This window comes from Electrophorus electricus, chromosome 10, assembly GCF_041902795.1.
Source record: "Electrophorus electricus isolate QZ-2024a chromosome 10, ASM4190279v1, whole genome shotgun sequence".
Taxonomy (NCBI): Eukaryota; Metazoa; Chordata; class Actinopteri; order Gymnotiformes; family Gymnotidae; genus Electrophorus; species Electrophorus electricus.
Genome location: NC_137506.1, coordinates 22,288,280 through 22,355,175, shown reverse-complemented (window position 1 = coordinate 22,355,175; position 66,896 = coordinate 22,288,280). Strand labels below are relative to the sequence as shown.

At 41.8% G+C, this 66,896-nt stretch overlaps 4 protein-coding genes and 1 long non-coding RNA gene across 23 annotated transcripts in view; 4 read left to right on the top strand and 1 right to left on the bottom strand.

The window, feature by feature from the left end:
• stxbp5b (syntaxin binding protein 5b (tomosyn)) overlaps nt 1-5,194 on the top strand; it is a 25,526-nt gene extending 20,332 nt beyond the window's left edge. For all 9 annotated transcript variants that reach the window (XM_081721506.1, XM_027011202.3, XM_027011209.3 and 6 more), the window contains 5 exons: nt 368-725; nt 1,236-1,401; nt 1,611-1,722; nt 1,867-2,087; nt 2,230-5,194. In XM_081721506.1, coding sequence (XP_081577632.1) covers nt 368-725; nt 1,236-1,401; nt 1,611-1,722; nt 1,867-2,087; nt 2,230-2,271 — 899 coding nt within the window. In that variant the 3' untranslated portion in view covers nt 2,272-5,194. The remainder of the gene's footprint in view (nt 1-367; nt 726-1,235; nt 1,402-1,610; nt 1,723-1,866; nt 2,088-2,229) is intronic.
• A 1,101-nt stretch (nt 5,195-6,295) lies between these two features.
• Nucleotides 6,296-55,115, top strand: sash1b (SAM and SH3 domain containing 1b). 5 transcript variants are annotated; one of them, XM_027011192.3, is made up of 21 exons: nt 6,296-6,554; nt 6,797-7,405; nt 43,097-43,225; nt 43,353-43,403; nt 43,519-43,568; nt 44,765-44,805; nt 45,097-45,183; nt 45,271-45,383; nt 45,472-45,573; nt 47,693-47,819; nt 48,113-48,513; nt 49,126-49,200; nt 49,368-49,511; nt 49,907-50,039; nt 50,130-50,299; nt 50,428-50,634; nt 50,799-50,949; nt 51,096-51,227; nt 52,204-53,042; nt 53,474-53,605; nt 53,709-55,115. In XM_027011192.3, exons 2-21 carry the CDS (start codon nt 6,917-6,919, stop codon nt 53,748-53,750), a joined length of 3,615 nt encoding a protein of 1,204 aa, XP_026866993.2. In that variant the 5' UTR covers nt 6,296-6,554; nt 6,797-6,916; the 3' UTR covers nt 53,751-55,115. The 5 variants fall into 5 exon arrangements, 4 of the variants coding, with proteins under 4 accessions (XP_026866993.2, XP_035388765.1, XP_026866996.2 ...); XM_035532872.2 differs by having other exon boundaries at nt 6,296-7,405; XM_027011195.3 differs by lacking the exons at nt 6,296-6,554; nt 6,797-7,405 and adding an exon at nt 37,516-37,625.
• Nucleotides 55,116-55,163: 48 nt separating this feature from the next.
• LOC113578154 (uronyl 2-sulfotransferase) lies at nt 55,164-59,584 on the top strand. 4 transcript variants are annotated; one of them, XM_081722225.1, is made up of 10 exons: nt 55,164-55,291; nt 55,710-55,727; nt 56,163-56,297; nt 56,539-56,579; nt 56,816-56,971; nt 57,066-57,145; nt 57,227-57,380; nt 58,817-58,914; nt 59,031-59,188; nt 59,376-59,584. In XM_081722225.1, the coding sequence occupies exons 3-10, from the start codon at nt 56,258-56,260 to the stop codon at nt 59,582-59,584; spliced, it is 936 nt and encodes a 311-aa protein (XP_081578351.1). In that variant the 5' UTR covers nt 55,164-55,291; nt 55,710-55,727; nt 56,163-56,257. The 4 variants fall into 4 exon arrangements, with proteins under 4 accessions (XP_081578351.1, XP_026867030.1, XP_081578348.1 ...); XM_081722222.1 differs by lacking the exon at nt 55,164-55,291 and having other exon boundaries at nt 55,591-55,727; nt 56,160-56,297; XM_081722223.1 differs by lacking the exon at nt 55,164-55,291 and having other exon boundaries at nt 55,604-55,727.
• A 234-nt stretch (nt 59,585-59,818) lies between these two features.
• Nucleotides 59,819-63,473, bottom strand: ddo (D-aspartate oxidase). 4 transcript variants are annotated; one of them, XM_081722226.1, is made up of 5 exons: nt 62,077-63,473; nt 61,627-61,810; nt 61,421-61,529; nt 61,104-61,280; nt 59,819-60,886 (listed from the first exon to the last, which is right to left on the bottom strand). In XM_081722226.1, exons 2-5 carry the CDS (start codon nt 61,790-61,792, stop codon nt 60,328-60,330), a joined length of 1,011 nt encoding a protein of 336 aa, XP_081578352.1. In that variant the 5' UTR covers nt 61,793-61,810; nt 62,077-63,473; the 3' UTR covers nt 59,819-60,327. The 4 variants fall into 4 exon arrangements, with proteins under 4 accessions (XP_081578352.1, XP_081578353.1, XP_026867034.3 ...); XM_081722227.1 differs by having other exon boundaries at nt 62,238-63,473; XM_027011233.3 differs by having other exon boundaries at nt 62,492-63,473.
• Nucleotides 63,474-63,958: 485 nt separating this feature from the next.
• LOC145659473 (uncharacterized) lies at nt 63,959-65,842 on the top strand. Its single transcript, XR_014125700.1, has 2 exons — nt 63,959-65,552; nt 65,755-65,842. It is a non-coding gene; the product is annotated as an uncharacterized LOC145659473 (long non-coding RNA).
• The last annotated feature ends 1,054 nt before the right edge of the window (nt 65,843-66,896 follow it).

Below are 66,896 nucleotides of genomic sequence, written 5' to 3'. Positions count from 1 at the left end.
ACTCGGGTTTGAACCATACTCATGCCATGTGAATTCCAATTGCATCATTTATTTCTGAGGTTTTCAACTGCAGTCCCAGGGCTCTGTACCCCTGCATAGTTTCATATTAAGTTTTCCCTGGTTATCTTTTTTTTCTTTTCTATGGATCAGATGTGTTGAAACAGGAAAAAGCCAGAACTGTGCAGGGTAGTTGGGGCTCAGGACAGGAGTGTGAAAACCCCTAACTTATTGAACCTCAGGGCCATGACCTGAAGGCATTTGTTAAAAACAATTGAGTTTTAACTCCCAGTAAGTCATTTTATGTTGCAAGGTGCCTAGGATCTTACACAGGTGAAGTTCTCTGTTGGGCCTCTCTGCTGTCATACAGGCTCAGTGGTTCGGCTGAAGGGGGGTATTCTTCGCATGGCCGTGATGGACTCCACTGGCTCTCTGGTGCCCCCTGCTTGCGAGAGCTGGTATGATCCCAATGCCCCTGAGGAGGAGAGGGAGCGAACACGAAGTCGCCGGCCCACCTCACCATCTTCCTCTCAGGAAAACCAGGACTGCCAGTACGCTGTGGTCTGCTCCGAGAAACAGGCCAAAGTGGTGGCCCTGCCCTCTCAGAACTGTATCTATGATCACAACATCACAGAGACATCGTTTGTACTGAGGGCTGACGTTGTCATCATGTCTGCTGGCATCTGCGTCGCCTGTTTCTGTGCCAATGGTCACATTATGACTCTGAGGTACTGCAAATGTCTTTGATACTGTATGAGGGACATAGGACCCTTGCATGTTTGTGTTGGGGTGGGTGTTGGACAGGGTGCATTAAAATTTGAAAGTTTTTATGCAAAATGTAGATCAATTACATTAAAGCTGTTATAAGCTACATCACAAAAGGAGCAGAACTACATTGAAACTACTGCCAAGATTGTTACCTGTTCTGCTTATAATAAACGCGAATCAAAAGATGCAACCTGATGTATTTTGTTCGCTTATATTGATTTCTTGATCTCATTAGAGGTATGTTTTGGAAAATGAAATGTGGCATTTTTCAATGTAACTTGTAATTAAATTAGTTCAGCTACTTACTAACTGCTTGATTTGACAAGTCACATGACTACCACCTCAGTACTGGAAAATTTTTGATAAAGTTACACAAATGGCTTTGCTACTTGTTGGGACATTATAGCCCTTCTATAGTTTGTTAGCACTGCTGAATCCAGCTGTTCCTGGACCTCTGCTCTGTGTGTTAGTTTGCCCAGCCTCAGGCCCCTGCTGGATGTGAACTACTTGCCTCTGACGGACATGCGCATAGCCAGGACCTTCTGCTTCTCCAACCTGGGCCAGGCTCTGTACCTCACCTCCCCTATGGAGATCCAGAGACTCACCTATAGCCAGGAAACCTGTGACAACCTGCAGGTCAGACATCTGTGCATTAAGTGTGTGTTACACATTGCCATTGTCTTCTCCATGGGCATAGTATGTGAAATGTCATTGTAGAATACAAATACTTATATATCCTTATAATTATATATGCTTATGTGGTTATGTATGATTGTTTATAGGTGTGACTTATAGTACATAATTATACATAATGGTATGCATATTCGGTACTCATGTTTTTGCAGGAGATGCTGGGTGAGCTCTTCACTCCAGTAGAGACCCCAGAGGCTCCTAACAGAGGCTTTTTTAAAGGTCTTTTTGGAGGTGGAGCTCAGTCTCTGGATAGAGAGGATCTCTGTAAGTATCAGAAACACACCCTGGTTCATGCATTCAGTTAAGTGAATGGCTTTGATAACCTACAGTATTGTGCAGTATCGTGGTGAATATGGATCATCAGTTCTAAGTCATTCCCCTTGTTTGTCTTTGGTCTTGCCATACCAGTTGGTGAACTGGCGGCAGGCAGGGCCTCGCGCAGCTTGGCCCAGCACATCCCCGGGCCAGGCAGCATGGAGGGCATGAAGGGGGCAGCATCGGGTGTCGTGGGGGAGTTGGCGCGGGCACGCATTGCCCTGGATGAGAGAGGGCAGAAACTGGGCGAGTTGGAAGAGAGGACGGCGGCCATGATGGCCAGCGCGGATGCCTTTTCCAGGCATGCGCATGATGTGAGTTCCCCTGCAGGCAGAGCACTGGCCATTAGAGGGAGCTAGTGTCTATGGAAACATTTTAGAGTGCCTCAAATTTGGGTTTTAGATTTAGGATTGTTTCAGACTGAAAAGTCAATTTTACTTGATTCTGTGTCTTCAGGTGATGCTGAAGTACAAGGATAAGAAGTGGTATCAGCTTTGATGGGCGGCCAGGGAGTGGCAGGATGCAGCTCCACTCTCCTCCTCCTCTCCTTCCTCCTCTTTTTCCTCTCTTTCTTCTCTGGAGGGTAGCGAGGCTGTCACATCCACCCAGGGCAGCATGGCAGTGCTGGCTCAGAGGGGCAGACAGGAGACCAAGAGCGGACGAGGAGGGGAAGGGACGAGGAGGAATGACTGGGCAGACCTTTTGTTGTATTTTGGTGGTGTGAGAGGCCGAGCTTCTTTCCCCTACCACAAATGTGTTCTCTTGCAGGAGAGCAGACTCGACTCACTCATCATCTGTGCTGTGATTTTTCCACTGCCATACTCCATATAAAAACTACAAAACAAAGGATTAGGTGATCATTTATGTAAATTAATAGAAGAGGAATGGTTGAAAGTACAACTTTTGAGTACAGCAAGCATAATGTCCACCACATTGCCAGGTGTAATGCTATAGATAATCATTCACGTGGGCAAGACTAAATAGCATGTCCAGTCACTTAGTTTAGAAACCTGAAATTATACTACTTTCTTTCTGTAATTTTAATGTTGCACAAACTAAAGGCCAGACTGTCTTACATAAGATGTGGTTAAGTGTCATAAAATGAATCTCTAAAGGGCTGGTAATGTGCTGTAAGTACCACAGGTCATGTGATCATTCTGCCATATCAGATTGCAGTCTGCCAATGGAAGAGTTGTGAGGTTCTGATTTTTCACTCTTTTTCAGTAAAGGACATATTGGTTTACATGGATCAGGTTTCAAAAGTCCATCAAACCCCTTTAGCTAGGAGCTCTCACCCACACTCCTACCCTGTTAATAAAGGTGGATCATAAGGCAGATGCTTGGGTTAAAGAACTGAGCATGTTCTACTTGTCGCCGTTTTAAGAGTGGTTGAAATGCACTGGAAAAATATATTACACCTGGAGCTTGTGTACTGTTTTTGTCCATGAGAAGAAACTTGATTACGATTGAAAGTGCGGGGCATGACTTATAGTATGTGCCTTGAAATGATTAATTCGATTTGCTCACTAAAGGTAGTTCTGTTGAGTCTTGTTCCTCCTTGAAATGTCACAAGATGCTTCATCTCCTGTGCTCTAAAGGTGTGGGAATGGTGTAGAACAGTATGATTCCGGCTGGCCCCCAAAAGGGACAGCCCTGGTGTGAGACCACAGGACGAAGCCAGGTTCCATCCTGCAGGCTGATGGCTGCAGAAGGAAAGGCCATGTATATTTATCTTCTGTTCTTGTCAGAATTCCAGTCCCCCTGCTTTTCTGTTTTTTGTTTTTGTTTGTTTGTTTCTTCTTCCTCTCTTTAGACTGACACATTTGTCTCATTTTGCACAGTGTCAACTGTAGTCATCTCTGTGTTTGATACTGCACTGGACACGACTGGGAGCCTTTAAGAAATCCCGTAACTGAGCTCTCACCCTTAGTCAGCATTCCCTCAGCCTCAACAAGAGGAGCTAGCCTTTTGCCTTTTGCTTATCATGCAAATACGCTAACCTCAACCTATGTGCATATCTATGTTTTGTGAACATACATATGTGCAGGAATATGTGCATGTTCACATATGATTAAAGAAATAGCAACTTTTTTTAAGGGTTTTGTTTTGTGTTGAGTCGCTTGTTTCTATTTGTGAGGTATAAGAAATTGCTGCTATTTGTGTTTTAGGAGCATTATTTCATTTCTTCATTTACTAATATAATGAAGAACAAGGCTTTTCTGTTCTCTTTCCAAATTGCTGCCAAATGTTGTAAATACTTAGACATTTGAAGACAAATTTGAGAGTGCCAACACCGCAAGCACCCCCAGTTGCTTTGACTACGGTTGCCATGGTTGCCATGTTCTTGTCTGACACCAAAGAGTTACTTAGTTTTGATTGTTGTTCTTATGACCAATATGAGAGGATCTAACCTGCTTGTGACACTTGGTAAACTGTATGAGACCCTGGTGTCATGACCTCCCTAGAAGTGTAGTGAGCCACTCCTTTGCTTGCCATGATGTGTGTGTAAATACCTGCTGGAATTTTGACCGAACTGAATTGTGCTACTGTGCTTTGTATTCTCCCCCCCCCCCCCCCTTTTTTTTTTTATGGTATAAGCAATTGTGTGGTTTTGCACTATATGTTTTGTATTATAATGACATAAGTCATTTTATTGATATTTTTGTAGTTTGTATTGTAATTTTTGGCATTTGTTTCTTTCTGAAGGACCAAAACATGAGAAAACAAGATGCTTAAGTGTATTAATGGCAAGTTTCGAGGAGTGTCTCTTACTCTCACATCTGTCTTCACTGTCAGTTTAATTAACAATATTATATTTATATATTTGGGGAAAATATATATAATTTTAATTTCAGATACTTACAAATGAACTCTTTTAGTATATTATTTAAAAAGACAATTGTTCATTTTAAGATAATTAATTGGTTGTACATATTCTCCATAAATATTCAATTCAAATGTCCATGGCAGAAGAACTGCTTGAGCCTATGGAAAATCTAGCATTTGGAAACTACTGGCCATCTCTGTATATTGTGTCCTTGCACAAACAGGCAGCATGATACTATGATACTTAGTGTTTACAAACTTGGAACTATCCATTTACATTTGCCCTTCCTAGATGTTTAGTTCATTATTTTTTCACCACATGTAGACCACCCCCCTCCCCCCCTCCTTTATTTAAAGCACATTATGTTTTGAGAACAGAGCACTCCTAGCCAATACAGCACTACTGATAACTCGGAAACATGTTTTCTGTGGGTTTCTGTCAGTTGCAGGTTTTCACATTATAGCAAAGATACTGTACAGTTTTATTAAGCAAAACGTCATATGGATGTTTGTCTCAACATGCTGCCACATGCAATTTAGGAAATACGTTGATAGACATAACTGTGCAATGAAAAATAAATGTAAAGCAAAGTTATATTGGCTGGTTATTTTGCTTTGAATTATTGTGCGCCTGAAGTCTTGGGATAACGCTAAGGAAAAATAACTGCATGTTCTAGCCACAAGGTGCCATTGTTTTGCAACTGCTGGGACAGTTGCACGGTTTAATTATTTCAAGAGATTTCAAACAAGAGAAAGGGAAAACAAATTCTCAGTAACCTCAATGTTTGATCTATGTATTGATGATGCTTATAATATAGGCCATGGATGTTCTGGAACAAGGTTATGTTGGTCTCCTGTTTTAAATAATCTCACTGCTGCACTAAGAACTCAGATGGTTACTTAAGTAGCCCAGCAGACACCGAATATTTAATATTTTTATTTCTGACTACTAAATATTACACAATTTCATGTAAAAAAAATAAAATAAAAAATATGGGTTTCAAATGAGGCATATCCCATTTCTGAAACTGGAAATGTTTGTGGAATCTGCACATGAAAATTGCTTGATAAGGCAAGTCACTACCCTTCACTCATTTCATGTAATTAGATTAATATTTTTATTATGATCCCATGTAAAGGATCCTATATAAATATTAGAAAATATCTCCAAATATCTGCTTTTCATCAGTATGTGTCTTGTTGCCTTTAAATCAGCATTTTAAATTAATTAAAACGTTTGTGTTGGAAATAGAGGCCTACTGACAGAAATCTGACTGCACTTTAAAAAAACAAACAAACAAACAAAACAAAAAACTCGGAACACTTTTCCAAACATTTTCAGTGTGCCATGTGAGGTGACACTTTAGCAGTTTTATCTGTTAATCTAATTAAATCTGTTAACCTAGTTGGACTTAAATTCTTAAAATGCGAGGACTTTAAAAGGTCAATTAATTTACTAGGTTTTTCCTTTTCTTCTTTTAAATAACAGGATAAACACGAATGTTATGGTGTTGAGGCAAACTTTTCCTGCACCACCTCGCGAAGCCTATATGGGGCGCTAAGGTGTGAGGTACAGGAGGCATATCTAGCGATAGGCTGGTTATCATCAAAAAGAGGGGAGGAGAGGGGGTACGACTTCAATTTAGTGACGCGCGAGGACGAGGTTCACGTAAGTGGTAGCCAATTTTACGGAGACAAGAGGATCCTGCTAGCTACTGTTTTCATCACTCACATGAGTGGCGCTGAGTATGGTTTGGACCGATTGAGGAATGTACTGAAAACGGCTGACTGACAAGTTTGTAGGTTAACTGACATTTTGGAACTACAGAACACTAGAACTGAGGATTTCGAAGATTTTGATGCACGAGAAGTTCTGTGGCGTGAAAGCCAATATGCACGTTTTTGTGTTAAATTCATACTTCTGGCACCAGTAATACCAAGGAGTATTTGACGAGGTCGGTGGTTATCTTGTACAATTAGGTCTTTTGCAACTTTGCACACAGTGCCAGCTCTGTACGAAATATTCCTAGTACTTGTCGAGTCTAAAGTTTAATGTACTGTTTTGCATTTACATTCTAGATTTAAGATGTAAATGAAGGATAGTTTTATAATTTATAAACTTTCTATGGTATGATTCGGAGGTGCAGTAAACACACACTTCCAGTTGTGTTTTGTAACAACACATTTTCTTCCAAAGATGAACATGTAGGGATTACGTTTCCTTGGTCAACCTGTCTATAACACGAAGGACGAAGATGAAGAGCGTGCATCCGAACCATCAGAACATATAAACGGACTTTTGCGACGTGTTGGAATAATGAGCAGCGGACCAACCATCGTCTACGAGTGGCTGAAACGGCTTCAGCTTTGCCAGTATGTTGAGGCGTTTGTTGATAATGGATACGATGATCTGGAGGTTTGCAAACAGATAGGTGACCCTGACCTAGATGCCATCGGCGTGTTCAGCCCGCGTCACAGGCAAAAGATCCTTCGTGCAGTGGAGAGGCTGAGGGAGGAAGATAGGAAAGTGGCTCCAGGACTTTATTTCACATTAGAACCCCTTCCAGGTGTTTCCAATATACACTCATCTCAAGTGAGCGACAGTAAACACAATGGCTCAAAGAAGCTGGTTGGTACTGCTTGGAATATTTCAGGTTTATCCCCAGGATTTGGACTGTCAAATAATTCATTTTTAGATTGCCCTACGGATCCAGTGACTTACCCTAAACTTAAACTAAAGATTCTGATACGGGATAAACTGGTTAAGGATGGAGTCGACCTGAGTAAACCCCCCTATTCATTTAAGGTGTGTATAACCTCACATTACAGTGTGCAAATTTGATGTGGTTACATGCAATACAAAGAGTCATAAATGTCAAGTAATATAGCCTCTGTTTAAATCTTACACATTTGCACACACACTCACTGTGTAGGGGTGTATTTTTATTGTGAAATTTGCTCAGATTGTGAAAAATTGATTCTCATAATCCTTGGTTGGCCAGATAGATCATAGTCTACCAAATTGGAGGAGACTGGAGCCCAGCCTTGTGTGTTTAGAGAGCTATATAATGCCATACATCAAATGCCATACAGTTATGGATGACTCTAATTCACAGGTTTTTGCACTTCTTTTTTTTTGGCTTGTCAGCATCATTTGATGCTCCATTCTTGTATGAAGCCTGTGGTCTACAAGACAAATGGTGTAGTCATAGGCTTAAAACACTAGACGGTGTAAATTGAACCCATTATTCATTAGTGGACTCTGGAGCTTTGGGAGCTTGCCTTCCCTTGTCAGTAATCGATAACCTAGAGGTCAAAGATGATAATCTTTTAAGCACATTTAGCCTGCTTCTGACGGAGGGATTTACACAATAATCACAATGAAGTTTGACATGTGATTTACAGCTGAGTGGGTTACAGTAAAGTGTGTGTGTGTGTGTGTGTGTGTGTGTATGTATGGTAACTGGCCAATTTATCTCTGTAAAGAGGTGTTTAAAGTCTTATAAAAATGTTTTGGATTATTCTATGTTATGGGTCCAATGGAAGCTATGTATCAAAAATACCATCTATTAGTATGCTAGGAAAGTCACTTCATATAATCACTGCAATGAGACAACACGATCATGCTTGTCTCATAGCACCAAAGGACTCATTAACAATTTAGAAGGGAACCAAACTCATCACATTAGGGAGTGATTTAAATCTGCCATTTTAATTTAAAGCCATGATATCAACCTGTTACAGTCTGGACCTATCTGAGTGCTTATCATGCAACTCATCTGAGCTGTCAGTGTGCTCATTGAATGCCTTTGTTCCCGGGCTAAGCCAGGCCTCCAGAGGGTCTCTTATCAGCACGTTGATCAGAGTGCGATGGTCTCTGGCGACAGATGGCAAGGAATGGCTTCACTGAGGTTTGAAATCTGTCCATAGGGCCATTTAAAGTTCACACTGGATCCCAAAGTCACCCCAGACTACTTAGTCCTTGTGTTCATCACTGATTGCAGTTATTTTTGCAGAAGTGGTCCACCTGGCCTGTGTTTTATTCATTTTATTTGCTTAATTGACTTCATTCTATGTCTGCAGCTTTTGTGCCTGGAAAAAACCCCCTCTTTTAACTGTTATGTAGTACACAAAACATTAACAGAGACAGGTAATCGAAAAAGATTTTATTTGGAAGTACTTTACAATATTAAATTATTTGCTGTTTTAAAATATAGCCTGCTGAAAGGATTTAGTAGCTTATGCAAGTGAAAGAAAGATTTCTTCATCTGTTATATTTTCCTCCAGACAGGTCTTGGCATTGGGTACTTGACTCTAAATGCTGCTCCTCCTGTCATAAAAGTGTGAGGTCAGTGTAACCTGCAGTAAATCATGAATGGATGAAAGCATTCAAGCGCACCAAAAACCTAAGCTCTTCCAGCTACACATCATATTCTGCTCAAAGAGCTTTGCAGCCTTCGTGCCTTTTTTATCTAGTTCTTTAACCACTAGTAATGTAGATTGTGTGTGTAATTTATTTTATTTAATATAATGCATTTCAACTTGCATGTCTTTAATATCATTTTATGACATTGTTGGGAGATGGGTTTTTTTGGTGTTTCTTTGTTCCCTGGGTTCTGCTCTTTGTCAGCACATGCAGGCCTTACGCCACTGGGTCATCTGAAACTGAGGCACTAGTTGAAGGACAGACAGCATGGGAGTTTCAGTATTTAAAATGTGTTGGCTTTGTTGCTATGAGAGATGTAGAGTGATGGTTGAATTAAATCCTGTTTACCTCTGTGCACTGCTGGATTTTTCATGCATCTTTGAGCAATCATTTAGAGAATTCAAAGCTTCTGCAAAACTGCCCCTCTTTATTGTATATCTCCTAGAAAGTAGCTTTTGTTTTAATACTCTACTTTGTATGGCATACATCATCTCCACTCCATGAGTGACTTGTTCAGCACATGCATGAGGTCACTGTAAGGGATGTGCAAAGTAAATTTTAATAATAGACATTTATACCTACAGTGGACAATTACTTTGTAATATTAAAGCACTTGTAAATTGCAGCTTAGCTTTTATTTGCCTAGGGATTCTAAATGTTCCTCTGTGCATTCTCACTATACCTAATGTATTTGTTGAATATATGAGCTGCATTTTTCATGTTTAGGGTGTTCAGTAAACAGTGGTTTTGCAGCCATCTGGACTGTAATTTTGGTGAACTGTAGTAGCATAGATGCTGTGCTGCGTCATTAGTGAGAGGGTGGGGAGATGTGGGTATGGGTGGGGTGGAGCAATGGAGGTTGTTCTAAGTTGCTGTTTTTGTTCTAGCTTTAGCACTCTAATTTGGAATCTAATTTTCATTCCCTTGTTGTGCAGGTGAATGTTTTTCTCTGTTTCTTAGACACTAGATGATTGATTTTAAACAATATTGAGAAAATCTAACTCATTATTGTATGAGGGGAGAAACAGTTGTCCCCTCAGTAGAGTGCCCCACACTTTTTTTTTTCTTTTTTTTTTTTCCCTCAGATTGCTTTGTAAAACAGGGCTACCTTATGCACCATCTACGCTGTGTAATGGTCATGAAAGATTCACACTCCATAAACTGCAGAGTGCAGGAAGTCACTGAGTGATTCACAGTAGACCCTTTATTTCATTTTTAGTTAACAGAGGCAGTTTGGTTTGAATTGAGATGAAACATTTAATTTCTGACTTTCTTAGTTTTCTGGACAGCAGTGATCACAGTACCATTTTAGAAAATTGCTCACACTGAGCATTTTAGGATCAAACCCATTAAACATTTTAACCTAATGTGCTGTGTTGCTATTAAATCTGAATTGATCTATTCTCATGTCAGTTTAAGCCAAAGAAAAGCCTAATGATGGAAAAAGACAAGTTTTATAATGGCTTAAAGAGAGTGTAAATGTTTCTTCCTCAACTGGGTCTGATCAGTGACCATCCAGCTGGGTCTGGGGTTTACAGAATGTTTTTTTCTTTTTTTTTCTTTTTTTTGTGGTCTGAACTTTGGCCAAAGATTAGTTAAACTTCCAATGAAAGTCCAATGAAACTGGCTCATGTCCAAAGCTGTACTTGCATTTCATGCCTTTTATCATTTGAAGATTCTCCAGGTCCAAAGTCTTTCCCCATAGAATTGTTATGTATTATATTCCAGAGCATTTTTCAGACCAAATAATGACACCATGCTTATTAGAATAATATAGTGGCATTGCTGCACATAAATGCCTCTGGTAGAGGATCCTTTGCAACTATCAACAAACCATCTAGGTGATTAATGTGAGTTTTGGTTCATTGATGATTGCATGGCATAATATAAACAAATGAACATGTATACATACACACACATTCTCAGTGGAAATTTCAGTAAGAAGTGGAGCCACAGGTCAGTATGCATGGCTGCTTCTATGGTCTTCATTTACTATATTCTGATATGGGGCTCTCCCTTTTCTAACAATGTTCTGGCATAATACTGTGCATCTTCACTTTTAATACAAACAAGTCAGCTTTGATTTCTCTGAATAATATTCCCATAGCTTTCAGCAACAGTGTAGAAAAACAGAAATGGTGCTGTAAAAAGGGGCAGATTCATGTACCATGAGGTGGATATGTTCACTTGTTTGTCTTTTATTACGTTAACTGGTACTTCAATACGTTCTGGAGCTTTAAAGCAGGAATAAGTTAAGAGGAAAAAAGGAAAACATGTTGTCATTTGCATATCACAGGTAGTCACATGACGTGCCAGTACGTTCTTCTTCTCCCCCCCCCCCCCCCCCTCCCCCAGCATGAAGAGTATAGCCTCGGCGTTGGGTAGCTGGCTGCAGGCAGCTCCCAGAGCACAATCTGTTTTCTTTTTGCCTGAACATATTTTATGCATAGCTGAAAACAGTTAAACACAGACAAACTGCACCATCTTTATTTTCATGGATGGAAAAGAAATGGGGGGGGGGGGTGCAGTTAAAAAAAAAAAAACAACTCATCCCACAGCCACCCATGAGAAAGATGAAGACTCCTGTCGCCTATGGAACTAGCAAACTGAAACTTGAGTAAAAGCAACCATCCCATTTTAAAACTCAATAGCTATCCAGTGAAACTGACCTTTTCAGTTTAAAATGCATGCAAATTGTGACTTATCTATATTCCTTGCTTGTGGAAATATGCTGGACATGGTTTGTGTTCACTTTTGCACCCAGCTTTGAGCTGTACTATATTGAATATTTTTATATATATTTAAATATATATTAAATATATTATGTTATTGCTCTTTGCTTTTGGGTTTGTCATTATACCACAAAGTGAGAGTCATGGGATTGAATATATTATAATTTGTTTTGAACCATGACCACTTCTCAGAAATAGTGAGCCGAAACTGGAAGACTATCAATACCATCCTGTAGATGTATGGGAAAATTTCTGTAACTGGACAGCAATATATATTAGTTCAATGTACTGATTTTAATTTCTTGTTGGGCTATGTGTCATGTTTTAATTCTGTGTTTATTAGTCATTTTGTGTTTTTACTTCGACTTAGTATTCAAACTTCACTTAAGCACAAGGTGTGTGTGTGTGTGTGTGTGTGTGTGTGGTGACATTCATGAGTCATCATAAAATAACTTAATAAAATAATTGTCTTTAAAAAAAACTGGTACACAATGAAAAGCTTTTTGAATAAAATCCTGGATTATGTCAAGCAGTTAACCAAACTCTAAATGACTACACATTGCATGTTTGAGCTCAGCGACATTGACATCTTGCCTAAAAACTTGATCTGCATATTATTGCATAAGATATTAGCATACCCCCGTGTAGTCAAAGTGATTGATCTATTCAGGGAATAAAAAATGATCTCTTTGTAGTCAGACTCTTTTGACAGTATACTAAAAGACCTTTTGTGGGTGTATAGCTTGGTAACTAAAAATATCAGTGGTTTTTGTATATATTTTGTTGTTTCTGCTTGTGTGTACAGATACAGAGGGTTTAATTCTTATTAATGCAAATGTTTATAGGGGCAAATACAGCTGTCTGGCAAACTGCTGTGGAGTTGGTGAGGATGAATTTAATCAGCTCTCAGTTACACTGTGATCTGTGTGCTCAGCCCAACTCCAAGTCAAGTTTGAAATAATCGCTCAAAATATTGTCTTTGTAATTGAAAACATCAATAAATGTTTGGATTAAAATGATCACAAGTATTTACAAAAAAATATTACAGATTCTATTTCTTGAAAAGCCTTTTAATAAATGTGGAGAGATGTAGCTTGTAAGCAGAAAGTGGGACTGTGGGGAAAACAACATACATTCAGCCTGCACTTGAAAAGCCACTCTGTGTTGACCTTAGAAAAACGATCTTGTGTAAGCTGCTATTTGCCAAAGAAAATGCTTCTTCTATGTGAGTGGAGTCTTTGGCGGGGGAATATGCAGGAGGGGAAAACTGCTTATTATCCCCTTAGTGCTTAAGGGTCCCTGCATCATGACATGAGCACTGAATCTGGGCCCATGGTGGCCAGCACCAGGACACAGTCAGATCAGTCAGGGCAGGGTCATGTGTGGAATGATGGAGTCTGAAGCTATGCTCATGCCACACTCTCTCTGTGTGTGCGTGTCATAACATGTAAGTAAATGTTGAACTTTTTTGTTTGAGAAGCAGTACTGACTGGAGTGCATTGATGCCTTTGCACCTTTACACCGTTGAATTCACCAGAAGAGTTTACCCAAAAAAGGCAAGTTTAATATGTGAAATCAAGTTTTGTGGTATAGGGTTGGAACAAAAAACCCCGTAGGCAGGATTCCTTAGTTTAAGTTTCAGTGGTGTCGATGGTAGACTTGGTAGGTTAATGGTCTTAACTAGTAGAAGTTGATATACCCTTACTTTCTGTTTTGATTATCATCTAACTATGTTATGACTTCTGAAATGAGGTCTTTGGACAAAGTAGGAGGTAGGAAAGTGACATACTTGGATTACTTTGCTGTTTTCTAAAATCCTCTTCTACATCTTCATAGTTTTTTGTTTTTGTTTTTTAAATAAAAATCCTTTCTACTGAACACTGCCCTTCTAAGTGTACCACATTTCTGTTTTTTCAGTGTTCTAGTACTTGAAAAAACATGCAACTTAATGGTGAACGCACATTACAGAATGTATGATGGCACCATGAAATGTGCCATGCTCTCTCTCTCTTTCCTAAGTGTCAGGTTGGCCACTCCTTTTTCCCAACTGTTATGATATTTTTGGGCTTGGTGTTGAGCACATGGGACTGTACACATCCAACACACATGCTACCCTAGCCCAGTGCCTGTAATGCGCTTTTCCACCCAATTCACATGTAAATATTTCTTTGTTGCCTTGATGCAAGGCTCTCAAGGGAAGTGCATTGAACAAACCCCTCAGGTGACAGATTCCCGCCGCTGCTGGCAGAACAGGCCGTTCCTTTGTATGCACTGTACCGGCTGATTTAAGTGAAAACAATCAGATGTCCATCTAAGCTCCTCCTGAGACACCCAGACTGCTGTGTTCCTCCTATGCTACTTTGCAGAAAAGCTGTTGTGCGTGCTTTGTGGGTGCAGGAGCAAAGTTGAATAGGCTTTGCAGTCCCTCGTTCCCTCAGTGACGGCAGCCGCGTCTATCTTTGTCACGGATGGCTGTATAGAGCTTTACAGCTCTCCACATGCAGTTCCTGTTTGCTGTGGAGGTGCAGTGTAGAGAAGCTCTGCTCAAACACCTGCTTCTCTGAGCTAGACTGAAGCCATATCACCTCTGTGTCAAATGGCTTTATGGTGGCAGCTGCAGGTAATGATCAAGCTGCTCATTTCTGTTGCACCATGGTGATGGGCTTTTATTTGGAGGAAGTACTGCCGTCCAGATGTAGACATGGAGCCAGAGATCTCTTTAAAGGAGTCACCTTGGTGTGTGTGGGTGTGTGTGTGTGTGTGTGTGCGTGTGTGTGTGGGTGTGTGTGTGGGTGTGTGTGTGGGTGTGTGTGTGGGTGTGTGTGTGTGTGTGTGTGTGTGGGTGTGTGTGTGGGTGTGTGTGTGTGGGTGTGTGTGTGGGTGTGTGTGTGTGTGTGTGTGTGTGTGTGTGTGTGTGTGTGTGTGTGTGTGTGTGTGGGTGTGTGTGTGGGTGTGGGTGTGTGTGTGGGTGTGGGTGTGGGTGTGGGTGTGGGTGTGTGTGCGTGTGCGTGTGTGTGTGTGTGTGTGTGTGCGTGCATGCTCTAACACTTCTACTCCCATTCGCAGCCACTTCTTTCACAGTGCGGCTGAGGTGTGAAGGAGAGAAAGTGTCCATTCGTCTTGTGCTCCTATGTCACCCTTCTGCCACCTCCGTCCCCTCAGGCTTGGCTCGGCCTGGGTTGTCTTAGTGAACTGCACCAAAGCACTGCACACGTGCTTTTTGGGGGGGGGGGGGCTCACACATCTTTCCCATCTCATGTGCTCCTAAAATCGTGCTGGTTAGATCATGTAACCATGACAACCCAAATGCCTGGGGGCTGGGTATTATTTAGCCTGAGGGCTGGCAGAATGTGCTGCTGTGCTGGTGTGTACGCAATCACTATTGCTGAGCCCGAGTGGGGCTAGGATTGGGATTAACACACACCCAGATGATCGCAAAAGGGGACGTTCTTTATGTAGTCATTTCTACCAGGGTATCAGTACATGCAGATAAGAGGGGGACAGTTTTTAAACTCTTGGTCATCGTATCCTTTGAGCAATCCAAGTAGTTTCCCAGCCAGAGGCTTAGGCGGGTAAATCAAGTGTGTGTGTCTGGCAGACGGGCTTGTCTCACACCTCCACAATGAAGGAGCCCTCAGTCAGCCACCTGCCTGCTCACCCCCACCTCCAACCAGCTCCCACACCTCTCGGTCACTCCCACTATTCTCACATCCTAATGCTGTCCTTCACTTCCTCTGTCACCAGAATATCCAGTTTTGTTGCTTGTCATTTCAAACCGGAGAGTGCCATGTTGCATTTTGCATGCACTTAAATTATAGAGACAAGCAAGCAACTGAACTCTACCGTTAAAAATGGCTTTTAATATTCATCTCAGAAGCATTTCATGAAAGATTAAAAGCACTACATGATCTGTATTTCAATAGTGGAAAGTTTAAATTATGTAGTGTATTTGAAAAGTGGTATAAATGAATGTCAAAGATGTTCATGTCCCAGGAAATGTATGAGAGGATCATGTCTTGCTGCAGGCTGGATGAATAGACCTATTTGTTTTGCATCTCATTTCCAGCGAATAAGCACAAGTAAGGGGCTGTTTAATGGTTTTGGGAGACATTTACACTGCTGGTTCATTTCGATGAAAAGGGCAGGAAGGCCTGAGGGGGCTTAGAGCTCAAATGAGGCACTGGATGACTACCCAGCACCCATCACTCTGGGGAGTACTTTGGGCATTGGGGCCTCTGAGCAGGGCCTCCTTCAGACTACTGAGGAAAGAAGCACCGCATAGGTTAGGCTTTGTTAACTACAGTGGTTTTGCTTTGTCAAACTGTCAAAAAAACCAAAAAACATTGTGATGGATTTTTAGAGATAGTCTGCCATAGTCAAAATTTATTATAGAGTTCTTTAGTATATTACCTGGACTTGTTTACCGTCAGGATTTATACAGTATTGCCTCATCTAATCATACTGAACTATTCAACATTTATACTGCTGCTCTAAGGTGAATCCATCTGTGTGTGTGTGTGTGTGTGTGTGTGTGTGTTTGTGTATATATATTATTCAGAGGGATTTAGGATATAGATGTGATGCTTGTGTATTTATGCACACAACACTGAACTAAATCTTCAGAAAGAGAAAAGGCACCTGAATAGACAGACATGATAAAAGGTGTTTTTTTTTAAAAAAAGCACAGTGTCCTAATATAGCCTAGCCTAAATGAACTGATCTGAAGGACTTTCAAAGGTAGCAAAAAAAAAACCATGTACTCTGTGCTCCAGTCCCAATGAGGTCTGCATTCTCCGTGTACTTGAAAACAAACCAAACTAAAGCGCGCTTTATCCTGTTGTGGTTGTCGAGCGGTTCCAGCTGCCCCAGCTGACCGCTTTACCCGTCCTCCCCAGACTCCTTGAAAACCCAGGACCTCTTGCAGCCTTTCTGCTCCACAACAATACAAGAGCAGCTACTGTTGTCCAGGCGTGATGCCCTGAATTTCAATTGCCATCGAAGAATAGCAGAGCTTACCGTTACGTCACGGGCGCCTGCTGCTCGCAGGGCTCCTAATTGAGCTTGAAAGACTTGAAAAGGGGGAGGCGGCGCCTTATCAAGGGGCCGCCAGCACTGAAGAGAGCCCTAATTTGTGGTGCCTGGGGGCGAGAGCAGGTCATGCCTTGTGCAGTAAATATGCTACTGGAACGTGACCAAAGAAGAGGAAATACAGCTTTGTACCTGTGCGAGAGCATGAGTACGGGGGGCGTCCATCTGTGCATGTGTGTGCACACATGCAGATGCTCTGGGCTCTATGGTGTGTGATGTGGGTTAATGCGGTTCACTGTGTCAAGTGCCTGTTCTTACAGCTTCCCCAGCACCACACACACACACACACTCTCTCTCTCTCTCTCTCACACACGCATGCCAACGATGCCCTCGCCACCTGTCAGGCCTGGAACTGCTCAAAATGGCCCATTAGCTGCCCAGTCAACGTCTGTAGGTGACACAGAGTGTGGTCTGGCTTATGAGGCTTTTTGAGCCCTTCCATTCTACCCTGTTCTGCAGTACGGTTGTCGGGCAGAGCTGCTTTATTTGGGTGTTCAGCACAGAGTCGGCCCTTGGCGTAAGCATTATAGGCAAATGCTCGGGTCCTCGTCCTCCATCCAAAGGGCACCCCAACGGAAGGGAAAAAAAAATCTGTTTTTACTAATACTATTTATACTATTATTTCTAAATATTACAAAAAAAAACGCCCATAACGCCATAGTCTAACAATATAAGCCCTATTGATGATGTGTGTGCTGTGCGGTATCCCCCGGCATATCAAACCACACCCCCTCCTCACACTCTTGTTAGTCTTACATTCCTATGAGGGAGGGGCACTGTGGCAATGTGATTTAATCGTAAAGGTTAGCCAGCAACATAGCAGAAAATGGCAAAAAGACCGAGGTAATGTTATTATGATGAATGACCTGTTATCTGTTGTATTTTAATGGTTATCGTCAGATGCTAGGAGCAAAATCTACAATATATCTGGATAGTTAGCAAGTGAGCATCAGTTACTCTCAACCTAAAATGTGGCTTAGGGGCTGTTATTAGATGGGTGTCACCATCAGCGGCTTTGCACATTAATTGTTTACACTGCATTTATATTGTTTTTTATAGTTTGTTTAATGTCACTTGTTTTTACTGTTTAATACTGTTGTTGTTTTACTGTTTCTAAAATAAAGATCTCAGACATAAAGTTATATGGTGTCTGTGTGAGTGTATAAATGCAGTGATTGATGCAAGGGGCACCAGCCAAAATCTTACCTAGGGCACTACATTGGTCAGGACTAGCTCTGGTTCAGCACAGTGGTTCATCCAGCAGCGCAGAGATACTGTCGGGGTACTGAAAGAAACGGCATTAAGCCTCTGCTCCAGTGCTGCATTTAGCTCATTCTTTCATGGACCAAATTGTTTCTTATGGTTTGGAGGTTGTCTGCAATTGAAAAAATATTACTGTTTGATGTGTGTCTTTTTGCTGACATGGTGTGATGAACTCCTGAAGTCACAAGAACATTTCTGGTCATTTGCTGGCCAAAAGATTTACCTAGTGAATCAGTGCTATTTATTAATTACATTTTTTTGCAGGATATCTAGCTCTAGAGAGGGTTAGGTCCATGGCATATTGTTGAATTTCAGCTCATTAACAGATGGCTCTGTCTCCTACATAATGCAGAGGATTTGTCATTTATGGAGTGAGGCCTTTTTCCACTTCCTTCTTTCTATCCAAAACACATGTTCCCTGTGATGAGGCATTTTTTTAATGTGCTCTTCCATTACAAACCCCTATACCATGTAACCTCTGAAATTCAGTGATTTCTTTAGGTTTGATAGTGTCTGAAGTGGCATTGCCATTTGTCTCAACAGGACAAGGGTGAGATGCACGCCATCTTCCACATGGTTAGAGTTGAGCTGAGAGAAGCCATTCCTGTTGCACTTTTAGCAGGTATTTTAATGCCAGATTTTTATTAGAAACAGCTTTCTGAGCCACTGTGCTGGTCTGTGGTATGCTTCTTCAGTGTGAAGGACGCAGAGCAGAGTGCATGTGTCACAAGGTGAAGCCTGCAGGTGACTGTCTGCCCATGGAAATGAACTTGGGTTGCGTACAGCCTTCTAAGGTAGTCGAGAATTTGTTTTCTGGTTTAAATGCATTCAAGGCCATGAGATTTACTGAATAAGAGACAGATGGCTAAGGACAATTTTTATGAAGGTCACAACCAGTCATCCCTGAGCAGTGCTGGCTGATCTAGAGTAGTGTCAGGCTCTCATGAGATTTTTGATGGCTAACATCACTGCAGTCAAATGCTGATTATCAATGTTATGGTGCTTTAGAATTTTGTGAAATACTGGACAAAATTAATTTATGCAGAGGTAATTTCATTATTGAACAATGTATCAAACTTGATATGTGTACACTAAATAAGATCTACAGATACTGTTCTAACTGGGAAAAAAATATGGGGAAGGCCTGTGAATGGCTAAGTACTAGATAAATAGCTAACTACACTTTATAATAGCATATTTGTATCAGTCTTGTCAAATCTGTATTAATATAGTTAATATAATATTATAGATAATATAGCTACTGTGACATGACAAGCACATCAATATTTTTACAGAATTTGTGTTTCAAACTGTAAATTTGTAATTAGCAGTTTGTTAGCTAGGTAATCCATGTAGAAAACAGTAGTTCAAATATTGCTGCTCCATTTCGATATAAATATCAGATTTTGTGTGCTTAAACATTTACATGTTTTTTTTTCCATAATAAACCTTTAAACACAGTGCAATCATTGATGAAGCCATGTCAGTGAATAGTAACAGATGAGCTTGTCAGTTGAATTGAAAATGAAATGCTGCTTCTGCTCTCTGCTGATCTGGTTTACCCTCAAACTCCAGTGGAAGTCTGGGGGCTGAGTAGCCTCATCATAAAATGCAAATGATGGATTCATGTGAGAGACAGTGCCGGCAGATTGCTCCCTCCTGCTGCTGTAAACCAGCATTCGTTATTAAGACCCACATCTTTATGGTGTGCTGCGATGTAGTTTGTGAGGTGCTGTGACTTTATGAAGGTGAAGTGAAGGTAACTGATCTGCCAGGACTTCTCTGTGCAGTGCTTCACTAGATTGCAAGAAAGCTTTTTCCACCAAGCAGCCACTATTGTCTACAACCTTTCTCACTCATTCTTCTGTGCAGCACGTGCACGCACGCACACATAGCATGGGCTGAGGCTTTTGATCAATACTGAGGCACTGAAGCTTATCCCACCTGGGGAGGCAAGCCAGCTGTGTGGGCCTTGATTCTTAATAAGGAACGTTACAATCCAGAACACAGCTCTATATATGGAGCAGTGTGATAACAGTTTCCTTCCTGTTAATTGCCAGCATGTGAAATCCTTGCCTACTGAAACTACTGTTCAAAGACCAGTTAAACCTGCCATTTACAGTCGAAGTAGAAGACAATGACATGTACAAGAAATGGAACTTGAGCCCCAGCAATAAGACCGTTGCTTTCTTAAAAATGAAATGTGTGACAGACTTCAGTTCAGAGCAGAAGTGTTGTCCCTGTTGCCTGTTTTCCTGAGCCAGTGGTTAGCTCTGCTCCCAGACTCAGTATGTCATGTGATGGTTGCCTGTCGTACAGTGCTAATGCAGACTGACTGCTGGGAAAAGGGAAGCACGCGGCGGCAGAGGCGTCCATGGCCTCTTACACTGTGACACTGTGACTTACTTCTGAACAGGGCTGGGACGCGGTGATTTATCTGCTGTTCAGTGCCTCTGTTGGCCATGGGCATTGTGACGCTGTCACTGTCAGGCCTAACATACTGTCTGCGTTAACTCTTCTCTTCATAGGCCTTTTTGCTCTTTTGCATGATGAGGGGTTGTTGAGGATAGTAGTTTGTAAGAATCATAAGATATTGATATCTCATGCACTCGGTGCATTCCAACATGCTCTTAGTGCAAGTTGGAATGTTTTTTAAATGATTTAAGGATGCAGCTGCATGGAACAATAATTCATCTAATGTATGCCATATCAAACTGGCCAATCAAATTTATATACTGAGAATGAGAACAGGTGACTAAAAGGTGAGAAACCAGTCCCTATATGTGTGCAGCTTTAGCAGTGTATGTGCCATACCATGCATTCACACACTGAGAACACCAGGGTGTTTATGGCAATAGCAGGGTTGTGTAATGTTAGGGTCGTGTAAGACTGTCCTCGTCACTTGACGTCACACACCTGGCCCCTCGTGTCAACACTGCCAAGACCATGAAGCCAGGACTGCAAATCTCGGAGTGGAGTTTGACCAGATTTCTGGTTCCTGGATCAGCATGCATGTGAGAGGTTTTGCTTTCCTCCCTGCAAGCGCTAGGTTGTTGGGCCATTTGGAACAGAATGCAGAGCATTTCCCCTCCACGACTTGGCAGTGTGGGAGCGAGGTTCTGGGATGTCCAGGTCAGAATCACTGTTTTGGTTCCTCAGTGCAGGTTAAGATTAATTTAATTCAAAACGGCCCTACTACATGTGGTTTGCTTAGTTGTGAAAACACTTCATTAGTACTGATTGCTTTGTTCCAGCTCAGCAGCTGGAGTCTGTTCTGTTTACACATCCTGTCTCACCTCACACACCATTCCCCCACATTCACTGTCCATATCCTAAATTGGATATGTTTACATAGAAGCCTGAATGCACGTTACACAGTCTCTCTCTCTCTCTCTCATAGACCCTACACCACTGGAGAGACTCTGCCCAGCAGAGACCCTGCAATTAGTAGTAGTTGGTTTGTGGTTTCCAAGACGCATCTTAACAAAACAATTCCGACAAAACTAAAAGAACCAGTGATGCGATCTTTTTGGTATTGAAAATGTCAGGCAATTAATTACATTGTGATTTTCAGATTGATGCCATCTTGTTGCTACCTCCCTTATGCTCTCTGATGCTGTTTCAGTGTTGGGTCTTTCTTGGCAGTACCCTTCTCCAGCACAGTTTGCTGCTGCTGTCATACTGCAACTTGTGATGTGCATTTCCAAGCTATAGCAAACACAGGTCTTCCAGCTCCTTCAACGTGTGATGGGCAGCAGCTGTTTTCTGCTCTCTGTGTGTAGAGAGCACACCAGCCATGACTGTCTGACTCAGAGCTTCAGTACAAAGGCTTATGGGAGTACAGAGGAGAAAGACCTTATCAGAATATAGTCAACATTAGAAACATGTAACAAGTTTTAAACTTTATTGTAGTGAAATACAAGATTGCTGTTTTAAGAGTAGCCTTATCTTGCACCTGAGAATATGGTTCAATTGTATGAATCACTTATTTACTTATGGACACTGAACCACAATTGTGATGCCCATTCAGCCATGTCCTTTATCTGTGCCATCTGGGACCAATTAATATAAGCCTGTAGCAAGTCAGCTGTTTCCACATCTCAAAAATTTGGCGAAACCCTTGAGGTGTCTGTGGTGAAAGTGTTGCTGTTTTGATAAAAGCAACATGCACTTTTAAAAACCAAGCACGCGTGAAATGCACTTGAAGTAATTCTCAGACGCACTCGAAGATCATCCCGACCAAATATGAGTGCAATCAGCTTGAGGCTTTGCGTGTCATTTTAATCATCCCCCCACCTCCATCACCCGACTCTATGCCCATTTCAATTTCAGGCTTTCTAATTAAGCTATAATCGTTCTCTGGGACTTGTGCAGATGCTCCAGATGTCGTTCTGTGGTCCTGACACAGTTCTGGATGTAGATGAGACGCATGACCCCCTGCTTGATTTTCATCAGCTGCGTGGCATCAGTGGGATTTCCTGTCTGCTACATGCCCTCCCCCTGCGCCCTGCACTTGAGAAGCTACAGACATTTAGGCAGGCAGCTGAATGATGCATGGCAATCCATACTCCCTGCACAGTGGTGCAATCCATACTCCCTGCACAGTGGTGCAATCCATACTCCCTGCACAGTGGTGCAATCCATACTCCCTGCACAGTGGTGCAATCCATACTCCCTGCACAGTGGTAGCTGCTCATACTCCCTGCACAGTGGTAGCTGCTCATACTCCCTGCACAGTGGTAGCTGCTCCTACTGCGATGAGTGGTACTGAGGTCAGACAGCAGAGATCTAGCTTCCACTGTAATAAAATAAGATTCATGAAGATGGTTTGAGGACTGAACACAGTGTTGTCCAGCACCCTAATTTAAAGGCCTTTAAAGGGAAGAAAGCCAGAGAAAAAAGAATTAGAAGTTCAATATTCAAGTATTCGATTTGAATAGAATTTTATGACATTTCTTCTTCTTTTTTAAGTATACCCTTCAAGTGACAACCCACTAGTGTTTCTCATAATAAAGGTTGAATGGGAATAGTTATGCAAATGAAATAAATTGGTCAAAACTAGCTTCTATTTGTTCATAGACACTGTAGAATTTTGAGGAAGTGCTCTCCTTCAAAGGAGCGACAGACAATCTTTTACATTTAAATCAGTTTCAAACGTTTAAATACGTCCAGTAACCAGCGCAAAAGCCAGCCTACTTTCATATCAAATTTGTGCACGTATCAGTGAGTCTGACTGATCATTATGGTAGTGTTTGCTATTACTATATTGCAGTTTTCTGTTTCTGTTTATTGGCTGTTTACTGTGTGTTCATATCTTGCTTGTGTAGACTGAATTCTCTATGACAAAAAAAAAGAATCAGTATCAGCAACTGCAGTGTTTTTGTTTAGAGTCTTATTTTAATCCTGGGTTTCAGGACATATAGTTTTCATATCAAAATCCTGCTGATGCTGCCAAAATTAGGATGGCTTCCCTTTTTGAGTCTTGCTTATCTCAAGCTTCTTCCTGCCATTTAAGAGGTCATCCTCAATTTAGTCATGAAGGGTGCAGACCCATTTTTTAAAATAAAGTGGCTATGTATCTATGGCCATTGTGAAAACTGCTGTGTACAACTTTTTTTTTTTTTTTTTTTTTTTTAACTGAATTTTATTCTGTCTAGCTCTTTTCTATAATTTTCATAAAGACTCCCCATTGTTACAATGTAGTTTCAGGGTAATAACCTATTTTATAGAACCTAGTTATTAATGCAATGTTCCCCCAGTGTGATATTCTTAATTCAATTTCAGATGAAGAGTACATCATATCGGTGGAAATCCTCTTGCATGTGAAATTCCAATTTACAGTATAAAAGCTATTCTGAATGATTTTGCTTGAACTTAAGCTAAATGAGTCTTTCAGGAAGGTTTCAGCTGATGTATGATGGACAAGTGATTCATTACAGCTTGCCCATCTCATAAACCCTTTTTAAATAGACTAGTTCAGACACGGTTCCTCTGTTCCACCCCTCCCCAGTGTTATGCATGGATATCCAATTTGTCATGCTTCATTTCAATTTAGATTTGCATTCTGATTGTGGGGTTGTGGCTGTATCACCATTCGGGGAGGTAAACAAATGCAAATAGCAGCACAGACAGTAATCCGCCTGTAGAAAAGCAGCTGCTGAATGCAAAGGGAATGCGGACAACTGCAATAATGTGCCTCCGCTGTGATTCATACATCCTGATTCACATGATTTGATTTTTTTCTTCTTCTTCTTCTTCTTCTTTTTTCTTTTTGTGTTATGGTAGTTAGTTTAGGTTTGTTTTGGGGTAAATGTGTATATTCTATTGCCACCCCATATTTGCATTTAGATTTAGGTTAACTGTGAGTTAAAAATGCTGTGATATTTCTGTGTAATATAATGAAAGAAATCTGTAGTTTTATCCTCAAATCTAAATGTATGATGGTGTTGGGGGAGGTGAGGACAGGGTGCGACTGTGAGGGTGGCAGCCTCAGGAGTGGTGAATAATACAGGGTAAGGCAGGAAGGGATTAGTGCATGCCACTCACCCAGAGGGGACTAATCCCCACTACCCAGCATACAGGCTTCCCAGCCTTCAGGCCCAACCCAAACACGGAGGCAAGTCCAAACACGGATCTGGCCCAAACACAGATGAGGTCCACATCAGGATGTGTCACATGCCTCCTAGTTTTTCTATACAAGAAATGTTTTGGCTTCCTATTAGCAATGTTTCAGTCTAATTTGATCTGTGGTATTATGAACTTCCATTTAGGGGGAAAACAATTGATTTCATTAGTTTTCACTTTGTATATGATGATTATTAAGTGAGGCGATTACTCTGGCTGCTTATAGAGTGCAAGTTATTTGTATCTCAGGAAATTATAAGAGGTCTTCTTTGGCAATAAAATTTGAATAAGATAAATGTCATAAACCAGTACATGAGAATTGTGGTAGTAGCCAAATATAATTAGGTTTAATATGTAAATGTTCTAAACTGTGAAATAAATGTACCACACAGGTTGTTCTTGTTGAAAGGAAACCCATAAGTAAATGGTAAGATTATTTCTAATCTATAAATAATCATCGGGATTTTAAAGATTTTTTTTTGGGGGGGGGGCTAGTCATATTTTTAATCTTTCCCTATAGACAAAATTAAATCCCACCTTTTTAAAACTGTATACCCCAGAAACAAATATTGCTGCTAGTTTTCTCTTGTACTTTTGGTGTTCATCACAAGCTGATCTACAGCTTTTGGATAATAATTCACTACTACACAGTGACACTAGCAGAGTATATCATTTCCATGGTGCACTTCCTGTTTTTTATTAGTTCCCTGCAAAACCCCTTTCCCAAACCATGGGTGCATATGAATATTAGACCCATATCTCCCCCCATTCTGCTAAACCAGGCTGTGTGGGAGCTGCAGGCTGACCAGGCACAGCAGATGGAGACTGGACACACAGTTGTCCACAGATGGACCTGCCTAAGTTTGACTGATATCAACATTCAACATAGCACCATTACAGGAGAGGGCTAGCATGTGTGTGTTTGTGTGTGCATACTCTGACAATCCTGCACTTTCAAGGACACAATGAGGCTCAAATATCTAGTCCTTTGCTACTGGAATTGACAAATTATGCTCTGTTGACATCTCAAATGCTGTAATTTTGGAACTGCTTGTTGATCAAATTGTAAGAGATACAGAAGCAATTTAATATAGCTGGGGCTGGAAAGGAGCAAGGAGCTTCATGCTCTGTTCCCACAAAAATTTACCCTTGCACTATTGAAGTTGCAAGGCTTATGAAAAAATTAAAGGGTCATAGAGAGTTTCCAAGGACCTCTGTACACACGGCAGTGATGTCCTGTTCCTGTTAAATGTCTCCTTTATGTCTGAGAAGAAATTGCTTGGAGTCCTTATACTAAATTTTGCCACAGTGTTCTCCTGTCAGTAGGTCTGGCTGCAAGGATCATTAACTATTCATGGAAATACATCCCTGCTAATGGGACCTACAACTATTTTAATTATTGATGCTCTAATTGACAGTGCTGGTCCTCACTCCCAGGGGAGTGGCTGAATTTACATGTATGACATTGTTCGTTGTCCTCATCCACCGGACCCCCCACCTTTTTGTCATCCCTGTCTCCTGGCTTCCATCTGTGTGATCCTAAATCCCATCCTGAAGTTGCTGTCCATCCATCATTTTTGATGTTTTATGAATATTGGAGCAGGTCTTTTTGCATCCCTGGGCTATGATGAGCATCTGGTGGGCCTCCTCGCTGCAGGACTGTGGTGGCAGGCGCGGGGATCGTGGGGGGGACGCTGGCACCAAGCTGCTTTAATCAGTGATAAATGAAGGCTTATCAGCGTTTAAGACACCGCTCAGTCCCTCAGGGAGGTTATCACATGCCAGCACAAATTAAACAGTCATTAGAGCGAATCTCCAGTGTTCAAAGCTATGAACTCAGCTCTGATATGTCTGCTAACGGCTTATTAAAGTGGTTCTTCTCTAATCTCGGGGTATAAAAGGTTGTGTCCTATTGCTTTTGCTTTAATAAATTTTGGACATTAAGTGTAGCTGAATATATATTGCATATCAAATTAATCCATGGCAATGCCCTGCTTTGAGCAATTACAGTGCTTAAATTATCTATAAGCTATAGAATGTCTCATTCTTGTTGTATACTGTGTTGTATGTAGGCATGGCAGTGCAATTTTGATGAATAGCACTACACAAATATTATATACTGGGGCAGCTCAAAAAATCTGAATATCATTTTTGTTCAGAATTTAATTCCAAAATATAAACTGTCATGTTATATTCATTAGATGTAAAGTGACACATTTCAAGCCTTTTTTTGTTCTGCTTTTTATCAGTATGGCTTATAACTCATAAAATCAGAAATCCAATATCTCAAATTATTAGAATATCTAATTTCGAATTTGAGTAAATTATTGTTCAAACGGTATAAAAATCTGTCTTGTTCAGTAAATGCAGCCACAATAATGGGGAAGACTGCTTACTTGACAGTTGTCCAGAAGATGATCAAACACCCTCTTCAAGGAGGGTAAACCACAAAAATCATTGCTGAAAAGGCTGGCTGTTTGCAGTGTGCAGTATCAAGGCATATTAATAGAAAGTTGACTGGAAGGGGAAAGTGTGGTAGGAAAAGTGCATGAGCAACAGGATGACCGCAGCCTTGAGAGGACTGTCAAGAAAAGTCAATTGAAGAACTTGGGAGAGCTTCATAAGGAGTGGACTGATGTCAGTGCATCAAGAGCCTCCACACACGTACGTCCCAGTCAGGAGCCTCCACACACAGCCATCTCCTGGAACGGTCTAAAACTGCCGCATTCCTAATATCAAGCCTCTCCTGAACCAGAGACAACATGTAAAGCTGGTCAGAGAATCAGCGGGGTCGCTAGGGCCAGGGCTAGATGCAGCACAGCCAGACAGTGACTAAACCCTCCTGCCAGCTGGCTCGACTCCCTATGAGCATGATTTGCCACCATGAATCCTGCAGCACCCCCCCCCCCATAGAATGGAGGTCACCTCGACACCTCTGGGTTGAGCAAGTGACCTGTGGAGCAGGCCACCTGAGTTATTCAGAAGCACGCCTGACACAGGAAATATGGGTTTTAGGGATGAGCCCTGCACCGATGCGTCTGCTGTGTGGGGGGCATGATGAGTTGGTGTAGGGTATCTGTTTTCCACATTACTGCATTAGCGGAATATCACCTTGCTTGCTGGTGTCAGTGTTTTACAGATTTTGTATAGGAAGTCTATGATGGTCACATGATTAATCCTAACCTAAACCTAATACTGGGATTAGATTACTGATAACAGAGATCTTCTGAAAGAAACCAGTTACTAAAATCATTCTAACTCTCTAGTGTAAAAATCTAAACCAATATCAATATGTGCTCAATAATAACCATTTTTAATAATTCTTGTATTTAAAAAGAAACTCAAAGCAGTATCCTATCTGCATATTTGTTCAGTTTCCTGTAAGGTTCATAATTTGAGAGCAGACATGTTTGTAGAAACATGAGCAAAACAGAAACTGAAACCAGAAATGTAATCTCCTGCACTCTCCTCTGCCCTCTTGCTCAGTAGGGCAGTGTTTCTTGTTCATTTGTAATTAGTTGAATTAATTAATTGTATTGTAATTGTAATTAATTTTAATTAGTGGAAATACAGGCTCTTGTATGTAAATGCTTCTGAGAATAGCTGTAGCATTGGATTTCCACCTGCTCACTGCTTCAGCTCCAGTCCTACCTGCATGCTGGGGGTTTTGGCTCCATTAAGCTTACTCAATGTCATGTGCCTTGGAGATTGCGCAAACTGAATGTACATTGTGTGTAGTATGCCTGAGTGTCCCACATTCACTGTGCTAAGTATTCTCAATGCCATGACTTTATACCCTCATTTCAATGACCTGAGTCTACACTGCATTCATTACACAATGTACAATGTTTCTTGTGCTTATCCAAGACCATATCTTTTGAATGAAATAATACAATTTAAATTTATTCTGAGGTACACACATAGTTTGGCTCAACTGTTGGTATACATATTTATTTTTGGTATTTTCATTTACATCATCAGCCGCTCATCTTATTCTAATGTTTATGTGGATTACGACAAAATCATTTTCAATAATTAAATATTGTGTAGAAGAAACCCTCTGACCTGGAGACCAGGAGAAAACTCTGTGTATGTATGGGTTAGTTTAGAACCCTGCTGTAGTCCTTGAAAGTTAAATTGTGCGTGTGCAGCTCTGGTTGTTTGTGTGTCCTGCTCAGCACCCCGCAGAGGGTAATTGCAGAGTTTTCGGTCCAGTCACACTCCTCCCCAGGGAGCCTGTGGTGTGCATGGCCTGTCGGAGGTCTCAGCCCCGTTAGGCTTCATGAGCTGGAGCATGGATCGCTCCTGCCCTCCTGCTTCTGTATCGAGCGGCTTCCTGGTGGTAAGAAAACAAACACGTAGTGACTTGGGGACGCTGCGAGTGCTGGTGAAAGACTGCAGACAGAATTCTCCTGAAAACCCTAAAATTAAGTGTTCTACTGTAATCCATGAGAAGCACTTTTTTCCCCAGTTTTTTCACTTTTGCCCTCACTGATGGTGATGTACTGATGGTGATTAAAACATGAACCCAGTGAAGTTGGCCTATATTTCAGTTTATAATATAGTATTTTGAAAGCGGGCCATGATTGCCTTTACTTTGTTGAAGCTTTAGCCAAAGGAACTGGCAAAGGAAAACCAGCACTGGAAAGTCATTTTTATTTTCTGACAGTCTCTTGGCGTGTCTTAGTTTGCCTTATGGTTAATTAATATTGGGGAACAAAATGCCTATGTAAAATATAACTACAATGGCAAATTGTACTGGATGATTATCTCTGGAATCCCTATTGTAGGAATTTTTGCGTCAGCTTGCAAACAAGTTTTTCTATTTCTTTTTCTTCTTCTCCAGTTAGCTCGGTTTTTATTGGTGTTTATTGGAATTGATGGACAAACGCCATTAATTGTGTAGGACTGTTGAGATGGTCCCACCTCTCTTTTATGCCATACCCATCAGCACAACTCCACATGTGTCTCCCCTCATGTTTCACCTGCCACCTCATCCATGACTAAGTTTGTATTAAGGCTTTGATTTGTTTTGCTCACCTTTTAATGAAGGAACCTGATTGTTTGCTTTTATTCAGGGATCAAAAAGGCCGTTGACATGCAGCTTTTCTGGAGCCTATTCATTAAGGGTTTATTAGAATTTATTTTTTTTTTTTTAATTTATTTATTTTTTATGTCTCACTGTCAGCACCATTATGTGCAGGCTGCTATGTAGTTCAACATTTAGCTTCACTTTGGAGAGCTGCAGTAGACTGGCTTAGGGCTCAGAGAGGTCTCGTAATCTTAGAAGACTTTACTACAAATCCGTCATCCAGCAGTTGTCATTTATATGGTGAGACAGGATGGAGGCTGAGATGAGCAGACAGCAAGGCCGAGCCACTGACACTCAGCATTTTGGGGTCTGTTGTCTGACACGCCATATTCTGTGCATGCTTCCTTCTGGAGAGACTGAATCAACAAGGAAATGGGTGAAAACAAGAGCACAGATTGCAACAGTTGTACTGGAAAGCTTATTGTTATGTGCATATAAAGTTTGTTTTTGCATTTCATTGTGGGTTGTTTTTGTATGTATTGAATTTTCAGTGGGTTTAATGATTGATTTACAGTTAACTAAATGCAGCTCAAAGTAATAAATTTCCAATTACATTACATATACTGTGTTGCATAATTTAACAAGAGCTAAGCAAGCCAAACAATTAAAACCTTTAGGTTTACGCATCCCAGCTGCTCATCTTATTCCAACATTGTATTTTATCCCTCCCTAGCTACTAAAAAAACATAAAATGAGATGAAATGGCTGATGGGAAATATAGGCCATATTTGAGACGTAGTTGCAGCAGTGGACTAGTGTAGCTCAGAATATCACTCCTGGGCACCTCCATCACTGCTTGGAGAGCACTTAACAGGCAAAGCCAGGGTGCAAGAACACTAAATGCAGGCTATTCACATTAACACTCAAGGTCAAATGACTCCCCTGTGCCCAGTTAAATGTGCTAGACTTACCCATAAGTGCCACCTAATGTTTATTATTCACAGGGCAGTTAATCCGTTATAACGGTGGGAAGAGGAAGGGGGGAAATGTTCCAGTAAATTAATTGCACAAATCTTAATGCTGCACTTAGCATTCATGTGTGTAGATTTTTTTGTCTTTTTTGTGTGCCATGGATCCCTGTCTCTATCTGCTGATGCAGCCAAATGTATTGTATTCAGGTCTTTCTCGAAAGATCTCAGTTACTGTGGTAGTGGTAGCTGTATGCTGAGTGCACCATGAAGAATGGTCCTCAGTGATCAGTGTGTTGACCAAGCATGCCTTCCACTCACTGGTCAAAGCCTCGTTGAGAGCCAGTTGCTGCAGTTTCCTGTATCCTCTGCTCCATGTTCCAGGCTCGGGTATTTTAATACATTAGAATGAGACTTGCTCATGGCTAGCAGATTTTTGCTCCAGACAGGACCAGTCCTGGAGGCACACCTGCTCTCATGGTTGCATTTGGATAGTCTGAAGTAATCTCAGGATTTCAAACACTCACCATGATGGCGGTATTAGAATGAGAACGATAAATTGCCTTGCCTCTATGAAGCAATCGGCTCTTTCTTGGTGTTGTTTCTACTTTGATTCCAGCACAGAATGATTGTGATTTGTCTTTTTCTTTCTTTCCATTTGATCCGCAGGAGCATCCTGGTGCGAGCATTTCAGTCCTGCAGCAGTGCCCTCACTGGGCTTCCAGTGCTGGGATCAGTGGACTATATCCCAATTTCAGTCTCCTTATCCAAGTCCCCCTCAGGACTCACTGAGTACAACATGCTTGATTTTCTCCTCTGACAGCTACGGTTAGGGCTTGCCATGTCATGGGTTGCTCCTGTACTTGTTTGAGGATGTCTGAGAAAGGTTGTACACTGTAAGCATCTTGATCTGTGTCAAGAAACACTTAATCCAGTAGTGTTCTATGGGTGTTTCGATGAATCACAACATTTGCATCAATCAACAAATGTATTTTGTCAGAATAATACGGGCCATTCCTTGATGATGCAAGATCAAAGGCTCAACAGAATGTTTTCAATACATTGAAATACATTACAATACATGTAACACTATAATCACAGTATCTCATCAGGACTGAACCTTCTCTTGCATGATTTATGTTTGTTTTTGTTATTGATATAAAGAGGTACTTCTGGCTGGTAGTGATTAATTTATAACTGCTGTTTTGAATTGTGTCCAAGTACAACCTCCTCCTCCCAGTTTAGCCTGGTTCATAACTTTTTTTTGGTGGGTCCACTGTGGAATCTTTCTGATTCAGCATTACTTAAAACAAATGGTGTTCCTGAGCATGCCAAAGACGTTCCTCAGATGCTGAGGAACTGCAGAATGAGCAGTTTTATTATGAGAACTGAAAAGGAGCTGGCTGACAGGGATGTTATTAAGCGCTCTCTGCGGGGCGCCAGGATAGCAGGCAGACAGGCCGAGAAAGCTCTTGTTTGTGGCACAGCCAGATTATGTATGTTCCAGCAGAGCTAAAGCCAAGTTCTCACTCCCTGCTTGGAAGGGGATCACTTCCTCAATGATGGAGGTATGGCAAAGCTCTTACTTAAACAAACAGTTAGCCACCTCTTCTTATTAGATATATGCCATCTTTTTTTTAAAACATATTTATTTGAGAGATGTTTGAATGACTTCAGTCTGAAGTTTTTCTCTTCCTATACCTTAACCATTGAGGAGAAGACATGCAGAGTTGGAGACTCATTACAAAATGACAAACTCTGAAAAGGGCCAGCAGAATGCTCGTCAATGGCACACTCACCAGTTTCAGGGACCAGTGAGGACATGGGACTCGTTCCTAAAGGAAGGTTCCAAATCAGAGCTGGTATCATTTTCACATACCTTTTTCAGAAACAGGACCCAGCAGTTTTCAGCCAATGACTTATTTTGTTTTCCAAATTTTTTGTTCCCGTGCATCTTGAAACACAATTTAATTTTTCAGGAGTTCTATTCAGTACTGTTGTTTTGACGAATTATTATAATTTTAGGACACCATTTCTGATGTGTGACACACAAAGCCATTAACTGCTGCACTATGTCTCCTATAAAAAGCACCTCCCATCTTCTACATTTCCTGTAATTGCATTGATGTTACCACCTTGACACGTTTAATTAATTTGTGGGCACCGGTCTGGAGTATACTGTATATAGATTGGATGATATAGGCCTACTTGACTTGTCTTTTATGAGCAGAGGAAGACGATTCATGACCCTAACCATTCCATTTTTAATTTGCCCTTTTTTTTTCTGGTCAGATCCTTTCTGCATAGGACCATTCATTATTCAGTATCAGGATATATATTTTGTATGACTAGTTGATTAAGATGGATTTTATTTTATATGTCCCTCTTGTCCCCTGCAGTGTGTCCTGTTGAGCGCTGTGCATGTGCTGTTCTGTCCCCTGCAGTAATTCCTGTCAGTAACTGTGTGTGTGCTGATGTGTTCCCCCTGCAATATGTCCTGTGCTGTTCAGTCCCCTGCAGTGTGTCCTGTCAGGTCCTGTGCATGTGCTGTTTTGTCTCCTGCAGTGTTCTGCGAGATTTTCCATCCCTCTGTGCTTAAAGCTGAGGTCAGCTCTTTGGGCTCTGTAATGTAAAGCAGGCTACATCATGCATGTTTGAGCCCTTATGAACGTGGCTATGAGCTGGACTCTCCTGGCTCTTTAAACCCAACACTTTGGCAGGGACTGTAAATTGCCCACATGGGAACAAGTGTGTGGCCCTTTATTCATGGGAAAATCAATCTGTTTCATGATTCATGAAGCATATTCAATCAGAGCAGTGCAGCTCTGTCTCATTACAGTCTATTATGGTGAATCTGTCCCATACTAACACGTCCTGCCCTTACATGTGTGTGGAATCCCAAAGGAATTTTTTTCAACATGATTTCAGATCTATCCTTCCAGTGATAAATGATAGATACAGGAATTTAACTGACTCACTGCTGTGATTGAGACATTGAGTTATTCTCTCAAGCCAGAACAATATCCCAGAGCCCCAGAGTCTGCTGTCACTTTTTTTCTGTTTTTTGTTGGCTTATTTTACACAATTTGTGATGCTTGTTGGATTTTGTGTGGTTTTAATATTTGTGTTGTGTAGCTTGGTTATGTGTTATTTGTTTTTCTGGTGTATTTGTAAAGAAATCACACACTCTGATGCGTAATATGCAGAAATAATGTTTAGTTTTGTTCTTGTTTCCAGGTCTTGAACATTGACTCATAAAGTGAATGGAAATGACAGAGACAGCTAGGAATGTGCAGATCTCCTTACCAATGACAAATGCCCACATTTCTCTTTATAGAGCTTGTTTTTAGTTTTTGCTGTTCCAGATGGTAGGACAGAAAATGAATTAAAAACCGATGAGTCAAGACCACTCAGAGAGGAGAAACATCACGTTTCAGTAATGTAGGCAGTTGTGTTTGGTCGAAGGAGGGTGAAGTATGAGGCAGGACCTTTGTAATGCCCCATCAAAGCAATGCAGGCGGTGTGCTGGAAAACGCAGAATCAGACTGTTCTAATGTCAGAACAATAGCAAGCAATAGTATAATGGGGCTTATGGGACTGACGACAGATTAAGAGCAGATCCCACGAGGCTTCCACAGCACCATGAGAGGGAGAGAGTGGACAGGGGAGAGAGAGAGAGAGAGGGAGGGAGGGAGAGAGAGAAGTGTGTGTGTGTGTGTGTGTGTGTGTGTGTGTGTGTGTGTGTGTGTGTGTGGAATGACAAACGGAGGGAGGCAGAAGGACGGGCAGAGTTGGTGACAAAGCCAGAGAGACCCCATTTTTAGAACAGACGGCGTTTTCCCAACCCGACAACAGTGAGACGTTATGGACCGGGGCAGAGGAGGAGCATGGGAGATTTTAGAAAGACAGATGTCTTAGTGGTGCAGGCCGTACTGAAACCAGAACACAGTCAAGGGTAACAGACTTATTCCTAACACATCTAGGACAAAAATACGCCTGCTGTGATTCTGTTTATAGCTTCTCTTCATGTAAAAGGGCAGATCTGTGGCTGCCTCCTGTACCATGCCCTCACACAGTTTGCAAATTTAAGATAAGTATGCACAAAGAGACTTTTTAAATTTAACTCCAGCAATATAATTACTCTATGTGACAACAATGGCAAAATCTGCCATGTTCTGGAGTCTTGTGGGATACCACACATCACCATTTCATCCTACAGTCCCGCTGCAGGATGACAGATTTTTAATTGTTTAAGAGAATGGGGCCCCCCATCACTGTAATTACGTAGGGTGTTATTCATTTTCACACGTTTTGTAATTTGACAAAGCGAGACACTGATGAAGTGCTCATTACCCAGTGAAGTGGGAGTAACAGAAAGCAGTGGCTGAAGCCTTTACACCAGGACATTCATTAATTAGGCCTGATGATCAGTAGAATTCTTATTTGAAGAGGGCTATAATGATGTATATATAATCACCCTGTCACAGCTCATAACTATGGACAATATCAAGTCTGACACATGTTCCTGCAGTGAGCTCCTTCTCGCTGACAAGCAAGCCAACTGCTGGTTAGTTTTGAGTTGTTTACACTAGTCAATATTCAGGCATTTCAGAAGAAGGAATTTCTGTCAGATGTGGGTTTGACATGCTTGAATCCGTTGTTGACTAATTCAGTTAGATCTTAAGATCTGTAATCATACAGGGTGAATAACACAGCTGTCTAAATATATCATGTTACTTGGAGTGAACAGGGCCCCATTCCTAATATAAGTCTAATAGTGAAGTTTGAGTTATGTCGTGAATCAGGCAGTGACTAAAAATTTTGTACTTCAGTGGTCTCCAAGTTTGTCATATCTGAAGTAGACAAATATTTAAATTACAGTAATTATTTATACATTTTGATGAAGGAACTTTCAGCTGTGAAATGTGAAAACTCTTCTTTCTGCACTTCTTTATTTGCATGGTCTCATCAAGTCTTCAGATCTTATTTGGTCTAGTAGCTCAGGGTCTCAGGGGAAATCTTTCATACTGTGGTCTGCTTTTGAGGGACGTGGTTAAATCTTAAGACTGCTATGATAAATGTGCCTCTTGACTGTCTACATGAGAAGTGGTCGGTGTATGGGAGGGTCAAACTGCTGCCAGTTCACAGAGCAGCAGGTTCACTGTGTGCTACTTGATTTGACAGCTGCCTTTGAAGCTGCTGTTTTTGGAGGGATTCTGTGATTGGCTGTTTGCCATGTGGAGGTGGGACATGGCTGATCGGTCCTACCCAAACAAGCAAACACAAAGGCAGATAACATGATTCAGCAGCAGCTGCTAAAGGTGCTTGGCCACTCTGCATCCCTGCATCCATTTTCACAGTATAAGGCCATTGGAGTGCAATTTAGTGTCAGGCAGTATTTGCACCTATGCATGTGTGTGTGAGGAAGTGACAGTCTCCCACACAAAAAATCCCCTCTGTTTAATCCTACCTTTCTGACAGATCCCAGCAGAGTTCACCATATTGTCTAGTTGGATGTTCAGGGCAGTTATTGCCATCTACAGTTCTGCTGGCTATGACGGAATGATAAATTTACTTGCCAATGCAAAAATGGAGGGGGACATTCTGAGAGGCTGTTGTGTGTAAACCTAATGCAGCTCGACCAGTGTAGCCAGTTGAATGAGCATCAGTGACTTCTGTTTATGTAGTGTCAAGTGCAGACTGATGCACATGCAGTCTGTAGGCTGTCCAGACTGTAGAGTTTAGACAAAGTGTTGGCTGCAACCTCCCCCTTAACCTACCACTGCCAGCTGGGCAGGCAGGCAGAAGCAGGTCACATAACCCACAGTGCTTGTGTGCATATGTTAATGGGGGAGCCGTCGAGCAGGATTAATCTTACGGCATGGGGGCCATTACTGGAGACAGAGGGTTGTGATTGAGCAAGCATACTTGCACCCAAAGAGATTTGGTTCAAACTTGCAGACAATCCTAGATTAGAACATGCAATCATTGTGTGAGACCCTTGGTATTGAACTGACCATTCTGATGTACGTGGTGAAATTTTCTTGTCGGCTTTTTACAGTGAATGCGTCTGGATTTGTAGGGGGACTTTGCAGCCTAATCACATAAACTAATCAGACATACTTAATCTTCGTTGACGGTTTACTTATATAAATTATTGCCATGTGCTGCCATCTAGTGGCAGACTATGTTTAAGTTTATTTAATGATCGTTTCGACATGGTATGTCGACATTCCAAATAAATCAACTGTGTTTAATCGCTAGTCTCATAAAAAAACATACCATTCAAAAATGAAGACAGTATAGCACATCACACCTTTGTTTTGTTTTGTCTTCTTTGGTGCACTTCTTTTTTGGTCTCAGATTTGCACATCTACTAACAGTTATCAGCAGAGGGGTTATGCATCACATCCAGGAAAGTAAGACGCAGCCTTGTTATCTAAATAAGGTAGTTCTTCCAGCCTTTGTCAGGGTAATCTTATCTTCCTTCCCCCGCTTCACACTCGCAGTCCTCCTTCCCCCGCATTTGGGATGATAGTCAGCGGAAGTTTATTAAAATGCGGTCGTGGCATCTGCCCCGAGTCAGCTAGTTTGAGCTGAGCTGTGTCAGAGAGAGGGAGAGCGAGAGAGCGAGAGAGCTCCACCCAGCAGTCTATAGTTATAGCGTCATCTACTTCTCACCGCTGGCCAGCTGCCTGTCTGATGAATGTGTGTTGGACCCCCCCCCCCATGCCGCCATCCCCCAACCCCCCCCCCACCCCCACCCCCACCCCCACCCCCCGCCGCAATTCTTGAGCATGCATTGTTCTCTGAGGACACGAAGGAAAAGTTTCAAACAGGACTCAGGCTGTGTGCTTGCAACAGAGCTGTTCCACTTGTAGGCTCAAGTAGTGGTGAGTGGAGTTCATTGGATGTTTTTCTGTTCTTTTGAGGTTAAATGACAGGCTGACAAAGAGGTTTAGTAAGAAGTACTTTGTAGATTTTAAAGCATGTGGTTTATTAGATGTTGTCTTTGTCAGTGCTTTGAGTTGTAGGTTCTGGATGCACAGAACATTCTTTTTATGCTTGGAGTTCTTGCTTCATTTGCAAAAGTTGTAAACACCCTAAAGTTCTCAAGCCGAAGAACTGGGTTTCACGTCTCTGATTATGCTTGTTTCTGTGACAAATCCAATGGCCTTGATTCCCAGCTTTGTTAAGGATCTTTTAGCTCTCTAGTTTGACTCTTTGGAGACTCCAGCTTGACTTCTGTGACTTTGGAGACTTGAGTGTATATAATTTAACATTGTTATTCTGATGAGTGATTCTGCAACATCATCTTAATATGATCAGTTGTTGTTTAGTCTTTCACCAAAAAGCCCTGAATAGTCTAGGATGTCTCTACATTTGAAAGACTTTATGACTGAGATATAGGATATGGGCTGAACCAAAAGTAGGGTGTTGCCTTTAGAGAAGAACCGAAAATGGATCAGAACACATGTGCTTGATTACATAGTTCCTTTGGCATAAATGTTTCAATAATTCCTGCAGGCAGTTGTAGGGACTATGTGGATTTCCCCTCACAGTGGGGAAAGGGTGCGCTTAACTTGCAGAGTCAGACATTTGTCTCTCCACACACTTCATTCATATGAGCTAATCACTGGCTGGAGAGTGGCTTAAATTTGGCCTGGAGAATCCTTTCTCGAATTATTTCCTTCATGCTGGTGCCAGAAAGCAGCTCTTTGATCTGTTGGAGCATGAGATCGTGCTGTTTGTGCTCTTGGGATGAAGGATGACCTGCTGGTAGTCATGCTGTGGATGCGTGTATTCATGTATGCGCGTGTGTGTGTGTGTGTGTGTGTGTGTGTGTGTGTGTGTGTGTGAGAGAGAGAGAGAGAGAGAGAGAGAGAGAGATGAAAGGTGCGAGTAACTCGGGGGAAGTGTGTCCTTGCGGAATGACTCCAGCGGTTAGTTAACGCTTACGCTGCTGAATGAACTCTTAGACTGTTCATTCTTGTCCAGCTAGACTCGTAGGTGTTTCTAGGTTTGATTCAGGCGTGGGGTCTTTGGTGTGTGGGACGTGGGGGTATGAAATGGCGCTCTCCCCTGCTGGGCTCTGTGTGCCCTGTGGTAAGGAGGGTCTGCTGGATGAGTGTAGTTCTCTGGCTTTCTTCACTTTGATCCATTCTCAGCAGGATTGGATTTGGAGTGTGTGAGACAGGACTATATGGACACAAAGCTGATTGTCTCACCATGGGTCTCTTCCATTTGCTAAACAAAAGGAGATACAGTATGCTCTAGATAATGTGAAATAGTATTCTAACTAAAATCCAGGGCCATAGATCAGTTTTTAATCATTATCGCAATATCGCCTTTTGCAATATTCAACTGAGCTTTCTAAACAATGTGTTTTATAGTATGTGGATTTCCTAACCAGTCTCAAATTGTTGCAAAGTTGTCTTTAACCATGTCAGTCATATGGCAATATGTAGCAATATTTTGTTAGAGATGGTGTTTTGTATATCATCCCTACCAAAATCACCACCACTAGTTCCTTTGAGCTGTCATTTCTACAGGCAGTATTATCTCCCATGTATGCTTTTCAGAAATAGAACATGTTGCAGCACACATGATCACAGAACTACTTTTATGCCCCAAATTGGCTTCCAGTTCAATGTCTTTATAGGGGATGCTTTGTGTGAAGATGAGAAGAAACCAAGCAGAGATCATGCCTGATCATAATCATGGAATCCGCTGCATTCCAGTCTGTGCCCTCTGCCCCCTCTCTCTGGGGGCACAGAAAACCTAATCGAGGTGAATGTGGCATGACTGCTGGAGGAGCCTGTGAGAGCCTGTGGGGAGTGAGCGATGTCAAGTTGTCCAGCAAGTCAAGTCTTCCAGTCCGTTTTCATCATCTGTCTGCTGATGAGGCTAAGGACCCTCCTCATGAGATGGAGGGCAGAGTGACTTGGGTTGCCCCTGCTGCTTCACCATGAGGGTGGAGATAAATGATCTTGTTTGGTCAGACGTGACCACTCCCTGCTGACCCCCCCCCCCCCCCTCCCGCTCTGAGCCCCACGTGCCTCTGACATGCTCAATTTGCTCCTCATTGTCCAGGCTAATGCGACAGGGCTTCCTCCTTCCAGCAATCTCATAAACATCAGCTCACGCTCCTGTCTGTACTCTGGCCCTCTGTAGAGCTGCAAAAACTGACAAGCATTGAGATCATATTCTTCTTGTCATCAGTTTGTTGACTCTGAATTGCTCTGCCATGTCCTGTGTGTATTCAGAGGTTTAGGTTTTATTATGGACTTGTTCACTAGTGGGTCCCCATTTACCCTTCATTCATTTTCCAGGTCAGCAGATATGCATAATCCTATAGATAATGGCAAGCACTGAGGCCTGCAAACATGCCCATAGCATATTTATGTATGCATATTTAGTTCATAAATGCAGTTGTTTTTAATTTTTTTAATGATGAAGATCTGTCTCTTCTTCTATTTCTTCCTGAGGCTCTAGTTCCCTTCTGCTCCAAATCACTGTTTACATGAGAAAGAAAGAGCTACACATTAAAGACAGTGAATTGATCATGTGATCAGGCCATAATGGAGTGTTTATCAGAGGGCGTCTGTGTGGAGCAGCTCTCCGCAGCCGGCCCTAGTACAGTGCTTTTCATTAGGCCGCCACTGCCTTTCTCAGCTGGAGAAAAGCAGCCAGATTTCGTGCGGCTTTGACTCAAGGGCATGTCACTTAACAAATGAATGGTTCTCTTTTTTCGAGGACAGTCGGGCCAGTCACGGAGGGCAGGACCACGAGACCCCCTTGCCTCTTGTTGTTGAGGAATGTGACCGCTTCCAGCGGCCGGAATGAAGGAAACGTCTCGCACCACTTCATATGCAATGCCTTTGGATCCGCTGCATTTGCAAATATGAGACTACAGCGCTTTACATTTAAAACATGTAAATAAATACGCATCCTCTCAGCCTAAGAATCATAGGCAACCTTTAAAGAAAAAGAAGCAATTATTACCATATACAAAACATTGCATACTAGAATTCCTTTGGTGAGGAGTTAGTCGATCAAAAACTTAAAACCTGCATAGGTTTCTACCTTTTGTACTGTTGGATAAAATGTTTAGCGTAGTGCTGCATGATTTAGTTCTTGCACTATACACAATAGAATTTAAACGCTTTAATTTGTAAATTTGTAAATGTTACCATTTCACATTATTCGACTTGTCAGCAAATTACAGAACCCCGCATGACTTGAATCGAATGTCAAAATGGAAAGCGGAAAATATGAGGCTATGCAGGACTCTAGTGTCCCGGGTCCAGACCGCAGAACCACTATGCTAAAAGTGTAGGCCTCAGCCCTGGCTACCATGTATATTCAACCAAAGCTTTTTTTTTTTTTTTTAAATTGCAGGATGCTACATTTAACTTATTATAGCCTGTTTATCTTAAAATATGTGCGTAATGACATTTGTGCAATAGCGGGACTGACGTGGTTGTTTTCTGCACCGCTCTCGTTTGTTTTTGTATTAGACGGCCATCTTTGTGGATGGTAATTGTGCTGGCTGTGCTGAAGAGACCACTGAGAGGAGCATTGATGTGCGCATCATGCTACTAGCACTAAGCCAGCTCCGGCTTTGAAACGCCACTGCTCTGCCTAGTCTGTGGAATATTAATTAACCCCAATAAACCATTCAGTGTCTACGCGACACCAATAAAACTCGCAGGTGTTGTTTCAAATCACTGCGACCTAGGCATAGTATTTTGGTCATTAATGAGTAACGTAGGATTTTCATCACATTTGATGGAGACAAAAATATCTCTTGGTGGCAATATTTGTTGTATTAATTAAAAGGCTCATCGCTGTCATATCCATTTAGCTTTGCTTGTATGCATATGTTTAAGAGATGACATCGGCATGTAGGATGTGAATGATAAAATATAACCTTGACATTTGTCTAGAACATCAGTGGAATGTTTGCAGGGTTGTAGCGTTTCTTGTTGCGTGAAAAGCTCTAAATGTTGGAACAACATATTGCTCATTTAAATTGAGCTCATATTGTCGGAGAGCAGAGGTGCGCGTGCCAGATGGATTTCCGGAGCAGTTTTCTGTGATTTGTGGAAGTTCAGTGAATCATACGCAGCAGCAGATCATTATCCGCTGGAAACTTTCAGCGCATTTAAGAGGCTCTGGCAAACTTTCTTACAGAGGATATGGATTGAGACTCTATATTATCTGAATTGCATAGAATTTAGCGCAACCACCAAATAACGCATAATCCCTGAGGTGCCATTTGTTCGGATATTTTTCCGAATATGGAACGAGAAAGTGCTGATCAGGGATCGGGTTTGGATGCGAATGCACCTGACGACTTTTCACATGTCTGGTCAGATCTGATGAATGTGTTGGTAAGTCTGACTATATCTATGATTTTTACGCGAATTACTTTTTGGAATAATCACTTTAAAATAGTGACCGCTGTTTCATTTCGGGTTTGGAAAATTTCAAGATACGTTTTGGTGTCTGTTAGCTTTTCCACGGGGAAAAAAATGTAGAACTTAAGAAATGTTTAACATTGACAGATTGTGGTTGACGAAGTTCATCTTTTTATCTAGATTTATCTCCCTATAATTAACCCTTGTAATGTTGCTGAAAGCATAACTCTAATCATAATCGCAGTATCATCCTGAGGTTTGCTTACTGAGACTCATCAACCACAGATGCCTTTTTGTACAAATTGTCTCACACCCTGGCACTAACAGACAGGCACTGTGACTACATTATGAATGGTTTTCCTTTATGAATCACATAGAACACAGGATATCCTAGCTTGTGACATAAATCTGTGTGGTACATTTCTTGGTTATGAATTCAAATGATGTCCATCTTGAAATGTGGTTCACAGCAACTTCAGGATGCTCATACATCATTAGAGGACATTTGTGGATGAGCTTGCAAATGCTGAGGTGATGCATGGCCATTTTGGCTTTCTGAGACAACAAAAGGAAGATCACCTCTTTATGGCTAAAACAATAGCTGGAAGTTACGCTCCTGTGGGTAAAGGTTTGAGAGCTCTGGTATCTCTTCTGGTTTATCTAGACTTTTGTCTCCCCCTTCATAGTTTCAGGGAAGTGAATTTAGTGCAGGTCCATCTTGGCTGCAGCTGCTTCATCTGCGAGCTCAGACAAGAGGTCAAGCAGTCCTCATGGGCTTTGTCATGGGGAAGTGGAAACCTGCACATGTGCAGCACCTTCAAACTTCATCATAGAATTTACATGGACAGTTTGGAAGAGGCCAATTTGAGATTGTAGTTGCACCTCACATTTTTCACGTTCAGCATTTCCTTGAAGTTAATGGTGTATGTCCTCACCCTCAGGATGGCTCTCTGGGCAACCTCGAGGATCTGGCCAAGGAGTACTCTGAGTATTACAGCACCTCTTTCAGCAACGTGTGTGACAGGATGGAAGAACTTCGTAAACGCAAAGTGGCTCAGGAGGCCGAGACTGTAAGGACTATTTCTCCCTGTCAGTATGTGGCTGCTAATTTAGCAGTGATTGAGATAGAAGTAATGGTGGGTGTCTTGTGACTTTTTTAATTTTTATTTTTTTTTTTGTTCCCTGTCTGTTGCTCAGGAAAAGGCAGAGGCAACAACCACATCACTTCAGCTCCGCTCTGAGATACAGGTACGTCTCCTAGAGGTCCTGGACCTTCAATTCCAAACAATGTTTGATTTGTCATTTTGTGCTCAACTTGGCAGACTGAGTGTCAGGCTTACCTTAACTGGCCCTCTTTTCAAAGGAGTCACTGGGTCTATGCAGTGCTGTGTCCACTCCTGAGGTGGAGAGAAGGTAACCAACATCATCTACACTGTTTACATTATATATATATATAAAAAATATGCATACACTGTGTGTGTGTGTGTGTGTGTGTGTGTGTGTGTGTGTGGGAGAGAGAGAGAAATGAGTATTCTTGTAATTGTTGAGAAAATTGTGACGTTCCACTTTTTGTAAAACGATCCTGCATTTTGAAGTGTGTATTGATCATTTTGTGTTCTTGGAAAGTTACATCAGCATCCTGCTGACACTTGACACATGTCCAGTCCTGGGGGCATGAGGGTGATGCCTCATGCGTTTCCTGGTGACCTGTTCCTCTTCCTTCTATCTGCTTCCTTCCTATGATTGAAGGTGGGGTGGTGTGATGGGGGGGATAGTTGAGTGCTGAAGTCACTAGGAGCAACATGTAAACAGTGCATGCGTTCCATGTAAACGTTTCATTTACTACCTACCTGTTATAAATTTCTATTGGAACAAAATAAATGTAAATTCCAGCATTATTAACAAGGTTACATTGAGAGAAGGTGAAGGATAGGAAGAGAGTGAGACTGAAACAGAGAGGGACAATATATATATATATATATATATATATATATATATATATATATATATATATATATATATATATGTGTGTGTGTGTGTGTGTGTGTGTGTGTGTGTGTGTGTGTGTGTGTGAGGGAGTGAGTGAGTGAGGGAGGGAGAGAGACAGACACAGAGAGGGACAGGTAGAGAGAGGGAGGGAGTTGGCAGGGGGACAGATGGAGAAAGAACTAGGGAGAGCATTATGGAGCGACAACTAGGGAGAGGGAGGGAGGGAAGGAGATAAGTACAGAGGAGGAGAGAGGGAGTGGGAGAGGGAAGAAGGAAGATGGAGAAAGCAATTCAAAGGCCACATGAGCCCCACTGTTGTTCTAAAAGCCCAACTGTGCATGAAAAGCCTCCATTGTTGTTGTGAGGTGTGTTGGGCCCAGGAGCCAGCAGCTTGCCTTTGTGTCACCCACATAGAGATCACAGCCATTAGTGCCCTAGCCAGCAGGCAAGGTCTGTTGTGGACACTGTAGGCATACTGATGTGTGGAATGAGAAAAACATGAGAAAACACTGACTGACTGTAGAAAATAGAGAAATGTGGGGAAACAGGTGAGATGATGCTCAGGCTGACATACTGGGAGTACTGGGAGCAGTGGTTTATTCTGAGTGTTTTGTGTCTAGGCTATCGATACACAAGTCAAGCTCCGAAGATGGATCTGGAGGTATAACGTCTGTGTGTCTGTGTGTAATGTAAAAAAAAACTTTGATATTTTTGTGTGTGTGTAATTCCAAAGTCCTCTTGGCATGGTCATAGACAAATATTTTAAAACTCATATATTTTTGGCAGTTATGTGGGATGCAAAGCATAGCCAAATAACTCTCACAAACTCTCACATAACTCTCACTCCTGTTTTCACTGATCTAACTGCTGCTGCTGTGTGTTGTATCCATCTTTGTTTCTATATCACAACATAAGTCTAGCATATTCTCTTGAAACTTCTTTCTTAATTCAGGGAGATGGGACACTAGAAAGAAAAATAAATCCTTCTGGCAAAATTTCCGCAAGACACAGAAAGGCAGTATACGTCAGATATCAAAAGGTATTAGTGACGGTTCATGGCATGAGACCCATTAGAACTCCATTTTGTTGTCCTGAAGGTCTGACATTTCCTGAATCTCATCTGCAGGTGAAGATGTGGGCTTTGTGGCCAGTGAGATCACAATGAGCGATGAAGAACGCATCCAGCTGATGATGATGGTGAAAGAGAAGATGATCACTGTGGAGGAAGCCCTGGCTCGGGTAGGCACCTGCTTCTGACTCCCTCTCTGCTGTGTACTGGGTCTGTCTAAGAATGTTCAACTGTGTAAAAATGGCATGCTGTTTCCAGCTGAAAGAGTACGAGACCCAAAGCAAACAGTCCTGCGTTGTGGACACGACAGAGTGGCTCGAGTCCTCTGGCTCTGCTGTGGACGAGTTGTCCAACTGTAACGTAAGTAGCTGAGCACTTTGCTCATGCTCTTCCTTCCTGCTCTCTCCTTTATGAAGCAGACTCGCTCCTGGTGTATTTCTGCGGTCCATCGAGCTGCGCACTGCACTGGGTAAATAAATAGTCACTGCGTCTTGCAACGCTCTCCACGTCCCTGCTTGTTGTAATTGAGTTGTTTATCAGAGGCGCCACATCCTCTGGCCTCTGACATGCTCCCAGCAGGAATGTCACCCACTCTGCCAGGCATTTGTTGATTCCCATCCCCCTCCCGAGGCCTGGCTGTCAACTGCTGCTCTCCTCTACAGTCACCCCACCCCACCCCAGACCCATGGGTCCATCCCAGGTTCATGTCCCAACCCCTTGGGACAGGCTCTATTCATTGCCCTCAATACTTTATCTCCTATTGTGACTCTCTCTGGCTGAATGCGGGTGTCAGCAGGGTTCTGCACAGCGCAGTTCTTTCGTGCAGGGGTCTGTTCTGCCACGTAGTCTTCTCATGTTCCTCTTTCTCAAATCTTTTTTCTGCAGTCTGTATGTAAATACAGACATATGTCCAGAAATTTCACTTGTGCTGTGTTAAGGAGTTTATGGTGGCTGTAATTTTGTATGCTGAATCCTAGACACAGGCCAACAGGAGTTGTGTGTTGCCTTCCAGGAACAATTCCACAGAGTCCTTGAACAAGAAATCTCACTATCAAATAGTGCAGTATAATGGCAAAATATTTTAACTTCTAAGACTCTCAGTTCAGTAACAAGTTGTATCAAAAGCACAAACTGCCTTCTTTCTCAGAGCTAGAGATGTTTTGTGTGGATATATTTAACCCTGTGAAAAGTTTCACTTGTTATGAGTTACCACACTCAAAGGCTTTCGTTATAAATTCGCCTCTGAATGTGCAGAAAGATCACATGTAGGTAACATTACCAGATACTCAACCTCTAATATTGTCAGAGATTGTGTGTGTCTGTGCTCAGAGCTTGTGTTTAAAACAGAGCTACCTGTGGTTGATGTACACCAGCAGTGCTATTTCCAAGAATGTGCTGTCTCCGAAAACATAAACTGTGGTTGGAACGCACATGGTGAGCACCTGAGGTTAAAATTGAGCTAAATTCATGAAACTACCTCGAAGCCGTTCTAGTCTCCTTTCATAGTTTCTGTCTGCCATGTTGCTTGTGTAAGGAACCCACAACATGCAGCTATTAAAGCACACACTACCAGAAATGTAATGTTGAGAAAAGTTGATGTGCTGTGTTCAAACCACTGTAACGCAGGGCGGGTTTCTCTTCAACGCTACCTTGCAATTAGTGTTAACAGCTCCAATCCTGTAGTCTATACAGTGAAGAATTTCTTTTAGTTTTTGTCCGTGAAAAGTTTTGAAGATGGGCATACTTGCCAACTGAACATAGTAGAAAAGGAAGGCATTAAATGTTTTTACAAGATTTCACTTTTAATCTTCATCCTATTATTACAGAATTGCCTCTTCCCTGGTTGCAAGTTTTCTATTCCAGTAATAGTCAAGAATTCTTATTCTGTTAAATATATTTTTGTTTGGTTACTTTCTATTTGTTTTATCTTTTAATTTATTGGTATTTTATTTTTCCATTTAGAACATTATTATTCATAAACCTCTGAGTTATTCAGTAACTACACTGAAACTACATATGAAAGTAGTACAATAATATTTACAAAAATCCGGCATGAAAGAACACTCCTAACTGATTCTTGGCATGCAAGGGGTTAATTTGCTTTAATTGCTAATTTTAGATTTGAAACTATTTCACAAATAAGGTCACAGCACTGCTCAGCTTGGGGTTTGTATGGCTGTACACCTGAGTCAGCTGTCTGCTTCGCACTTAAGCCCTTCATGACCTAATCAAACTAATAATAAGCATCAGGGCCATATCCAGGTGTTTTGCTTTTAGAAGATGAAAGAGATCTTGCATTTTGTGGAGACAAATTTTGGACAGATTTTTATTAGCCGTTCTTTTTGATGCACATATTTGCCGTGAATGCCATTTTTATTACCATTGTCGAACATGAGTGTTGGTGGTGATTGCGAAACACATCCAGAGGTGTTCCCTTCTCTGACCCGAGCAACTCCTCCCTTCTGGCCTACAATCTCAGGAGCAGACGGATGACGAAATGGAGGAATCTGTGGCCTATCGTAGGCTTCATAAGCTGGTCAGTTCCACCCGCAGAGTCAGGAAAAAGCTCATCAGAATAGATGAGGCCAAAAAACCCACATCTAAAGGTGAGAAGCAAAATTATCTAAAACCTCTAAAGGAATAATTTTTTTTAAATGACCTGGCAGAGAGATCTATTAAAAGCTAGCTAAATGCTGAATAGCTGTTATCTGAATGCTGAAAAGAGTCTGGGAGAAAGATATAAGTGACCATTATAACCTTTGTAGAGACTTGAGGTAAATCCTTGATATAGATGTACTTGACACCACTGCACTGCAGGTTGAGACTGTGTCATTGTGCATATATGTTGTAAAAATATCTTGTCATTGAAAATTAGCCCCCACTGTGTTTGCTTTTTCAGACCTGGTAAGCTCCGATGTCTCTCCTACGTGTGAGGAGAATATGTGTCTCTATTCGGGCATGCAGAAACAAGTGGCCATCTCCCAGGGCAACGGGCTGGCCTCGGTGCCACAGGCGCCGCTGTCTACAGATGGAGACATGGATGTGCTGATCACGTCTCCCTCCTCCAGTGGCCTGGACACGTACAGCAACCACAAGCTCTTCAAGGGCTTCAGCAAGCCCAGCGGCAGCAGCCAGGGTTCAGGTCAGATGCTCTCGGGACCCAGTGGGGCCACCTTGGGGTCTGCCAGTGGCTTCTCCACTGCCGAGGTGGAGGGCTGCGGTAAAGACCACCCCAGGATGGCCCGCTCAGTGACAGACGGGGAGATGAGACGAACCCTGAGTTCCTCCAACTACCACGGGGTGAGTATAGGCACTCTTCTCGCTTATCTGTCCAAACCACTGCACAGGTTGGGACATTTCATCTAAAGGCTTAGTCTCTATGGGTTTTTTGCTTCAGTCCTGCCACCACTCTAGTAACCACACCTCTGCAACAAAAAAAGGTTCCTTTAGTGCATTCAGGTGCTTTTTGGCAGCGTTGGCCCCAAAACCTGAAGACACTAGGTCCTCAGTCAATTAGCCCTGGTATAGTGTCTGTCTCAGAGTACACTATAGCAGTCAAGGAGAAAAAAGCTGTTGTCACATTTCCATCAGTGTGGTCAGCTGGGTTGAATGGGGTTGGAAACAGGGCTTGCTGTCACCTTGCATCATGTTCTCGTTCTCTCTGCTGGCAAAAGCTACTGTCCAGCATAGTGCAGACACAGCACATCCATGTGCTGCTGGCTTGCTTTGCTGTCCCCCAGGCAGGAGTCAGGGCAGGACAGTCTGGCACTGTAGCAAGACAGCTGGAAGGAAACTGCCATTAGGAGTTATCACACCAGAGATACACTCTTTAATATCCAAATATCTCCCCCCCCCCCCCCCCCATTTGATTTATATGTGATGTCTATGCTAACAGTAAAGTTTGCTCTACAGAGGGCCTGTAGCTTTGGAGGATTTGACCTGATGAACCGAGCCATATACATGGGAAACAAGAACTGTGAACCCAGTGTAAGTGCTACAAAAAATGCTCTCTCATTTCAGACCAGAAAAAAAGGGTGCAAGAGATTTTTGTGGTGTTTTTGAGGGGTTTCATTCGGCCTTGTGAGTTTGCTGTCCATATTTTTGCTGTTGGATTGGGGTCAAGCATCCCAGTGTCTCGTGTATCTTTGTGGCAGGGTGAAGGCGGGGCTGGCAGAGTGAGAGGAGCAGACCAGTCCCCTGCCCTCTCCCGCATATCTCTGGGGAAGAAGGTCAAGTCTGTGAAGGAGACCATGAGGAAGCGCATATCCAAGAAAACCACTGCGGCTCTTCCTGAGCAGGTACAGCATGACAGCATGAGAAAATGTGATATTTATCACATATTGATTTACCTTTTTTTTTAAGTTTAAAAAAAATGCATATGAGGTGGGCTTATTTTGTGATTTCTGATAACTTGTCACATAGGAGATAGTCCCTAAAAAGTGAGGTTTTTTTGGGGAGACTACCCAGAGCTTTTGATTGGGTTTGGAAAAGGTGTGATGTTTGGCATGTGTGGTTGGCCACTTATAGAGCATCTTTAAATATACACCAACATGCACAAGTCTAAAAATCAGTACCTGCAACTGATCTCCTTGGTATTAAAATATCCATTTGCGAGTGCTGAGCACCCCCTTGTGGCCATTGCCTTAAACTGCTTAGCTGTACTGAACAATGCTCTTTTGTCTCTTCCACTTAGTCAAGCCCCAGCAGAATGCCTGGCTCACCCCAGTCCCCCTGCATGGACCCAGACTCCCTGGAGAAGCCCAAACTCAAAGCTGGAGGCTCTGTTGAGAGTCTAAGGAGCTCACTGAGTGGACAGAGCTCAATGAGTAAGAGTGTGTGCGTGCTTGCATGTGTGTGCGTGTGTGTGTCTGAATGAGTGAAACCCACGTACATTTTAAATGTAACCTAATTTGTAGGTGGTCAAACAGTGAGCACTACAGACTCCTCGGCCAGTAACAGAGAAAGTGTGAAATCGGAGGAGGGTGAAGATGACGAGCTGCCCTACAAAGGGCCTTTCTGTGGCCGGGCCCTAGTACACACTGACTTCATCCCCAGCCCCTACGACACAGACTCCCTCAAACTCAAGGCAAGACATTTGACTCCTACAAGGAAAAAAAACATTACTTATTTAATGCCGTACGTAATGAGTTGTTGTATTCTTTTCCAATGCTTAGATTTGATTTCGATTTACATTGTGCGAACATTTGGTTCCAGAGAGGAGATGTAATTGACATCATCAGTAAACCACCCATGGGCACCTGGATGGGCCTGCTGAATAACAAGGTGGGCACCTTCAAATTCATCTACGTGGACGTGCTGAGTGAGGAGGAGAAGCCCAAACGCAGCATCCGGAAGAGGAGGAAGGGTCGGCCACCCAAGCCCACCTCCGTGGAAGAGCTTCTGGAACGCATCAACCTCAAGGTAATTAATGACCTCCACAAACCACGCATAGCGGCAGAGCACACTGCCCTCCAGTTGTACCTTTACACTTATATAGCTAATTACAGAGTAAGGGCACAGTCATGTTGAAGTAAGGGGTGTTCAGCTGGGTGTTGAGACTGTCTCTGCGTCGTGTGCTGCTGCAGGAGCACATGCCCACGTTCCTGTTCAATGGTTATGAGGATCTGGACACGTTCAAACTGCTGGAGGAGGAGGACCTGGACGAACTGAACATCACAGACCCACAGCACCGGGCCGTGCTGCTCACCGCTGTGGAGCTGCTGCAGGAATATGACAGTGAGTGGACACACACACAATCATGCAAGTTGCCTTTGGCAAACAGATGGATGTTTGCCATTGACAATCTTACCACTTACTGATTTCACTAACTTGTCATAAGTCAAAATTGAGTTGTGCGTGCGTCTGTGTGCGTGTGTGTGTAGGCAACAGTGACCCTGAGCGTGGAGGGTATTCAGGAGACCTTGAGGAGAAGGTTCTGTCAGAAAGCCAGGTTCTCCCAGGCGATTCACCGCGTGACTCGGGCTGCTTTGAGAGTAATGAGAACCTGGAGAACGGTAATGCCAGCCTTCCTGCTGTGTGACTCTCCTCAGTCCCGCTCCTCCTGCTCTCTGTGGACTGCCAGGGTCTGCATGCTCCACAGCCAAGCCAAACAGACTGAAGTGCAGGGTGACGAGGTTACACTGGCTCTTAACTCTCTCTTTTCATCTTGCCGCCATCTCGGTCTTTTCTCCGGCTCTTGTTGTTTGCCTCCGCTCCAAGGGCCAGACACACTATCTCTCTCTGACCATCTTTCTCTCTTGTTATGATTATGCAAATCTTTTCTGCGTTAGTTTAATCTTATAAAATGATAGTGAATGGAACTTGATTTTGTGAATGTCAGTAGTCACTTTGAAGAGTATTTTTCAAGCTTGTATTCTTGAGATTCTTCTGTTTTTCTGTGTAATTTTTTCTAGTAAAATAATATAATGTTGCACAATATCTTATGTGCCTAAAACCTCTGTTATATGTGAAGTACAGAAGCTAAAATATATATATATATATTTACAGAGTTTATATCATTGTGCTTTTCCCTTTTGGTCAGGCAAAATCATGGTCTGATCACAAATTGTAGTGGTATTAAAATGCATCTCTGAATAAAGGAAAAAAATGTTTCCTCACTTTAATTGGAGCTAAGAAAAACAGCATCAATGTTTTAATAACACTGACTATTGCATGCACATGAGAAGATTGCCATCAGTCCAGCTTTTGTCATCATGTCTTTCACCAGTGATAACAGAGGCTGTGTAATAAACTGCTCTGTGATCTACTTATATGGACTGGCTGCTTTCATTTCCATTGTATTTCCATTCACTTTTCATTCTGTTCGCAATGATCTATTGTGTGTGTTCAGTTGCATTTGGTTACATGCTGCCCATGATGTCAGATTTCTTTCCTTACTGCTGGTCAATAATCTCCCCTGAATATTGATTTAATATTGTCATTAGCCATACTGTTTTCTGTAAATCTCATCTTGCATGGCTCTTTTTTTAGGGAGGTGCAAAAAGACGTCTCATTTAAGCAGGTCATCGTCAGGCTTTGAGTCCAGTCACCTCCCGTCTCCTGAGTACCCCACCCCTCCCCTGAGCCAACCCAGCCGGACCAGCATACAGAGCAGATCCCATCCACAGGACCTCCTGCACCCTTTCAAAATGACCACCATCAAAGGCCTTTGCTTTGGGGCGAGCCACTGCCTGACCAGAGCGAAGCCCCTGAGCCAGAGCTTCGACAGGCTTGTTTGCCTCCCTGCTCCCCGGGGCCTGTGGAAGCGTTGCCTGTCATTGGATGACCTCCTTCCATACCAGGTCCGCCATAGGAAGGAGACCTACAGACCAGAGGACCCAAGGTGTAGCCCTGTTGAGACGCAAGGTCTGGCTAAAACTGAAGCTTCATTTCTGGAGAAGGCTCGGACATGTGGCAACCTAAAGGATGACTCCAAAGAGCCATTCACTGGAGACCAGCTGCCTGTAACCTATCTCATAGCAGGAGTGGAGGGTGAGGAGGTGCTGGAGGGGGAGGATGTTGCTGAAGCATATCCAGAAGACCCTCCTCAGTGCACACAGCGCATAAAACCACCAGTTCCACCTAAACCTCTACCACTGCCATTTGTAAAGGACAAAGAGGTGGGCCCTGACAACAGAGACGTTTCCCCAGGCACTTCTCTTCCACAGCTGTCAGATGCTACACCTAATATTCCTCGCTTCAGCAAACCTTTCATCCACAGGCTGGGAAAGAAAGTTCCATATGGCAAAACAGTCAGTCTGGAATCAGTGGTTGAAGAGAAGCTGAGCTCAGATGGTATTGACCTCACAGAGGAGCCATACTCTGATAAGGTATATAATTTTATCCAGGTCCAGGGATTCTGAGAATATGGTCTGTTACACTTAAATCAACAAGATTTATTAAGGATGTTTTGGAAATCAGGTCTTTTCTAGATTGATGAAGTTAGCAGAAGCAACAGCATCTTTTAATTTTCCCATTCTAAATGCAAATTCAGTGAATGCTTCTTTTTTTTTTACACTCCATACCAAATACAGGCTGCTGTACCTTCCTTTATTGAATTATAAAATTGACAGTTGAAAAATAGCTAGCTACATGCTGTAACTTGATGATCTTTTGAAAAGAGAACATGACCTGCTTGGATTTTATATAACAGTATAGTTATCAAATCGTATAAGCATATATGAGAGAGTGAGTGGCCTGCTATTTATCAAGTTATATGACAAATTAGGCATAACATTTAAAAAATGCGCCTTTTTTTCAGCTTGGCCGCTATGGGGTCCCTTTCTCTCTCATCCAGAGATACTCTGAAGACCTGGACAAGCCTTTGGGTGATATTGCCACAGTCATGGACCACACCAGAATCCAGCAGCTTCGCAAACAGCATCGCATGGCAGTAAGTACCACAATTTAAACATTAAAGTTTCAGATGATACTGAAACATAATGTCATAAAAATTGCTTTACGTGTGATTGTTCTTTATTTATTTAATTCCTCAGATCCCACTGAGAGGTTTATCAGAGATTTGTGTGAAACTATAACCCCTGTGTTGAACATGGTATTGATAGTGGATGCCCAAGTCTTCTGGATTACACCCATCAGTCTCTAGCAAGGATTGCCTGGTCCAGTTGCTCCCCTTCTCTGCCTCTGGGTGGATCATACAGAGAACAACCATACATTAATCACTGCCGGTAGGCCACAGTAGCATTCTGTGAAGGATATGAATACAGAATAACTGACACCAGAATGTTTTAATGGGAGTTTGAATGTCAGTCTTTTGTGAAGGAAATATTTCCAAATGCTAATAAAGCTAACCATTGGTAATGCCAGTTTGTCAGTGGTAGAAATATTCTCTTGGAGATTCTCAATGTGTCTTTTTGAAAGGTAATTTAAAGGATATGTAGTTTTTATTGCTTTAGTATTAGGTTGTCAAAACACATATGCGAAATTCTTAACTGAGGTTACATCTGTGCCAGCACTGCTGCATCATTTTGGAAACTTCAATTTTAAACATGGTGTACAATTCATTCAGACAAAGAAACAAGGTTGTGCTAAACCATTTATTTTAGGCAGAGATCTGTATTTTCAAAGCTGTTTCCTTCAAACTAATGCTAACTGTGTAGTAGAATGTTAAAAATTGTGAACTCTCACTGTTAGCGTTTGTAAATACAAAGTAGGAGCTCACAATACAGTGAATGGTGAATTTGCATTTGTTTTAAAATGTTTTTTTCTCTCTCTGATCTGGTTTAATGAATAGTAGAACAGTGATTATAATATGGTGATTACTGACATTTTGGATATATAATTAGAATTCTTATTCCCAGTGAGACACTGCACAAATGTACATGTTGTTTTTTTTTTGCTGTTGTTTGGGGGGGGGTTGGGGGGTTCTTTGATTGTGTGGGTTTTTGTTTGTTTGTGTTCTTATATCATTTTAGGATTTTTCTGATAAAATAACTCACCTGGCTCTGCTTGATGGCTAAAAAATTAACCCCTTAGTCAGTCAATCAGTCATGTTAGAACATAGAAAAGACAAGACAATAATGTGCACGTCTCTTCAGGACTGGGATTGAGGATCATTGCTTATCTTTCTTCTTAAACTAATCAGATATCTTATAGTAAAACAATTCGGTGTAGATTTTTGCAGGTTTTTTTTTTTGATAAGCATGTTTGCTAAGTTTTGAAAAGTGCTATATTTTTGTTCTCAGAAATTTTCATTGTGAAACTGCATATTTATTTTGTGTTGTAATAAAGGGTGTATGATGCTGTAATGTATCACAAACTTTAATCCACTGAAATGCCTTTAATATCGAGGGAAATGATGCCCTTTTGTGTGGATTATATAAATGGATTAAATTGCTTGTCGGCAACAATGTAATTAAAATGATAAACTGAAGTAAAAGTCATCCATCGTTTGTTTGCCTAATTTTTTGTACTTGCTCCAGAAGTAGTTCCTGGACTATTTAAAATTTAAGGAATTAAAATATTGAACTTGCTTGCAGTAGAATCCCACGTCTAAAAGACAGTAAATGTTCAACCTTCTACAAGAAAAACTTCCAGATCCAGTATGAGAGGAGCTAAGGTAGGAGTTGTATTACGGTCGGTGATGCACAGATTGGGTTATAATTTGTAATTCGATACTTCGGTTGCAAAAAGATACTATATGTCTCGGAAACCCTACAAAAGTGAATGGTGGCGCTCTCATCGCTTAGAACGCACGGAGTAGTTTGGAATCACTCCTCAGAAATCTTCACTTGCGTCGAATGGGTTATCGCCATTCTCGTCGAATTCTTGTGAGAATATGACGAAGCATGTGCCCATTGGAAATAACTCCTTTAGAAGCTATGTTCGACAAAAGAACAGGAGGGAAAACTGGTTGGCAGTTATTTTGTTAAGAATTTCACGGAGAGATTTTGGATTCTGCTTGACCACGCTGTTTTTGTTTTGTTTGGGCTCCGTCCTGTGGCAATTCAATGGTGGACCGCCTAAAATTCTTCTAGATGTTCGTTACTATTTCGGTAAGAGTTATTATTTACTTAAGTCTTGTAGGTGTGTGTATCATATTAAAATCGCAGTAATATTGTATCTGTACAGTTGTTTTTATGAACTTAATGTTTAAATTCAAACTGTACTAAGTACTAAAAACAAACTAGAAATATTTGAAAACAAATATAAATCACATATAGGCTATTCACATGGCAAAAAAGGAGATATCAAAATACTCTAAAACAAAACCTGTTTGGCCCAGATACTTAAATATGAGCTTTCTTTGAACATTAATTAAAATGAACTTTGAGTGCCTACTCAGACATAGGTAGAGGAAGAACACAGCTACATTCATGACATCTCAACATCTCTTACAAGAGAACACTTTGCACATACCTACACTCCTAACTTAGGCTTAACCCATGGCTATTTTGTTGTATGGTAATGTATTTTGCTTTTGGCAGAAGCAGTCCCCTGGTATTAGAATGAGAAACAGTAGACTAGGTGTTTGGAGAGGCATGACGGTTATCAACAGCCCCTTGTGACTCTATCAACTGAATGAATGACTTCTTTGATTCCCAGCACTACGACTCCCCTCACCAGTTTGCTTAACATTTCCATACTTAATGTTTATTTACTCTTTAGAGTATGACTCATTTTAATAATCATTGTTATTGTGATCATTGTACAGTTGTGTGTATATTTCTCATTTTCTTTTGTTATCCCACACATACACAAATTATCATAAGCAGCTGTGTTGGTTTACCTTAAAATAATAATTTCTAAAAAATCTTGATTTCTACTGTGCAAGCATTTTAACTGTCTATTTTATGCTAACTCTAGGGAAATCATTTGGTGGTGACCACGAACACTTAGCACCCAGAGTAAGTGTAATACATTGAAAAGAAATTACACTGTTAGAGGCATATTATGCATTTCTACTTTTTTATTGCACATTTTACATGTCTTTATTCTATTACTCAAAACATTTTATGAAGGCTTAGTTATTTTATGTTTTGTGTGGAATTTATGAAAAAGGAAAAAAAACAATTAAGCTGATGCATTGAAATGCCATATGTTAATATTTATTTCTGCAATAGCCCTTTTGTTTTCTCTATAGGCTTTACCTTTCCCAAGTCAAGTCATGTACAATCGAGTTGGCAAATGTGGGAGTCGTACAGTTGTCCTGCTACTTCGTATTCTGGCAGAGAAGCACCAGTTCACCCTGATCTCATCTGACATCCATAACAAGACCAGACTAAGCAAGCGCGAACAGGTCATGTCCTGATGCTCTTGTAGGCTCTTGGTCTATGTGTAACTGTCCCAATGCTTTTACTCATTTCTGTTCCTCCCCTTTCTTTGTGGTGTAGCTGAATCTGATGAAAAACATAAGCACTGTTCCTCAGCCATTTCTATATACTCGACATGTCCATTTCCTCAGTTTCACCAGGTACCCTTATGCTACAGCCAGTATTGGTAAAGTTTCACAGCTAAAAATGGCTCAGTTTAAGAATCCTATCTGTCTCTCCAGGTTCCAAGTAGATGAACCTGTATACATCAACATCATTAGAGATCCGATCGACCGATTTCTGTCCAATTATTTTTTTCGGCGTTTTGGTGACTGGAGAGGAGAAGAAAATCATCTTGTCCGCACTCCTGGAATGAAGGATAATGAAAGATATCTTGTGAGGTTTTTGATATATCTTTTCTCTTAGCTATCTTTAATGTTAATAAAAATACTTATTTCATGAATGTGCTGCTTTGCAACCCTAGGCATATCATCACTCTCACAGGATTTCATATATTTAGTATACCAAGACTGTGGATTGCTCTTAAGCTTTTTCTTTACAAGTATGCCTCAGGGTGCAACACAATCAGTACACTGTATGTGGTAGCTGCTCCAGCACGTTGTATAAATTATTGAAACAGCAGGACAAGACTCTCCCCATGTTTACCCTTGGATAATTATGTGGTGAACTAGCTCATGCCACCAAACATCAATTAATGTGGGAAAAATAGGTAGAAACAGTCAGTTTCTGATGTCAGAGGTCAAGGCCATGGGTCTCCACAGCAAACACATATAAGGGCTCTCAGACATTCCTTCCTTATGAGACTTCCTGTCGTTTAAGCCAACATACCACAAGACAATCCTCCTAATTTTTTGTCCCCCCTATAAAGAGTTTTAATATACTTTTTTGCTACAAGTCAAGATTGGTTGTAAATGAGCTTATGACCTAAGGCATAAGATTAACATATTCAAATGATGTGCAGTGTGCTGAAGATGTCTTTAACTTTAGCAAGTGGATGTTTATGTCCATTTCTCCATTTGCTTGACAGTATTATAGTTATTAATGCAATTTTAAAAGTTTAGATTTAGATTTGATTTTAGATTAGCAGGCAACAGGTATCTGACGTCAGTGGCTATGTTCTTATTACCACTCAATGGATACTAGCAAAAGCTGTTACTGCACAACCTAGAAGCACCATAAATTGGATCTACCTGAATTTCCTGTGTTTTACAGTTTCACATGAATGCCTCTTTGACGACTCACTCAGTAGACTGGGTTTATTAAGCAGTACTGTACAGTTAGGTTATTTTTAGAATTAGAAACAACTGTGTTGTCATTGTTTTTCTGCTAAGTGCCAAGGCAGTGCTTTATTCTCGGTTTACAGATAATTTTATGTGAGATCATGACAGCACAGACCACAACTCTACACTGAGTAATAGTTCATTGTTTGTCCTTCCCATTTTTCTGTGAGAGAAACCTTATATATCCCAACAAGACAGGATTAACATGCTAAACATAAAAAGAAAACTGACTTTTTTGGTTTAACACTTCAAATGATAAGATTATTAAGGGATTAGTATAGTAGGAGGTTGTTTATGTCTTCTGAAAACTTTGTTGTGTATATTAACCATATAATGGTTGTTTGCTTTGGGGTAGGAAGCAGAATACTAGTCATCAGCCTGATATGAATAACCCCACAGGTCTTGTGGAGTACCCCATGTGGAATAATGCAAACATGTCTGTTCACCAGTTTGGATTTCTCATCACTAGGTAAAAGTTGTGCTAAATAGTGTAGATTTATCTCTTCAGTGTTACGTTGTGTCTGTGCTTAGGACATTAACACCTGCATCTTGGAAAGCTACGCTGAATGCTCAAACCCACGGCTCTTCTACATCATTCCTTATTTCTGTGGCCAGCATCCTCAGTGCAGGTGAGACATCTTAAAGACTACTGCTAAAAAAAAATGCTGAAAATAACATTTAAAAAATGATTCTAGTCAGCAACAAACAATATGAGTCAGTGCCATATTTTATGGGTTTTGAATAGGGAGCCAAGTTTGTGGGCATTGCAGAAGGCGAAGGAAAATGTTTTGGAGCACTACCTGCTGGTAGGAGTATTGGAGGAGCTACAGGATGTGCTTCTCTTGCTGGAGAGACTCTTGCCTCACTTCTTTACTGATGTCCTCAACATCTACAAAAGTCCAGGTAAAAAGAGCTCTTCCTCAGCTTCACTTAGTACCATTTACACATGTCTGTATGCGTTCAGTGAAGGTCTTCTTCATTTACCAATTAAATGTACGGTGCATTAGAGCTGCTGTCATTGCTTTTCACTTCAGTTCGTTTTTACTCTCCTTTATTATTTTGCTGTATTTGTCGTCTCTGGCTCTGGCAGAATACAGAAAGCTGTGGAACCTGACAGTGACTGTGCACAAGCAAAGCCCCAGCCTGGAGGCCCTGCAGGTGCTGTATCAGCGGATGGAGCATGAGTACGACTTTTATAATTTCATCAAAGCCCAGTTCCACCTCACAAAGAGGAAGTTTGGCCTGAGGTCTGGACCACATCCCTCCCAGCATCGCTCCAGCCTCAGGGAAGATCAGTAGCAGGAAGACACCTGGCTGCAAAGCTGGGTGGAACATTCCTCAAGATAAAAGGGTTGCCCATGCTGTAGCTCACCTAGATATTACAGAACTGAAGTGACAACTCAGTCTGAAGATGAGGGTGTTGTTTTGAAGGTGAGGGAAGCACAAGGACAATTGCAGTTGAAAAAGCAAAGCAAATCAAAAGTAAACCTAAATGACCTGTTGAAAATAAGTTGCACTCAGTCAGAGCACAGGTTGACTCAAAATGCTGCAATATTTTTAACATTATTTATTCTTTTAAGTGTCTATGCTTTAAATGACAATAACTTATAAGTACTGTAGACAATTTGTAGCCGAGGCTAGCAATGTAGTTATTCCCATTTTCTGCACTTGTACAATATTTACGTTTAAATGAGAAAGAACTGTAGACCTGAGCCGATACTGAACCAACAAACAATTAGGCATTTTTGGATTGGCTAATGTTTGTTGGGGATTCTACAATCAAGCTATTGAAAAAGTGAAACAAGAACTTATATTAGGATGGTAATTAGATTTTTATCTATGATATGTAAATAATATTATATGATTTAATTAGTGGTGAATTTTATTTTACTCTAAAATATGTACCTAAATGTTCAAGAAATAATTTTAAAATCTCCTTTAAAAATTAAAGTCTCTATGCATATTCAGCTGTCAGTAAGAAAACACATGCCAAGTGTTCTAACCACGTCACCGCAGAGATGTTAGTCAATCTGGCAACATATTTAGAGTCGTGCATGAGGCAGTTGTTCATGGAGACCATTCCGCACTAGGCCCAGAGCATCCAGAGCGGTGCCCCAGCTCAGAGTGATGCCACAGCCCCCATGGCCATAGTTATGCACCACCAGCACATCATGACCCTCCACCTGCAGCCGCTCGCTCTCCACACGCAGATTCCTCCGGCCAGGCCTCAGGCCCACCCACTCCTCTAACACCTGGGCCCTGTGCAGGGATGGCACCAGCTGACTGCAGCGCTCTACAATGCTCTCACTGTCTCCCTTATCCACCTCCAACCGCCAGTCATCCATCTGCCAAGTGCCCCCCAGAGTGGTGTAGCTAATGCCAGGGTATATGTAGGTCTTTCCATCTCCGTCCCGAATGAAATTCTTCACCCAGGGAGCATGAACCTTGAGAATCTGCCCACGCACTGGGTGGATGTCTTGATCCCCAGCCAGTGAACGGGACCCGAGGCCTGAGCAGTTTACAATGACATCATAGTAATGGGTGAGCTGCTTGAGGTTGGTGACTTTCTCCTGTTTTATCTGACCACCAGCATCTCTAAACCTGTTAAAGAGAACAGACTCTATCAAACTGTTTGGCTTAATAATTACAATATGGGATAGAAACTGAAGGTAAATACAAAGATGGAAAATAGAAGCAACATTTTCTTGACAAAAATAGAAAAAGGAAAAAAAAAGAAGACTTCTAACATACATTATATTGCTGTACCCACCTCCATGGCATTGTTCTTTTCTCAAACAGTGACACTGCAAATGCTTACCTTTTCTCCAGCCATGGGAGATATCTTTGGCATTCACACTTTATGGTGGTGAACGATTGACCAAATTTATGATTGGGGAATCTCTTCATTTCATAATCTGTCATGGTGCGAAATCCGAACACATAATTGGACCAGTAGGGTTTTGTATCAGATGGGACCTCTCTGAATATCTGGTATCTTGAAAAGAGAATGGTGATTATGAGAGACTAATACATGCCACATAAAATTTTGGGGTGAATCAGTGATTTACAAAACAGTGCTTCTATTTTTATAGCAAAATATTGTTCAAATATCTTGAGTAAAACTTCACCCATTACCCTGGGCTCAGGAAGACTCCTGCCTCTGGGGCACTTGGTGACTCAGCAATAGCCAGCAGATGATCAAAAGTGTTCTTGAACCAACATCGCTGACGCTCCAGGGAAACATCTGGTAAAACCCAGAGGGAGAGATATACACTGCATACCTACACATGGTTCAGAATATGCCACAGGAAACACACACACATACAAACATACATTCCTACCTGGAAACTCCTTAGGCAGTAGGATCCCTGCAGCTCCATCACTGGTGGTGTCTGGTGAAAATTTCTCAGCCAGTATGGTGACAGAGCATAAAGAGAGCGCCTCAGCCATACAGACTGCTGTAGACAGCCCAACCACACCTGCTCCAACAACCACCACTTTCACCATCTTTATCTTCGAACTTCACTGAGGTAATGGTTAAAATACCCAAGTAAAATATATGTGGTACACCAGCCTTTACCTGTTAAATATCTGGCTCTTAAATGAGCATGATTTATTCTTATTTTAAAAAGTGTGTCATGTACTTGCAAGACAAGTTAATTTGTAATTCAAGGCATAAAATGAACTTAGGATAAAAGTACAATGATCACACTTTCCATTAGGTCCACAGCTCCATGCCAGAATTACACCAGAATTACATAATGCGCCAAAACCTTAGCTAGCTAGTTTACCTGGGATTCAGCAAAAATAGTTAAATCTTAGCAACAATGAATAGCATAGAAGGCTCTATCGAAGATTGGGTGAATACTGAACACTCTCCTAAATGTAATCAGTAACGTATTCCGTAAAACAAAGAAACAAAAAAACTTTAGGTTAAGATATAACCCAATACCTTTAGAATGGATTTTGAAAAGCTACACGAGACAGTTTTGCCGTTTTGTCATAAAGAATAATAAGCTTTTAAGTGTTGTAAAATATTGATATCAGACAATTCGAGTCCATCTGGATAATAGCTTAATAATTTTAACCTGAAAGCTATTGCTGTCGTTGCTAATGCTTATTTCGAAATTTGCCTAGCGATCACATCTATTAATAGCATAGCTAGCTTTAGCTAGCTACTTTCGGCACAAGTCTAGTATCGCATACCTGTTTTTTAAGATGCGTGTGTACCTGTTACAATATCTGTTGCTACTGCCCCCTCGTGCACAAAGGGTTATCACGCATGAGAGCGAGACCTCAGGTTACTGCTTCAAACTGTTCTGCTGCCTCTGTCACGTGGCGCTCGTAGCGTATGGAAAACCAAAGTGAAAATACACATCAAACGAAGCGCGTTTTATTTGTAAAACGGCGAAAAAAGTGGCGTTTTGGAACGTTTTTACGGCGCAAAATACGCCGTTATTTTTTCACTACGCCAAAAAAGCCATCGAAGTTTACAACTCTGTAAAAATACAGCTTTAAGTGCTCTAATACGGCGGGGGTTTTTTTAAATGGCGCTTTAGCATCCCTCCAACGGTTCCAATGAGCACCACCTACCGGTTTTGGCAGCCAGTAGACTTGAACATTTTTCGCCCAGTCGCTCATGAATAAGGTCAGATCAGACCAGTTCCCTGCAGATTTTATTAGTTAATAGACCAGTGCTCAAGTTTGTTTATTTTTGGGATTCACATATGTGTTAATTCATACAGTTATTAGCTAGATAGAAGTTTAATAGACCTAGCAGTAGTGACCATGGTTAGGTACTTCGGACATCGTACTTATTTAGGCAATTGGCTAACTAGTTAGCTAGTTAGTAACATTTCCTACAGCTGGAAGATGGCAGGGAGGATAATTTTGCGCTGTAGACTGACAGAGAATGACCACACTCGACAATCCGGAACCCAATGTAATTCAATCAGCATTATCGAGGTAAGGGCTATTTTAAACGAGCTAATCGCTGAGTCTGTTAAACTGGTAAAATACTAACCAGAGACAACTAGCTAACTGAGTTAGCGTTTATTGATTGGCCGATTTGAACAATGTCGTTTTACAGCAGTTAAAGCTTTTTATGGAGTTGTAAATATATAAGCACTATAAAATACGGTGTTTTTGATGGTTTTTGCGGCGTTTTACAAATAAAACTCGTTTCGTTAGAGTAGCATTTAGACTTTGGCTTTCCATACATGTCTGCTTTGCAGTTGGTTGGCGACAAATCGCTGCATGCATCTGTGACGACCCTAGTGTAGTGATTCAGCGCAGATTCCCCGCTCCGTGATTGGTTTCCTATGTCAAGCGGTTTTAACATTTATTGATATGAACAGGTTTGCATCAAGTCCGTAGTCACAATACATATTGGGAAGGACACGCCCGCCCCCAATATTCAGATATGCTGAAAATGTCCCGCCCCCAATATACTGAGGGGGAAAATATTCCACTCATAAGCTTTGCGCAATGTTAGGATCCGTCACTAATTCCATTTCTTGTTGACGGGAAACTTATCATTATACAAGTACAAGGACAGCTACAAGGCACTATCTCATCCACCGTTTGGTAAGTCGGACCACGCCGCCATCTTCCTCATACCAAAATATAAACAAAGGCTGAAACGGGAAGCTCCGATTCAGACGGAGGTCGCGCGCTGGACAGACCAATCGGTGGCCGCTCTGCAGGACGCTCTGGATGACGCAGACTGGGAAATGTTCCGGCGCAGCACTGATCATGTCAGCGAGTTTACGGAGGCAGTAGTAGGGTTTATTGGGGAAACTGGTGGACGATACGATTACAAGAGCCACTATCAATAAGTTTCCCCAACCAGAAGCCCTGGGTGGACAAAACCATCCGCGAGGCTCTGAAGTCTCGCACTGCTGCCTACAACGCGGGGATCATCAGCGGGAACATGGACGAGTACAAGTCTGTGGCATACGGAGTGCGCAGGGCGGTGAGGGAGGCGAAGCGGCGCTTGGGAGGAAACTGGAATCACAGTTCCAGCAGAGTGGCTCTAGATCCCTGTGGCAGGGACTACGGACGATCACGGACTACAGGAGCCCACCCTCCGGACTGATGAGTGCGGATGAGTCTCTGGCGAACGATCTGAACACATTCTTCGCTCGCTTCGGGGCTACATCTAGCAGCGCTAATGCTAACAGCACTAATGGTGCTATAGGCGCAGCCAATAGCGCATGCGCAGAGCCCACCATAGACCAGCTCCCTCTCATTATCACGGAGAGTGACGTGAGGTGAGTGTTCAGAGTGAATACCAGGAAGGCGGCGGGACCAGACAGTATCTGCGGGACAGTCCTCAAAGCCTGCACAGACCAGCTAGCCCCGGTATTCACCGACATCTTCAACCTCTCCCTGACGCTCGGTATCGTCCCATCCAGTTTCTTGAGATCCACCATCGTCCCCTCCCGAAAAAACCTCAACCCTCCGGCATCAATGACTACCGCCCTGTTGCCCTCACGTCAGTCGTGATGAAGTGCATTGAAAAGCTAGTCAGAGATTTCATCACATCTTCACTGCCAGGCAGTTTACATACCGCCACAACCACTCCATTGATGATGCAATTGCACATCTGCTCCACAACACACTGTCCCACCTGGACAAAGGGAGGGGTAATTATGTTAAACTGCTATTTATCAACTACAGTTCAGCATTTAACACCATCATCCCCTCCCTACTCACTACTGAGTTGGAGGATCTAGGACTGCATACATCCCTGTGCAACTGGATCTCCAACTTCCTAACAGACAGACCACAATCAGTACGGGTGGGCAACTGTGTCTCATCCACTCTCACCCTCACCCTCAGCACTGGAGCTCCTCAGGGTTGTGTCCTAAGCCCCCTGCTCTACTCACTGTACACCTCACTTCCAACTCCACCATCATTGTCAAGTTTACTGACGATACCGTCATCATGGGCCTGATCTCAGACAATGATGAGAGGGCCTACCTGGAGGAGATTAAACACCTGGAAAACTGGTGCCAGGAAAATAATTGCGTTCAGCAGAGCGTATCACTCATACGGAACTTCCTGACCTGCAGACCCTCTAGGCCAGGAGGATTGTGAAAGACCCCACCCATCCCAACAATAGGCTCTTCTCTCTGTTGAGGTCAGATAAGCGCTTTCGCTACCTGAAGACCAAGACAGAGAGACTGAAGAGGAGCTTCTTCCCACAGGCCATTCGGGCCCTGAATCAAGGAAACATAACTGTGGGGACCACCACAATGTAACTGTAAATATGTCAATTGCAATACATATCCATATATACATTCTACATTGTGTGTATATAAACATATACATATTTTGTACATACATTGTTAATATATGTGTGTGTGTGTGTGTGTGTGTGTGTGTGTGTGTGTGTAATATATATATATATATATATATATATATATATATAATTTCCCTATGCACCCCTGCTTTTTTTTCCTCAGTTTGGACATCGCTCTCAAACCATTTCACTGCGAGTTATACTGTGTATGACTATGTATGTGACAAATAAACCAACTTGAAACTATAAAACCGTGCCACCATGGAATGCTGCTGACTACGTAACGTCTCAGCTTGCTGGAAAAGGCAACGTTAACGTCAATACATAATTCTGCACTGAAACTGTAGAAAATTGTAGAAATAAATAATATTTTACTAAAAAGTGGAAACAAACATTTTTGGTGGAAATGGGCCAATTTGCGAATGTTAAATCAATCACTACTAACGTTAGATATCATAGCTAATTTACCGGGAAAGTTAATTAGCTACACATTCATGCAACCGCGGTCACGCATCTGCACTACGCAAAAGTTCGCTCGCGCTATCTACAACGACTGCTTAAGTGTGCGCCTACATCTTGTATTACAGTAGCCAGTTTGTGCAACGACGTACGGGGGAACGTTTCTCGTACTTTTAGTGCAGATATTGAAAATCTACAAAAAATATGTTCATCTTAATTAAACATCTTACTAAGGTCTAATGCATCTCAAGAAAATGTGTTAAAACATGTAGAAGAGAAATGTCTTAAATTTGTTGAAAAGTCAAACCTTTCCAGTTAAAATATATCTTTTCAGTTAAATCCACTATAGTTATAAAGATCACTTTCTTAGCTACTCATGCTAAGATTTCCTTATGGTTTTTACTGTGGGAAGGTGGAAAACATATATAGCAATATTGTGCAAATGGTTAATCAGTTCACTAGAGTATATTTTTAAAATTCCATAAAAAAGCACAAATCAAATTATCAATTCACACCTCTATATTACTGGAGGAAACTTTCCAACATATTCATAATATGAAGCAGACAAGCTTTTACTGTGGGAATTTGGAGTATTGGGATGGAAAAATCCTGCTAAATGTTTATTAAGTTCCAAATATGCAATATTTGCATATCAGTTCCCTTACTCATGTATGCATGGTATGACTTTCAGTCATTTTTACTGTAGGGATTTGCAATAATGGAATGTAAAATGTCTAAAATGTCTCTTCGGTTCCATAAATGCAATATTTGAAGCTATTTGAAATAAATCAAATTGATATCGGAGCACTCCACTATATTCATGAAAGACACTTTCTCATGTATTGA

Excerpts from the sequence above, each read along its gene's own strand:
- sash1b (XM_027011192.3), top strand. The coding sequence starts at position 6,917 with ATGAGCAGCGGACCAACCATCGTCTACGAGTGGCTGAAACGGCTTCAG. Across the intron at positions 43,404-43,518 it reads AGCTCCGCTCTGAGATACAG|GAGTCACTGGGTCTATGCAG; the intron begins GTACGTCTCCTA and ends CTCTTTTCAAAG. Across the intron at positions 51,228-52,203 it reads TAATGAGAACCTGGAGAACG|GGAGGTGCAAAAAGACGTCT; the intron begins GTAATGCCAGCC and ends CTCTTTTTTTAG.
- LOC113578154 (XM_027011229.3), top strand. The coding sequence starts at position 55,511 with ATGACGAAGCATGTGCCCATTGGAAATAACTCCTTTAGAAGCTATGTT. Across the intron at positions 57,381-58,816 it reads AGGATAATGAAAGATATCTT|GACATTAACACCTGCATCTT; the intron begins GTGAGGTTTTTG and ends GTCTGTGCTTAG. Across the intron at positions 58,915-59,030 it reads GGCCAGCATCCTCAGTGCAG|GGAGCCAAGTTTGTGGGCAT; the intron begins GTGAGACATCTT and ends GGTTTTGAATAG.
- ddo (XM_081722226.1), bottom strand. The coding sequence starts at position 61,792 with ATGGTGAAAGTGGTGGTTGTTGGAGCAGGTGTGGTTGGGCTGTCTACA. Across the intron at positions 61,530-61,626 it reads ACTGCCTAAGGAGTTTCCAG|ATGTTTCCCTGGAGCGTCAG; the intron begins GTAGGAATGTAT and ends GGGTTTTACCAG. Across the intron at positions 61,281-61,420 it reads GGAGTCTTCCTGAGCCCAGG|ATACCAGATATTCAGAGAGG; the intron begins GTAATGGGTGAA and ends TCTCTTTTCAAG.